The sequence below is a fragment of the Beta vulgaris genome, chromosome 5 (genome assembly GCF_026745355.1).
Source record: "Beta vulgaris subsp. vulgaris cultivar EL10 chromosome 5, EL10.2, whole genome shotgun sequence".
NCBI classification, from domain to species: Eukaryota; Viridiplantae; Streptophyta; class Magnoliopsida; order Caryophyllales; family Amaranthaceae; genus Beta; species Beta vulgaris.
In genome coordinates, this window is record NC_079206.1 from 18,455,345 (window position 1) to 18,527,433 (window position 72,089).

The following is a 72,089-nucleotide window of genomic DNA, read 5'->3' on the forward strand; positions in this document are numbered from 1 at the left end:
ACTTAATTAAGTAATAGTTTGATTGTATTTATTTAAGTGAACCTATAGTGTAGCATTACATTGAATTAGCTAACCGACTTGCAATGATAAATTTATTGATTTCGTCCGGTAACAACTTGTTTCAATTGAATTAGATGTTTTTAGTTACAAAATGCATTTCACATAAAGACAACACTACTACGAAAAAAAAGGCCAAAGAAAACCATCTATAAGAGACCAGTTGGGGTTACGAACCCGTTTCTTAAACATATTAAACCATTGATTATTCAAAACCAATCTCTTAAGTTTAACTACTAGACTGATTGATAAAGTTGTTGTGTGATAGGAGACTACACGTACATAAAATCGATTTCCTTAAAATATTTAAAATTTTAATTTAATTTATTTTCAAAATACGTAATACATGCTAGCTATTTATTTTTTTTGAAATTTTTTTTTTCTTCTTAAAGCAACAATACTGAGCATTCCTATAAAAAAAAAAAAAAAACAATACCACCATGCAATATTCTTCCCCAAAACCTCAAATCAGTAAACCACCCTCCCCATAATCCAAATTCTCCCAACTCCATTAATTGCCTCTTCTTCCTCATCACAATTCCACCTAATTACTCTAACTATTTAAGTGAAAAACATGCTTACAATCCGGTAAAACCTGACAAATTTCTTCTTCCAAAAGATCATCCAAACAAATCGCACAAACTTTGGACCCTTTGAATCTCGACTTTGGGAGAGTTTTAAGCAATCCTGAGAACCTAGATGATGAATTTTCAGATCCTGAAATAGGTTGTCATTGGTTTCGCCGGTGCCGGAGAGCTCATCAATGGCGAGGCGTGGAGTGTCGGTGATCACTTATAAGATCCTCACTTTGTCGATCGATCGTTCTTACTCTTTTCTTCTCACTCTCTGTTCTTGACTGATAATATTAATTACTCTGCCATTGTCGCATACTCGCATTTGTAAGCATTTCTGGTTATTTATATTTAATTATTATTTTCTCATGATTTAGATCTATTTGATGTTTTTTCTGTGTTTATTTTGATTTTTTTTTTTCTCGCTTTTTTTTCAATCTTATATGGAAGATCAATCAATTATTTTACGCTAATTTTTGGTGCAATTCAATTGAAATAGTAGAGTTAAATTTCATATAAAACCGCATTTGATTCATTTTTATTTCGTGTTCATTTTTGCTATAATACGACTGGTTTACTGATCCAATTGAAATTCTTAGGTTTTCATTTCATTATTCTGCATTGACCGTTCTCAATTCATTTAAATTCAATGTCAATAAATCGCGTAGTAATTGTAGGATTGGATTGGTTTCTTATTTAGTTAGTTGATGGAAAAGTTGTTGATTTATCGTCACAAATGATGTTGAATATGATTCTAATATAACTTCTGTTGATATGGTCGATACTTGTTGTGAGATTAGGGTTAAAAATTGTATCCTTCTAACTGAGACTTGAAAGCCTTGGACCTGTAGCATATTCTTGTCAGATCTCATAGGAGCAAAGGGAAGGAATTAAATTATTAACAGTGTGTTTGGTTCATTTTTAGTAAAGGAAAGAAAGGGAAGAGAAAGGAAGGGAAGAGAAAAGAAAAGAATGGAAGAGAAAGGAAAAAAACCTTAAATTTTCATGTTTGGTATAAATTTTCTCTTTCCTTCCGAATTCCCCGCTTTTGGGAGGAAAGGAAAGTGAAATTTTATTAAAGAGTATTTCCTTCCAATTCCTCCCATTTCCTTTCACTTAATTTTTTTTTTAATAAACCAAACATTGGATAGTAATAAATTTCCTTCCACTTCCTTTCTTTTCCTTCCAAATCCTTTCTACCAAACAAACTGTAAAATAGTTTTACTTCACATAAAAAATAAAATAAAAATGGAACACCCCTTATTCTTATTATTTTCAAGTCTTCTTTTCATAGCTATAATCTTCAAAATTAACTACAATCCAACAAAAGCCAACTTACTTCTTACAAGAACACATGAGCCTTTTCTTTTAAGCCAGAACATAATTAATGAGAATGGATTAGATGAATTGGTGGATGTATGTTATGTATTACTCTTTTGCTTCATTTTTGTCCCTTCTTTCCTTTCTTTATGGGGGGAAGGGGGAGATAATTTTTTTTCCTCCAATTGCTCTGAAATCCTGCATTCAATTGTGTCTACTAGTTATGCATGCGAGAACGTCGTAGGCTTTATTAAATTACTGGGTCTGCCTCCAACTTCATATCATGTTTGTGACTTCTTATATGTGTTTGTATTATGGGGCCATAGAGAAAAAGCCTTTCTAAGAGCACTTGATATTTGCTTATTGTTTCATAATGAAACTTAAGGGGATATCCTAAATATATAATAACGTGGTCATGTTCTGTTTAGAAGAGATCTTGTTGTCTCAACATTTTGTAATATGATACATTAATTGTGAAAAGCAGTTTGCAAATTTCTGTTGTTTTTCAGTTTTCACTTAGCTAAATTTCTGGTAGAGGTAAGAAGCTGATAGGCTGAAAATAACAAGCTATTGCATAAAATCGAAGGTTGTTTATTTTGTGAAATCTCAGTATCGTGTTGAAATAAATATTGATGTGAAAAGTAGTTTGCAAAATTCTATTGCTTCTCATTTTCAGATTAAGAGTAAGAGTAAGATTGTGTAAGAGTAAGAAGCCAGCATGTCTCTCATTTTCAGATTAAGAGTAAGCGTAAGATTGTCTAAGAGTATGCAGTGTTGTTCATGGTTCACAAAGCGGACTGAGATGTTTTATCTTTTTCTCCTGTCTTTCTGTTTGCTAGTTAGGATAGTGACTGGTATCCTTAAATTTGATAGTTGAAGCTTGACAGTAATGCAATGGCCCAAGAGATGGGACTATTTATTCCCTATGTTGGCGGCGTCGACCGTGCTACTATTTTGCTTCCTCCCTTGGAGACCTTATGCATTGTTGAAGAGACTTGTGTAAGGGACAAAATCGTCAACTCGCTTTACACTATTACTTCACAGATGAAGAAATATGATCTTTTTCAATCATATTTTCCTATGCTTAAGGTTACATTTCCCCTCTTATCTACTTCCTATTGTTCTACCACTTCATTTTTCTCTTTCGCTTATATCTAATATTCAATATCAGAGGTTGGCTTCTGGTGAGTGGTTTACTGCTCGTGTTTCTTCATGTGGCTTATTCTATATTGCTTACCCAAGCGCTCCAGAAAACATTAATGTTGAGTTAAGAACAATGTACAGCCAATTGTGTCAAGATGACATGCCTATGGTGAGAAGATCAGTAGCCAGCAATCTTGGCAAATTTACAGCCGCCTATTTGAAGGCTGACATCATGTCTATATTTCTGGATCTCACACAAGATGGTATTTTCACTTTATTGCACAATATTTCTAGATTTTGATATATATGAAACTAGTTTTCACTTGCAGAGCCTGTAACAATTGTACAGTACAATCGATAAGTCTAGAAATGATAGATTCTTTTTCTGTGAGGTGCTTGTTCTAAACTTTTAGTCATATATGGATCGAGTATGACTAAAGCTTTGCTCTCTTTAACTTACATAAAACCGGTTATAGTAAAATCGGTTACCTTTATTGCTATTAAACTAGACATCTTTGTTTTAGATCAGGATTCTGTTCGTCTATTAGCCGTTGAAGGTTGTGCAGCCCTTGGAAAGCTTTTGGAGACTCAAGATTGCATTGGTACACATTATTCCTGTAATTGTTAATTTCTCTCAGGTATGGCGAAAGAATAGATATGGCATATTTAAGTATTCTTCCTAGAATTACTTCTGTATTCTTGGTGGGATTAATGTCTTTGTGAGAGAACTTCCTTGGTGTCAAAAACCTTATTCTTAGTGGGGAAGGTTGCGTTCAGTATTACCAACTTCTCGAGCACTTCATAACGTAGAGTGGAAACAGGATTGCAATATGCTAGTAGTATAATCAATATATTCCTATATGTTTTACTTTTCCACATTTGCTATGAATAATTAGCTCAATATATCAATTATTTGGTTGTTTCAATGACAACAGTTAGAACTTGGTTATGCTACCTAGTGGAAGAAACGAGTATCATTGTATACACTTAAAATTAACGAAAGAGTAGTTTGATAGAGAAGAAAATTGGCAAGAGGATGAAGGGGACGGAGAAGCTTCAATTGTGCAGTCACTCGTTCATTATTCCTCTCATGAGCCAGTCTAAGTTACATTTCCTTCACCTTTGGCAGGAACCTGTATGGCATCTAGTTGGAAATTACCATGTCTCTTTAAAAATCCTAGTCTTGTCAGAAAGTTGTATTATTTCTTCAAGTGGAGTTAATGCAGTCTCCAAGGAAGTAATTTTTGCTTTGACTTGTGTTGCATGAGTAAAAATCTCTTTTGGACTTGACCGTGATAGATAAATAGATATAGCATCAATTTCCTGAGCATGAAATTTTCTTGTGCTAATACTGCATTAATCATGTCTTTCAATTGCTAGATTTGGTTGTGGAAAATGGGCATGACATCTTCGGTATTCCTATTGAAGTGAAAAGGGACCTTTTGTATTGAAGTTTGATCTTAATGTTCAGAAATGGATGTAGGTTAATAGAGGAAGTTATGTGAATATGGTTAAGTTTAAACTGTGAAATGGATGTAGCTACTAAGAACGAAAAACTAGAAACTTAAAGAGTAAGTGCCCTTCAAATTTTTGACAGATTGAAATATTGATAAACATGGCCTATATATTAAACTTAAATCCACATTCTATGATAATGGCTGACTTTTTATTCATCTGTTGTTTGCTTAGGTCCAATTCACTCCCTTTAGCATCATCCGTGGCCCACGGCCCCTATAATGCAAAACTAGGGAAAAATTTATAGATAGTTAAGATTAGTTCTTGTGAAATGTCGAGATTAACCGGAGTTTCATCCATGATGAGACTGTAGACCTTCTCACAGAAAAAGAAAATAGGAATCAGTTTTAGCGATGTATTGGCTTCTTGTAGTTGGTCGACCTTATTATTAGCAGTATTCTCATCAAAAGATATGATGTTGAAGCTCTATTCATAATTAATAATTAAGCAATATATGTATTGAAGTTTTTACTAGAGAAATTTGTTTAACATATTCTAGACACGAGCTGAGTGATACTTTGCTAAAAGTAGTAGTGTATTTGTTATTGTCGGCATAAAGTGTGTATGGGATAAACTTACGAAGACCATAAATGAGCATTGCAAAGGATTAAAGGCAATATTGCTTCGGACTTGGTGGAGTTATCTTGGAATTCTATCTAGATGCCACTTAATAAGATTTTTTGCTAAACTTGAATTCTAATGGTAATGGTGATGGGTGCAACTAATGATGAAGATAGCTTTGCTTTGTCATTTCAAAGCGAACTTGCCACATATAGTCTTTCTAATCTTAATACATCGAAGCCATATATTTCTATGTAGATCAATCATTTTTTTACCCCGTCGGATGATCTCCACGAAGATTTTGTTGTGGGAGAGTGGCTTATTGTTTAGAAAGGGATATTTTGCTCTCAAAAGTTGTTATGCATTCTGCCGTTTGCTGGGTTTTAGAGCTCCAGATATTCATATCCTTTCCCTTGCATCCGGTAACATTCCTCTCTATCTATTATCTATTGATCATCTATATGAAACATGGTCCGAAGTGTTAAGATTCCAAGCTCGCATTTCTATGGAGAATGTGAACCTTTGTGTTTCATTTCCTTCCCCTATTTAGTGGTCCAAAACCAGGAAGCTTCACATCATTATACTGTAGTTTCAAGAAGGGAGTCTTGTTTATAAGCATTGTATACCTGGTTGAACCCACCCTTTTACATTTGTTGTGGACATTTTGTAGTATAGCTAACTAAACTAGTCATGCAGGGGACTCAAAAGTGAAGTCAGACTTGTTGCCATATGACATATGTCATGTTGGTGGCATCTGGAGTCTATGGGTGCAAATGTTGATTTTTTAGCTGCTGCTACATGATATTTAAGTTTCTTAATATTTATTTTTTCTTGTAACAAACCATGGTATGCACTTCTCTTAATGTTTTGGTATCCCGATAACAGCACTAACAGTGTTCCATATCTTTCATACTTGGCAACAACACTGAAATATAGTAGTAGTTAGTTACCACTCTCTTTTTTCCCCTCTTTTTTACTTTTTCTCATTTTTTGGTTCCCTATCCATCTAAACATATAGAATAGAGATTATCTGCGCGACTGCTAGACAAGGATATATATATATTGTGGGCGAAGCTTGCGTGGATTTTAAAGAATTGCTCAGTTGGGGAGATCTAAAGGAATTGGCTTATGCTATTATAGATACTACTATTGAGGACAGCTTCCCTCCTATCCTGTACACTTGATATATTCATTTCTTCTCTATATACGTGAATTTGCTGAACGGATCAATGAGTATGTGACCTAATCATAGTATATTAATATTTACAGTTATCCTATTATCAATGTCTTCATCTAATTAAGTGAAAATTTCTTAGAGGTATTGTAAAATTTAGCATGGTTCATCGAAGGATACCAAGTAATTGAAAAAAAGAATCCTCTAAGGTGGAACAAAATACAGGTCTGAGTAATAAACTAATAATATATCTAAAAATATATTATATGTAATGACACATTTGAATTGAAATAGTTATGTCAGTTGTTGATTTATTCGAACTTTTTCATGACAGTGTCCTCGTCAAGCTCTGGGCTCCAAGGATTGTGGCTATTATGTTTGTCGTTACATGATTGAAACTATAGCAAGTGGACGACAATTAATTCCTGATAAGGTAACTTCGTCACTCATTAACATCTAATAATTTTTTGGGATTGAAGAATATTTGTGAGGAACGAGAAGAATGTTACTGTTGCTCATACTTCATTTACAATTGCATTTTTTTTAAAAAAACACAATTAAAAGTCTGTTATGTAAAGTTTGTGCACACATAGTTGATGTTCTTTATCTTTTATGTACATATGACCCGCATGTCACTTGAGTCATTCATGCTCTTACCTTGTTATCTCTGTATGTGTTGGTTTTCGAAACAATGAGATTATTTAAGAAGTTGGTTTTGTGATATGATTATTGACGTTAAAGACATTTTTTTTTTGTCTTTATTGAATTGGTGATCCATAATGTGTTTGAAGCACATCAGATGTGAGGTAGAACTGTTAGACTACCTTCCATCATGAATTAGGAGCTAATACCTTTACATGATATGAGTTAGGAGCTAGCCTATATGATATGAAATAGGAGCTAAATCATTATCTAACTTGCTCTTGAAACTTATAAAATACATATTTATACTAATTTTAATTATAATTATCTGAAATTATTTTGTAGTACTTTCCAGGGATTCCTAGCATTTATTCCCAAGAGATTATTGACGATCTAAAAGATACGTGGGTGAATTATTTAAACAATCAAACACAAGATGATGGAGATTGAAGACGATGATCAAGTTTAAATTGTACATATTATTTGATTATTTTAGAATTTTAAATTTAGTAGCTAGCATTAGATTATAGAAACTTTATATTAAGACATTATGAGAAGAAATTGATGCTTTGAATAAAATTGGTTTTGTATATAAATTAAATATAGAAAGTATTGTTTTGACATGAATAAAGAAGGCAAGAATTTATATTAAATAATATTATTGTGGCTATTTATAAATTATTATACAAATCTGTCAAAAAAAATTTAAAAATAAATTATTTTATTAAAAAAAGCGTATATACAAGGAGCCGCAAATACATGATTATGTATGTATATTGTAACATTTTACTTCAAAAAAAAAACGTAGATAGACCTAAGAAACTGGTTGTAGTTAATAAATGGTTTCAAAGGGTAACGTAAGGAGAATGATTTTTAATGTCAAATGATCTCCTAACTTCTTTACATATTATATATATACTTATCTAAGAGATTGGTTTTACCTTGTCAACTGGTCTCTTAAATAACTAAAGAAATCAGGCATTATAATCGGTCTCTTAACCTAGGACACCTGTGAGATGAAGATGTGTTATAGTCTGATATCCTAGGCCATTTTCAATCGATTTCCTAGGCCTTTTTTTTTTGTAGTAGTGCAATTAACTTAAATAATCTTATAACTTATATTGATATATCCATTAATCTTATCTAATAACATCTTTTTTCAATTCAATTAGATGATTTGAGTTTTGTAGTAAATTTAACTTAAATGATCGACTTAAATAATCTTATATTAACATTTAATGTCTTATCACTTTATCAATATATTAATAATTATTTATGAACTTGGCAACAATTAATAATTCAAAGGGTTACTAGTTATTATAAGTCTAAGAAATTAACTCACTAAGTGTTAAGTTATCATATGATTTTTTAACTATTTACTATCTAATAAGTACTTGTTAGCCTATTTACTTATGATTGTTACTTGTTAACAGTTAACTTATTAACTTTACTTTTTAATAAGTTAGAGTGTTAGCTTTTATAAGGGATAATTATTTGGGGGTAGTCTTTCAACCGTTGGATTATATCTAACGGCTTAGGTTATATTTGAGGATAGAATGAATGGTGGATAGTTGGATTCTATTATCATTGCATCAACGATCAAGATTAAAGGTTTAGATTAAATTAACGGTTTAGATTGCAATCTATGAACCCCCCGTTATAATCACTTAGGCCTCACATATATGAATTATTGTTGTAAACATATGATTATTGTCATTTGTTATAATATTATAGCATATCAAAACGTTGTTCTGATTTATAATCAATACATTATTAGAGTGGTTTTACAACTATTTTGATACCAATGTATTACTAAATGATTAAACATATTGATAAATAGTTTGTTTATTCTTTATCGTATATAGTCACAACATAATACACATATATCGCGTTATGTTTATTATTGATATTGCTATTATTAGCATTGTTGCTACTATGACTGTTAGTATGTGTATTATTATTAGTATTGTTAGTATTCATGTTCTTATTTGTATTATTATTATTATTATTATTATTATTATTATTATTATTATTATTATTATTATTATTATTATTATTATTATTATTATTATTATTATTATTATTATTATTATTATTATTATTATTATTATTATTATTATTATTATTATTATAATTATTATTATTATTACTACTACTACTACTATTACTATTACTGTTATTATTATTATTATTATTATTATTATCATCATCATCATCATCATCATCATCATCATCATCATCATCATCATCATCATCATCATCATCATCATCATCATCATCATCATCATCATCATCATCATCGTTTTATGATTATTGTTGTTGTTCTCATTATCATCACAATTATTTACAAACTTGTATATGAATCATAATGCTTATACTAATAAAGTCAAATATATAATATTAGAATATATGAAGACTCGTTCTACTTCTTTACTCATTAGAGTGGTTTTACGCAATCATTTAGTCGAAATAAGAGTTGACTAAGATAATACACTAAAAATCACGGTAAACAATATAGTGTTTTTATTAGTTTTTCGTTATCATCTATATATTTATCGCACACACACTTATGTACATATATGTCGATCTTAATACTTGTAATAATATGATTCGTTTACAAAATCCGTAACAAACTCAAAATGACCCGGCCAGGAGTTAACCGAAGTTGAATTGTCGTTCAATAACGAATGGATCTGATGCTTCACAATGATCGAACTAAGGTCATTAGTGATTTAACCCGAATACACTTGACATTACCCAAACATACATGGAACTCAAATACGACATGAGCAAGTCCTGTTAGAAAATTTGCACAGGTGATCACACCCGGTCAAAAATCACTATTAACTTATTTTATGTTGATTATCTGTTTTCAATTTTGAAATGCATAGAGCTTAATGACTAGTATAGTTATATTAATTCATTGATCTAATATAGTAAGAGTAAGACATTGATCTAATCAACTTTTTACAAAATGTCTAATTCGTCTTCCGAGAACGTTTATAATAATTTATACTGATATAGACGTCCTTTTTAACTAAACATGATGCAATTTGCATACAACTAAAAGTTTGAATACCGACTTATATAAGTTATCTCATTCCAAAATGTTGAATATGTCAGTCTTGTACAGATATATCAATATCACTTTCATACACTTTTTTGTGAAGTACAATACAATCAGTTTTTTTTGGAGATAAGTGTCAGATTATACATATTTGCCACGTTAATTTTAATCGAACCCGAAAAAACAGTTGGCAACCCGACATGAAGTTCCATTTTTATCGAACAAATACAAGAATGTGACTAACTTCTACTCGAATCTATGCGATTATTGTCGAACTTATGTGGTTTTCGTCAATAACTGAAATAAACTGAAACGAAACTGAAATTAACTACCACGTGCTTTAACTGCTATGGATTTAACCGTTGGTTGGTTTAACTGTTCAGATAAAAATGGTTTAAAGTGCAACTGAACTGAAAATGAAAAGAAAAATAATTGAATTAAACTGAACTGAAAAGTTTGTTAACTGAACTGAACTGGTAATAATATTTACTGTTCTAAACTTAACTGATATGAATTGAACAGTTTGAATATAACTATAACTAAACTATTTTGATATAACCAAAATTGAACTGTCGAAATAAATTGATACTAGAATTTTTTGCACGCGATGCGTGCTTGAATTTTTTTCGAAACACAAACTCGGTTTTCTTCGGCATAAGAGTCAAAATTTGAACATTAGATATACGAAGTATAATTGTTTTTAGTTGCAAAATTTGATTGGTTTAATTTCTGTCACTTAAGTCTCTCACCATTCCTTTTGTTTTTTTTTTTTTTTACTTTTCAAAGTTAAATTCTATGAACAAAATAGAAATTTTATTGAATTTACCTATGATTTCTAATATCATAATTTTTTAGTTGATTTTTGAATTAAGTACAGTACTTCATAAATTGTAAACAAAGTGGACACTTTGATTTCAAGTCAATTTTCATATGTTATAGTTTGTAAGTGAATTTTTAAGTTTTTGTAAAATTTCCTCATTTTAGTGATTTGCATAACGTAAATTATGCAATTTTATGATTTTAGTTGACTTGTGAGTGATTGTTATAATTATATTTTTCCTATTTTTGTTTGAAGTCCTATTTAATTTATAAGTGAATTTGTAATTTAGAATGGGAAGGGAGTAACATAGTCTCTTCATTCGGGGACACCATATCTCTTCCTTTCCTTATACTACCTCCGTTTCTTTTTAATTGTTACACTTACACTTTTCACGCATGCCGATGTACTACTTTGAGCCTTTATATCTCTAATTTTGTATTTGTAGAAAATATAAACATATTAATAAAATACATACTAATACGAATCTAACAAGATCCCACATGACTATGTTTTTATTCACGTGGTTATCTTCCTCGAAAAAAAGGACCCTCTCTCTCTATCTTACGATAGAAAACCCTACCACCGCTAGATTGGTCGTTTCTCCGTCGCGACGGCCACCTCCTTTGCCTATGGCAGAGGAGATTTCAGAATTCGTGTCACAACTTCGTCTTGATGATGAAGAAGAGCAAGTATTAGACCTAGAAACCCTAAATCCAACTGATGAGAACAAGGTTTCCTTGTTGCTTATAGGGCGTCTCCTCACTGAACGCTCCTATAACGTTGATGCGTTTAAGCGCACGATCACCTCGGTTTGGGCCCCCGTCCATGGCCTTGTGATCCGTGTTTTGAGCCCTAATATATATGCGTTTCAATTCTTTCACTGGAGAGACATGACGAAAGTCCTCGAAGGACGACCCTGGTGTTTTGATAATATGTTAATCCTCCTCAAAGAAGCTGATGGTGATGAACAGCCCGAACAGGTAATTTTACAACACTCCCCTTTTTGGGTTCGTATAAAAAACCTACCATTTAATAGTAGATCTGATGAGGTTGTTAGGGCTTTAATTGGCAATATGGGGGAAATTTTGGAGATTGAAGAAGATGCGTTAGGTTTTGGGAAGTATAGACGTGCAAAAGTTATGCTAGATGTGTCAAATCCTTTACGGCGTTACCGTAAGATTAAAGATAGGAAAGGGAAGGAGATTACTGTGGATTTTGCTTACGAACGGCTCCCATTCTTTTGCTTTGCTTGTGGTATCATGGGACACTCAGAAAAGGATTGTCAATCAGTGGCTGAGGAGGAAAAACATGAAAAACTGGGGTGGAGCCTATCTCTGAAAGCCACACCAAGGAAGGGGAGAACCAAAGAGATGCAAGAAGAGTTGAAATATAAAGCATGCAAGAAGATTATTTTTTCGAATGTTGATGTTCCCAATCAAGTGAGTACTGTTGTCCCCTGTACCCTGGGAAGTAATGATGATGCTGCTCCCAAAGATCCCTCTCCTGCTCACTTGGAAAGTCTAGAAGTTAATGCACCCACTATAGGTACGGATTCCCATGCGCCTTTATTGCTTCATAAAGCCACGCACAGTGGCACTGATCATAATGACGGTTTGGTCAAGTCTTCTACTCTGCTGGGCCCACATCCACATTCTGCAGATTTTGTTTTTTCGAGTGTAAAGGCTGCTCAAGTGAGTAATGTTGATAAAACCCGTGCATGGAAACGATTGGCTAGGGGGAATATGGAGGACAAAGGTTTCCCTACTCAAATGGACATGGACCCTGCTGATTTAAACCTGAAAAGGCCTGTGACTACTACTGAGATGGCTAGTGAGAGTGAAGTTAGTGCTATGAAGCGACCAAAGCTGAGCTCAACTTTTGATATTGCTTCCATGGTTTCGGCGGAGGTTGGTGATGCCCAACCCCGCCTATCATTATGAGTATATTATGTTGGAACTGCCGAGGGATGGGTAACCCTCGGTCAGTTCGTCAACTCCGTCGATGGAGTAACTCTTTTACCCCCGACATCATCTTCTTGTCGGAAACTATGGTTAAGAAGAACGAAGTAGAAGCTTTGAAAGGTCGGTTGGGGTTCCCAAATGCTTTTGGTGTTGCAAGTAGGGGAAGGGCTGGTGGCTTATGTATTTTTTGGAAGGAGGATATCTCTTTTTCTCTTGTTTCTTTCTCTCAGCATCATATATGTGGTGATATTGGGGAGGGTGATAAGAAGTGGCGATTTGTTGGCATTTATGGGTGGGCTCAGGAAGAGGAGAAACATAAAACTTGGGCCCTTGTTCGCTATCTCTATGAAGACTCCCCTCTCCCTATCTTGTTTGGAGGAGACTTTAATGAAATTTTAAGCTACAGAGAGAAACAAGGGGGTGCGGACCGTGTTCGGAGAGAGATGGATGAATTCCGTTCAACTTTGGATGACCTTTCACTTCGGGACCTCGGTTTTACAGGTCCTTGGTTCACCTGGGAAAGAGGAAGATCACAAGCTACATGTATCCGGGAAAGACTAGATCGTTTCATTGGCTCTTCGTCTTGGTTCAGTTTGCATCCTCACACAATTGTCGAGCACCTTATGCGCTATAAATCTGACCATTCGCCAATATTGGCACATCCTCAAATTAATGGTCGTGACAAAAGGAAAAATCGGAGTTTTCGATTCGAAACTTGTTGGCTTTTGGATAATAATTGTGAGCAGATTGTTCGAACTACATGGGAAGCGTCTAGTGGGAATGCCATCACGTCACGGCTTGAGAACATGGCCAATCGTCTAACGGTTTGGAGCAGGGATCATTTTCATAAACTGGGTAAGCAGATAAGTGAAACGGAAAAAGCTCTTGCCTTGGCCCAACAACAGCCCATTACAGATGCAAATTGCCAGGAAAGTGCGAGCATAGAGAGAAGGCTTGATGACTTGTTGGAAAAGAATGAAGCTTATTGGTATTTGCGCTCAAGAGTCTCGGAGGTCAGGGATGGTGACCGAAATACCAAGTACTTTCATCACAAGGCTTCTCAACGGCGAAAAAGAAATCGAGTCGTGGGCCTCTTTGATGACAGTGGTGTGTGGCATGAGAAGGAAGATGATATAGCAAACATTTTTGAAAATTATTTCAACTCCATCTTTACTTCTTCCTGCCCGTCGCAGATGGATTATCACAACGTGCTCTCTCATGTGGTGCCGGTCATATCTCCTGAGTGCAACCGGGCTTTGATGCAGCCCTTCACTAAAGATGAGATCTTTGCAGCTCTTCACCAAATGCACCCCTGCAAAGCTCCTGGCCCTGATGGTATGCATGCGATTTTTTACCAACGTTTCTGGCATATTATTGGTGATGACGTGACAAATTTTGTGAGTGGTATTTTACATGGTTTCTCCTCCCCTGCTTGTATTAATAATACTAACATTGCCCTGATTCCGAAAGTTAAAGACCCACTTAGGGCTGTTGAGTTCCGGCCTATTGCGCTCTGTAATGTGTTATATAAGATTGTGTCTAAAGCTATTGTGATGAGACTTAAATCTTTTCTGCCGGATATTGTTTCCGAAAACCAAAGTGCCTTTGTTCCGGGGCGCTTGATCACTGATAATGCCCTGATCGCTTTGGAAGTCTTTCACTCTATGAAACATCGCCAACGTAGTCGCAGAGGGTCGATTTCTATGAAGCTTGATATGAGTAAGGCTTATGACAGGGTCGAATGGGGTTTTTTGAAGAAGCTTCTACTCACTATGGGGTTTGATGGTCGTTGGGTGAATTTGATTATGGATTGTGTTTCTTCAGTGAGGTATTCCTTCATTTTGAATGGAGGCGTGCATGGCTCTGTTACTCCTGCTCGGGGACTCCGTCAAGGAGACCCTCTCTCACCTTATTTGTTTATCTTGATTGCTGATGCTTTTTCTAAGATGATACAGAGTAAAGTGCAGACTAAGCAGATTCATGGTGTCAAAGCCAGCCGAAGTGGTCCTGTAATCTCCCACCTTCTTTTTGCTGATGACAGTCTTCTATTTACCAGAGCCACCCGTCAGGAATGCAATATTATTGTTGATATTCTCAACCAGTATGAAGCAGCATCCGGACAGAAAATTAATTATGACAAGTCGGAGGTCTCTTTTAGTAGAGGAGTTACTGTGGAGCAAAAAACAGTGTTGATGGGGATTCTTAACATGAGACAGGTTGACAGGCATGAAAAGTATCTTGGTATCCCTTCTATCTCTGGAAGATCGAAACGCGCTGTTTTTGATTCTCTCTTAGATAGAATTTGGAAGAAACTCCAAGGGTGGAAGGAAAAATTACTATCGAGAGCAGGGAAGGAAGTTCTTCTTAAGTCCGTGATCCAGGCTATTCCCACCTACCTTATGGGTGTTTATAAGCTTCCGCAATCGGTGACTCACAAGATCCAGTCTGCTATGGCCCGATTCTGGTGGGGTAGCAGTGACTCTCAGCGGAAGACTCATTGGAAGAATTGGGAGTTTATGTGCACTTCAAAGTGCCTTGGTGGCATGGGGTTCAAGGACATTGCTGTTTTTAACGATGCTCTACTTGGGCGTCAAGCATGGAGACTAGTTCGGGAACCAAATTCTCTGTTGGGACGAGTCATGAAAGCAAAATATTACCCTAACCATGATTTCATTGATGCTTCTCTTGGTGTTTCTTGTAGCTATTCATGGAAGAGTATATGGAGTTCAAAGGCCTTACTGAAAGAAGGTATGATTTGGCGCATTGGAAATGGGAAGAAAGTGAGGATTTGGGAGGACCCATGGATTGTCGATGAGGAGGGTAAAACACTTGTGACACCTAGGCGCTCGGATGTTCTTATGGTGGCAGATTTGATCGACTCTCGCAGCTCATCATGGAAAATTGATGTTGTTGAAAATTGTTTTAATGAGCGAGACCAAAGGTGTATTCTAGCCCTTCCCCTTAGCAATGAGAATATTGATGATGAGCTAACATGGGCACTCACAAAAGATGGTATTTACTCAGTCAAGTCTGCATACATACTAGGCAAGGGGTTTAATTTTGCAAACTTCCATCAAGCATGGATGGATTTATGGAGCTTCGATGTTAGTCCGAAAGTCCGCCATTTTCTGTGGAGATTATGCACGAATTCGCTGCCTACTCGTGGCCTTTTGAAGCATCGTCACTTGCTCGATGATGACTTGTGTCCCTGGGATTGTGGAGCGGTCGAGACAGCAGGTCACGCTATTTTTAATTGCCCCAGGTTTGCTGAATTATGGGTTGACTGCGGATGTGATGATATGAAGAATGTTGCTGCTTTCCCTTCAATGTGTGATGCTTTGGTTCATTGGCGCAGCCTTACTAAGGAGGTGCGAATTAAAGGGCTGTACCTAGCTTGGTGTATCTGGGGTGAACGAAATCAAAAAGTTTTTCACAATAAAAGCACACCAAACCACCTTCTCATGGCTCGTGTTCTTAGATTATTTGACGAGCAAGGGCGCTATGCTAAGTGCATCTACCCTCCTCCCAAAACCAACAGCAGCCAAAGCCCACGCTATTGGCTCGCCCCCCCTCCTGGTGTTGTTAAAATCAATGTAGATGCATGCTTGGCTATTGCGGGTTGGATTGGACTGGGTATTGTGGCTCGTAACTCCTCTGGGTCTGTTATTTTCTCGGCCACCAGACGTGTCAAAGCTTTCTGGGCTCCGGAACTTGCAGAGGCAAAAGCCATTGTTGCAGCTTTAAGATTGGGGAAACGTTATGGACTTCAGAACATTATCCTTGAGTCAGACTGCCAAGTTGTTATTAGGCGGCTATCCAACAATGTTCCCGACCTCTCTGATCTCGATACTATCCTTCATGACATCTTCTCTGCTTGCTTGTATTTTCCTTCTTTAGTCTGGTCTCATGTTAAACGTGATGGAAACTTTGTTGCTCATCACTTAGCTAAGCTAGTACCCTTCGGAGTTGAACAAGTATGGGAGAATCATGTCCCTCCGGAAGTGGCTCCTTATGTACTCATGGACAATTTGTCCCTTAATTAATCTAGCTGGCTTGCTTTTCCCCTCAAAAAAAAAAAAAAAATGTTTTTATTCACGTATAAATCACAAACGAGGGTCAAAGTGCAATTTGTTAATAGTGTAAAATGTCAAAGTGTAACAATTAAAAAGAAACAGAGGTAGTATAATAGAGATGACCAAAATTGAACTCTAAAGATAAATTATCCATCAATACAAAGAGAAAATCTTATGAGGACAACGATTTTCCCATACTTGTTTGGTGCCAAAAAGAAAAAGTTCTATCTTCTCTACGAACACGAGACACCTAATAGAACTAATACTAACACAAAGCGATAAAATAGAATTTTTTCCTTGGATAATGCAAAATTGGGTTTTAATTCCCAAAATATGCCCAAAAAAACTAAAATTCCCTGCGTACCGTCCACGTAGGACGGCACGCGAGAATTTTTTTTTTTTAGTAAAACCGCTACTTGCAGTAGCGGTTTACAAGTGCCGAGAAAATTTTTTTTTTTTCAACTTAGGTAAAACCGCTACTCGGAGTAGCGGTTTACAAAAAAAAAAAAAAAAAAAAAAAAAAATTTTTTTTTTTTTTTTTTTTTTTTTTGTAAACCGCTACTCCGAGTAGCGGTTTATAATGAAAGCTGATATCTGCTTACCGTATTTTGCGCAGGTTAACCGCTACTCTGAGTAGCGGTTTAATTTCAAAATAAACCGCTACTCTGAGTAGCGGTTTATATATATAAACCGCTACTCAGAGTAGCGGTTTATTTTGAAATTAAACCGCTACTCAGAGTAGCGGTTTCCGTGGGTTAAAACAAAAAAAAAAAAATTTTCTCACGTGCCGTCCTACGTGGACGGTACGCAGGGAATTTTAGTTTTTTTGGGCATATTTTGGGAATTAAAACCCACTTTTGCATTATTCAAGGAAAAAATTCCGATAAAATATCACCTAATAATACATCAAGATCATCAAGAAAAGTGAATGTAACTAGAAGTCTTGAACAACCGACTTCCACCATTATAATTACGGACTATTTTTTATTTATTTGACGGGGTTCGCACTTTCATTAACACTTTTATGTTATTCCTGATTTTTTACTATTTGTTTTTTATTCGCAGCCTTAATTTAACCATATATACCTAATACTCCATTAATTTTGCCTCTTCTTTCTTAATTTTCTTCTGTTTGCTGTTCTAGCTGAAGAATTATGTGGTATTGTAACTCTATTTACAAAAACAAGGAAAAAAGTCGGGAAAAAAAACCAATATTTAACTATTATACAGAATCACAAATTTTCTCTTATTCCTAGCACTGATTTTTTTATTTGTTAATTTGATTGATTTTGTGAAAAATTATGAGGAAGAGTCGGCAAAAGAAGCAAACTTTCTATCAACGCCGCCAAGAAAACGATGATTGGACGGTGAAACCTCTAAATGAACACCAAAAAAACCAAGTACCCAGTTCTGATCATCATCAGGATGATATAGAACAACCTCAAACTTCTTCAACCTCAAATTTTAATCCCTCAAGTCGAATAAATTTCAAGTGGGTGTCCAAAAATGGTGGGACCCAAGTCAAAAAATCTCTTCTTGAGCCGAAATATGATGAGGGTGGGTCCAATTTTGGGGAGAATGGAGATGGGCAGGAGGTGGATGAGAGAGAAAGTGAGGTAGGAGAGAGAAAATGTGAAGTTGATGTGGTAATAGTTGGTGGGGAGAAGATTGAAGGATCTGAGTTGAGTGAGGAGAGTGGTGTTGATGATGTTGTTAGAAGATTGGAGGAGTTGCAATTTGGGGTTGAAGAAGTTGAATTATCTGAGGAACAGATTAGAATTAATGATCAAGCTCAAGAAGATGAGGTATGTTTGGTTAATTCATATACTTCTAATTTTTTTTTATTGTTAAATGTGTTTTTGATTGTTATTAGTAGGCTAAATGTGTAGTAGATTTTGTGTGATATTAACTCCAATAGTGATCATAAGCTTGATTTTAATAGAGAAAAGAAGGTGAGGATTGAATTGTTTGTGTTGTCCACTTATTGAAGGGGCTGTTAAGCATGAAGTTGATCAGTGTTATTATATTACTAATTTAGACTAACTCCATTTATTGGTATTGAAGTGTGTAACAAGATATAAGCTCTATACTTGAGAAATCTACGTTAAATATATTCTACACAGTTATTTCATTTTGCTCCCTCTGGATAGGGGTGGTGGGAGGGCCTTGTAAGGCGGCTTAAGGGTTATATGAGGTATGATGACTGGAGAAGAGCATATGTACCGCGTGGTTATTGAGATTGTTAATGATATGTAGGCTTAAAATAAGATGCTTTTTTTTTTGTATGTGCTTTAGTTTCCATGACTTCTGCAAATATTGAAGCCCAGAAATTTGCAGTATATCTCGGAACCGTCTACCATCATGATTAGGATAATGCGGTTTGCATTGAAATGCTTCCTGAGGCTATGGGTTCGTTTCATGGCTGTAATAGAGGAAGATAAGCTGCGCTAAGGTGCTCGTGGCATGCCTCTGGTGACTGGTCACAATGTAAAGTTTGTATATATGATTTTTTTTGGCTTTTGACAAAAGAGAGTTGCCAATTCCGCTCTTCTTGCCTATATGTATATGTTTTTTGTGGCTTTTGACAAAATTGAGTTGCCAATTCCGTTCTTCTTGTCTATAGGCTATGATGTTTGGATGCATTGTAATGAAAATTCTGTGGCTTAGTTATTTGTCAAAACTCAAAACTGTTGAAAATTCTTCATAAGAACAGTCGTAGTTTCAACTATGCCAAATATATACCTCCTGTATCCTAGGCGGCAGGCGCACATCTTAACATTTTGTCTTGTGCGTGGGTTTTAGAACCTTGTTAGGCCTGTTGTCTCACTGCATCTTTGTTAAGGAAATTTTCTTGGTAAGTGTACATCCTCTAGAGTCTAGAATTGTCTTTGCCTTTTCTGGTTTTGAAATTTCGCTTTTCTTTACTGTATCCTTTGGAGTGAACTTTTTGTTCTTTCCGTCCTAAGCTGCTTGAGAGCAGTTAGACAAAGGCTGAACAGTTGGATTGAAGAAACTAAAGGAAAAGAGCGCACCTCTTTTTGCACTAATATTCACAGAACACGATACTTGTAGAAAGCTGTATAATCTTTTTCTAGGAAGTTCACTTCTAATATATTTTTATTATATATAAGAGTTTCTTAGATATTATTTATCGAATATTTTCAGTTGATTGCTATGGAGTCTATCTATGGAGACAATGTCCATGTCCTTGAAAATAGACGAGGCTTGCGATCTTTCCAGGTTTGGCTTCTTCAGAAAGCTCGAGATCATTCACTAATAGCTGCATATAAGCTGATGTCATCTTTTCTTTTGCAGATTTACATACAAATTGAACTTCCTAGTGCGTATCCAGTATCAGCTAAACTAAAGGCAGATGCTCAGGCTGACTCCAAATTGGGTGATTCAGATGAATTCGTATATACTTTCAAGGTTAATTATCTGTCACCTATTGTTTTGACTTGCTTGCTGCCTAGATCATATCCAAGTCATGGTCCACCCTCTTTCACACTCTCAGTTCAATGGCTGCATAAATCTGGAATTTCCAAGCTTTGCTCCATGCTAGACATGTTGTGGAATGAGCAACCAGGACAAGAGATCCTGTACCAGTGGGTAGAATGGTTACATATTTCTTCTCTTACGTACCTTGGTTTTGATAAAGAACTTGTGCTTGGACCCTACAATGTGAAAACTGCTTCAGATAGGCGTGCTATCTCTGGAGGTGTTTCTCCTAACTTTGATATTCCATCAATGAAGAGTTACAATGATGAGAGACAACATGAGAATTTCTTGAGTGGATTTCATGAATGTTGCATCTGTTTCAGCGAGTATGCAGGTACTATTAATTATTTCTTCTCCATTATGTCCAAATATTTGGTAATCTGGGCCTAGTTGACAATGTTTTTAAGAAAGTTGCTTTTGATCATCCACATTTGTTGTATTCTTTTCGGCTTATTAATTTATTTCTGAAGATACAAGTTCAAATAAGTTTAGAGAAATTCAGGTAAGTTCAATCCCTAGGCCGTAGCTACAATAAGTTCAGATTCAATAAGATAAGTTTAGACATGTTAAGACGAGTCTAATTCAATTGAATAGAACATGCCCTGCATGTCTTTTAGCATGGTTGTATATTGGTCATTAAAGTATGATGGGTCTTTTTTATCCCTTAAGCATAATACAAGTTTTTGAGTTCATTTTGATTTTATTGTTTGACTAGAGCTTATAGTAATCACTTTTACTTAGCTATGCTTCCATGCTAGCTTCTTAATTGACATTATGCTCTCATTAAAATCACTAAAGAGTTCATGAATTAAGCATTTCTTGACCTGAAACCTTGGGTCAATTGTTTGTCAATCTAATGTGTCTGCTCGTTTTGGTCTTACTCAGTGTTACCTAATTCCCTAATTCCCCCGCGAATCGCGAATTGAGAAAAGCGAATTATGGTCGGTTTTGGTTCATTTTTGGCTCATTTTGGGCGAATTGGCGAATTCAAAAGGCGAATTAGGTAACACTGGTCTTACTAGAAGGTGTTCCATACTAAATTATTGAATCGCTCTCCTGTTCTATAGAAAAAAATAGGTAGCAAAGCTGGAGCTGTCAATGTGTTTGAAGTTGCATCCGAACTCCCTGTAATAGGTCGGAAGCTTTTGTTGGGTTTAATGAAAATCACTTCAGTGCAGGATCTTTAATGGCTGCTCAGGATCTTTATAATCTTTATAATCCATTGTTCTTTGGTGTGTTGTCCTGGTATTCCCTTCTCGACTTTCCATATATAAAGCTTTTGAAAACCTTATACTACAAGGTATCAAGCTGGGGCAGCGAACCTAATAAGGGTTCTGGTTGGCACGTGCCCACCCAAAAAAAATTCTTGTTATCGCTTTAAGATTTTTCTTAATATAGAAGATAAACTTGTAAATGTACATCAACTGTAAAGGAGTGGAGCAGTGGTAATTTACCCTTTGACGTTATAATCCTAGTTTCTATCCCCGTGCAGAATCGCTTGTAGTGCACCTTTTGCTTTTTTTGTTCTTTTTTCCTTTTTCCTTTTTCCTTTTTGAAATTAATTATTGTTGATTTTTCCCCCCTTCCAACTTTGTTTTGCTTGATCTTTCTTCCTATTCCCCAAAAAACTTCTTTGTTCTTTTCTTTTCTTTCCTTGGTTTTTATGCAGCCAACTTTTACTTGTATCCAACTCTAATCATTCAATTTTTTAAACCCTATTGTGAAGCTAACAACTATAAAATTATGAAAGTAATTTCAAAATATGATTAACCATACGTCAATATATGTTTTGGATCTGTCATTATCAAATATCAATCTGTCATTGTCAGTTTGTGTCAGGCTGTCAGCTATTGGTCAATCTGCCTATTAAGCTTATTGCTACCCTTGTGAGTTTATGTGATACGGGGTTTAGCTTGTTGTTCCACCCGCCCCTCCAAGTTATAAATCCTGGATTCGCCTCTCTGGCAATAAGGGATGTAAAATGCCTTAATTATCTCCCGTCACAGCAACATACACAGATCCCCATATTTGTTATATGATTATATATCATGGAAGGTTGCATTTTTTAAAATTGAACTTAATTTTTATGATATGTCTCACTGAAGTATTCAAGTGTAATGCATAGTCAATAGCAAATTTCTTTCTTAAAATGCATTTCTTGATTGCTCATACCTCAACATCTCCAAATATTTATGAGTGTATTGAAAATGAATAAAGACATTGCGAAGAGAGACGTATTACCTTGGAAACTTGCATGAGACATGCCATGTAGAAACAGTTTAAACTATAAACTACAATTTTGTTCTCTACCTTTTACCAAAGAAGCCGCAAGTGTCAAAAATCCAAATTATCATTGGCCTTAGGTCTGAAGATTAGATTCCAACTTACTGGATTTTCTCATCTTTGGTCCTTAACACCGAAACAAATACCTAACTAATTTCTCACCCTACTTACCAGAGTAGACTGGACTACTGGAGTTCAAAAATTTTGGAATTGAAGGAGGTTGATCATGTCCTCTCAAGACTGATGCTTAGATAATGGATGTAATACTAGATTTCTATGAAATAAATGTTATAGTAGTTATTGGCGAAGATGATTTCAATCGGTACATGCTTAGCGAAAGACAATCACAACTCCAGAACATCTGAAGCAAAATGCGATCAGAAGCCTGTTCTCCTATTGTAGTATTATGATGGCATAAGTGACTGAATTTCAGGATATCTGCAGGATGACACTTCTGTTTAGATGGTTCATAGACCTTTTCTTTTTTTACATAGAAACATGAAAAGGGGAAGAACTGAAAGCCTAATGAAGTGCTGAAGTGTTGCACATTAATATTTCGAGGGCTTTCTTACTGTCCTTGCTCACTGTTCATATTATTCTTTTGTCCAGGAGCGGAATTTTTGAGATTGCCATGTCATCACTTCTTTTGTGTAAAATGCATGACCACTTATACTGAAGTGCATGTGAAGGAAGGGACAGTTAACAAGCTGCAATGTCCAACGACTAAATGTGGCTGTATGATCCCACCTGGTTTATTGAAACGGCTGCTGGGGGATGAGGCATTTGAACGTTGGGAATCTATGATGTTGCAAAAAACCCTTGATGCAATGTCTGATATAGCTTATTGCCCCAGATGTGAAACAGCTTGTTTGGAAGATGACGACCAACATGCGCAATGTTCTAAGTGCTTCTTTAGCTTTTGCACTCTTTGCAGGGAGAAACGCCATGTGGGGATAGCATGCATGACACCAGAGATGAAGCTTAAAATATTGGAGGTAAGAGCTGTTCGATAATGTTTTTATTCGCAAGTTCAAACCTTAGCCTACAGGAGACTTGAATGCAAATTAGTTATTTAGGTGAAGTCTGGGGTAGGACAGGGTATCTGGTCTCATCATTTCCTTTGATGATGTTTTACCATATGATTAGTAGTTCACTCATCTGTCCCGGTTCTCATCCCTTTAGCACCTTGGTTCTCAAAGTATAGATAATTTTTTGCATCTGTTCTCATTTTCTGAATCAGCAGTGTTTTACCATGGACTGGGGTTCAAGTCCAACACCTTGTACGTATCTCACTATTGTCCCTCTTTTACCACGGGCATCTTTGTTATTATAGAATACACTCTTCATCTGGTTGGCCATATATCTTTTCACTCTGAAAAGGAAGCATAAGACTGACATGAAGATCTTCCTGTGAGTCGCTGGGCCCATGCCCCATAACTTGCCAAGTACTCAATCTTGTCTATTTTGCTTCCTATAGCCAAAGTTTTACCTGGTCATTTGCATCTGTCTGGCACCTCCATGATTCATCAGTTTGATAGTATGGACATAAATTTGTGTTTGAGCTGTTGTAGTGACCTGTATTGAACAAAAACTGTTATGGGGAGAGGTCATATACTTTTAGTATTACTTGACTGCCAATTTCTTTCTGTATTGGTCTGCTTTTACTGAATTAGCTTAGTTGAACTTATCCCTAGAGACTAACAGCTTATATGCGTTCTCCTGGTCATTCTAAGTATATGATTGTTTATCTTATGCAGAATGCTAATATAACAAATATGATGATTTTTAACTTAAATGCAGTTATTGCATATCGATTTGCTAACACAGTCATCATGCATCTAATTTTGTGTTGACAAATTCAGATTTTTGAGGATCAAAATAAACAGTTTGGTAAGCTCCCCAGTATTGCTGGTAGCTGCTTATAAACTACAGTCACGGTGATGAATTTATATGTAATTTTGTAAAGAAACCACTTTTGATAATTCCCATGGTAATGGAACTTCATCCTAAAATTGTGATTTTTCCTACATGAATTTCCGTTACCACACAATTCCACCTTCATTACCACACAATTCCACCTTTAAAGTGCTAATAGATGGTAATAAAAGTTGATGAAGTGAGATATTTGGGGATGAAAACATTACTATGAACATTTGGTAAACATATCTTCAGCAAAATGACCTAGAAATGGATTACCATTAGATCATATATACTACCACCTACTGAAAGGACCATGAGGGGTAATGGGACTAGCTATGTCACTTAACAACTGATTTTTTTGGGGGCCTCACGGGGAAGCCCTTGGTAAGAAGGACCCTACTGGACCAGAACCTTTCCCAGCCCTACGCAGGTTAACGTTTGAGAGTACGGGGATATAACAGAAACTTGTGACGTAACCTTCACCAAGCAAGCTTGGTGAATAACTGATGGCATATTGTTATTCGGGAAATGTGCTCTTCTTGAATGACTGCATATATATGTAATATCAATTTTCTGGATTATTAGTGAGACGGTTTGACAAATAGAGTTTAGAGTTTAGCTGTTAGAGTTTAGAGTTTGTTGTTAGAGTTTTAACTTTTTGCTTAGTAGATTTGACTGCTGATTTGACAACCTTTTTTTTTATAAATATGTTTGGTAATAATTAACCAATTGCTAAAAGCTTATTACCATTTGTTTGAGTAAAATGACATTTATAGACATTTTAATACAATGTGTAGTAGTATTATTAGAGGCAAAAAATTCATTGAAAATGTTTGTACCTAATCCTCTAAAGAAAAAGCTCCTAGTAGGAGCTTTTTCATTTTGAGAGTTCTCATTCGAAAACTCTCTCTAAAACTCTATTTTACCAAACACCTCTTTTACAGTTTTTGACTAGTCAAAACTCTAAAAGTGATCCAAAATTCTCTTTTTACTCCAAAACTCTAATTGCCAAGCACCCCCACAATGCCACATATTTCTTAGTAAGATAAGTGTCACCCAGGGAACGGAGACGAGGTAGAGGTAGATCGGATCCTGGAGTTGTGAGAATCAGAATCTGTGTCTTATGGGGAGAAGGTGAAGATGCTCACTGTAGTTCCCACCTTATTTTCTTATGACACGTAATGTTCAGGAATTATGATAAATCAACTTACCTTCTCCCATGTTTTGAGATCCACACACATGAATTGTTTGCATAGAACTTGCAACAAGGGTATGCGTAACATAATTTCAGGAACTTAGCTATCAGAAACTTCAATATATTGAAAAAACCCGCTAATATATGACTTTTAGGTTATGTAGGAGATTACATAGCAGATAGAGGGGTCGTTCACTTATCCTCCATGCATTTGAGTGGAAAGTAAGCCAAACAAACCTAAAAGTCCTTAATATAACAACCCAATTATCCCCTCCCTCTCCTTTCTGGTGTATATAAATTCTTTTCTTGTTTGTTTGCTTGTGTGTGTGCGTGCGGTGTGTGCGCTTGTGGAAAATTCACTGCTCGAACATAGTTCTCCAATCCCCTGAATTTCAATAAAGAAAGTCACATAACTTGTAGAAGAATTTGGCTGGTGCCTGGTGGTACTTTTGTAATTTTATATGCTTAACTGGAATTCAGAATTCCTATTTGGTTTCAGTTTTGGCTAATTTTGTGAACAATTTTATTGAGTGTATTAGCATTGTACTTTTAGTATTTAATTCCAGGCCCCAGGCAGGGGATCTTATTTTTGTAGTGAAATACAGTATTATCTTTTTCTAATTAATGATTAGAAATGGAATCTTAACATCAAAGTTTATGAATGCAGGAGCGCCAAAATTCATCCCATCTTATGTCTGAACAAAGACGTAAAGAGCTTGATATGATAAATGAACTTCGAAGTGTGACGGAGATTCTCCGTGATGCTAAGCAATGCCCATCGTGCAAGATAGCTATCTCTAGAACTGAAGGTTGCAATAAGATGGTGTGTACTCAGTGTGGCCATTTCTTTTGCTACCGCTGTAACAAAGAAATTAGTGGATATGAGCATTACAGGTTTGTAGTTAATTCACGAGCAGTGTAGCTGATTTGGTTTAATCTGTCAAATATTTATTTTGTCATGGAAATTTAACTCTACTGATATTGTTTCTGCGACTATATGAAGAGATGGAACATGTGAACTTTTCCCACAAGAAATGGTTGAGGAGTGGGAAGTGCGGATTAATGCTCGTCAAGTCCTGGGTCAGTTGCAAGCTCAAGCTTTTCCTGCAAATGCTCGACCTTGTCCTATGTGTGGGCAGTTGAATGCTAAGGCATGTCATACATTCATGGATCTGATCAACGTTATACAACTTTTTTACCGAAACAAATTTGTAGAGCTCCAAATTATAGACATAGTACTTTTGTTCTTAAAAATAATTGCAACACTTGCTCCTTCGGGGTCTCCATTGCACACATTCTTTTGACCATATATTTATATAGATATGAATATTGGACTTCGTTGTGTATTATACTTTACTGTATATGGTTTCATATGTGAACTTGTGTATTTATATTGATTACAGGTTGGAAACAATAATCACATCTTCTGCTGGGCATGCCAAAACCACTACTGCTACCTTTGTAGGAAGGCTGTACGACGTAGCTCTGAGCATTATGGTCCCAAAGGTTGTAAACAACATTCAGAAGGATAGGTGACTGGAACACAAAGAGAAATACACCTTGAGGTCAGTCGGGTGACAATTCTTTCTCCCTTGGGTAGGGAACACAGTTTGGTGCTTGATGAAATTCTTTGAAATTATGGAGCAAGACATCATAGATTCAATGTGCATTGGGAAGTCTGCTTTACCGCAATAGTACAGTAGTCGGCTTCTTAACACTTTATTTGGATAGAAGGAAACGGAGGGAAAGGGATGGAAGGGATAAGGAGGGGAACAAATTCCCTTATGTGGATAGTGGATACATTGGGGGAAGGGAGGGGAGGGAGAGGGAAGGATCTACTTTCCCTCCCTTTTTAATAAATATCGTCCCTCCCAGATTGGAGAGATTATCTTTCCCCTTCTCCTTCCAAATAAAGTGTAAATGTGCTCTAAGATGACTTAGCAACAGAATATTTCTAATGGCCCATTTGGTAGTCGTTAATAAATTGCGATAATGGGAGTGAATTTTAAGTGTAATTTTATTAGGGAAGCATCCTTAAAATCTCCATGGGGAGTTATTTTTTCTCCATGAAAAAACAATCTCACTCCTGAACTTGTGTTTTTGTCTCTAAGGGATAATCAAATTGCTATTTGAAACATTATTTTCTTTTGTATATTATTCAAGTCCTACAGATTATACACCAATTATTTACCATTTCGGCTCCGTTTGGTAGGGTGTAAAACGTTTTCTAGGAAAACTGTTTTCCTCTATTTTCAGTTTTACATTGTTTGGCTGGCAAAAGAGTGTAAAATCATTTTCTTTTGGGGTAAAATTACTCTCCTAATGATGGAAAACCATTTTCCTTTCAAAATGAAGGGAAAACTATTTTCCTTTTCTCTCTTGTACACTCATGTCACTACCTCCTTACTTTCCCTTTCATTTTTCTTTCATTTCATCATTTTTCTTACATCGAATCAAACAACGGAAAACTAATTTTGGAATTGTGTTTTCCATTGTAAATTGTTTTCCATGAAAATCATTTTTACACTGAAAATATTTTACGTCCTACCAAACGGGGCCTTCATTCTTTCAAGTCTTGACGTATTGAGAATGTCTGACTTAAAAAATCAAATGATCATTTAATTCAACTTTCAGAAAATTGTCTGACTTAAAAACAGAAGATCAGAATCTTAGAGCTGCATGAGGTTACGTCTTTCTTCATGTGCGAAACGAAAATTCATTCAGAAAATCTGTTCATTCAAATGTTTAAAATTTGCAAAATGTAACATAAAAACAAATTGGATACATGTAGAGAAAATTAACATAAAAAACTTGGTCTTTTACTTCTACTTTAATCTATGGTTAGTACCTGCGAGTGACAATGAGACGGAATCCATAAGTTCCTCGTCTGATTCAAGAGCTTTCGTAGAATCAGTAAGTAAACATATTTCTAGATCCGTACTTCCTGCAGCCTCATATCCAGATTCCAGGATAAGAAGTCATCTTCGATCTTCCCTAGATATGTTTGCATACCCTATGGCCAGCTAGTGCTTTACCGGGTCGAAAATCATTCCCATACACGTCGACGTCAGGGATTGTGTTGAAGTTACACAAGCAGGATGTAAAGCCTCATCAACTTGCAAATATCAGCAAAGCATTAACAGCATCAACAGCTCTTCAGTAGCACTGAAGCAACAACTGTCAGCTCTAACAAACTAAGCCAGCTCAGCATATTCTGTTAATATGTAATAACAAACTTGTACAGCTCACCTAGAGTTAGTTACTACTGTAGCTTAGTTTTATAAATATAGCTGAGATTGTAATAGTTGTTTTTTCAATGAAATACAATATAATTTTCCTCTCTCTAAAATTCAGAGAGTTGTATTCTCTCCAAAACTCTTGTTATATTCTTTGAAGCATTTCAATGCATTATTCAATATTCATCTACTGAATTTCATGAAGTTAGATGAACAATTTCATCATGGTATCAGAGCATAAGTGTTCTGGATTATAATCAAATGTTCCGCATCAATTCTTAATCTCTGATTTGAAGAACTGAGATCAAATTTGTTTTTCTAACGATTGAATCAATCTTCTCCACTTGCTGAAATCAAGAAATCGAGGTATTTTCTTCTGAATTTCTTCAAATTGCATCAAAGAATGGCACCTAGAAATTCAAATGCAAATGCAAACTTAAATGAATCTCACTCACATCTTGAATTTTCACAAGATCCTAACAATGTGTATTATCTCAGTTCATCTGATTTAAATACTACAAAATTAGTTCCTATAGTTTTTTCTGGTTCTGGCTTTGCTGATTGGAAAAGATCCATGGTGATTGCATTATCAGCTAGAAATAAGCTAGGTTTTGTTGATGGTTCTATATCAAAACCATCTGGAAATGCAAATTTACTGAAAATATGGACTAGATGCAATGATCTAGTTATATCCTGGTTTCTTGCTTCATTAGATCAAGTCATTGCTAGATCAATATTGTATTTCAAAACAGCAAGAGAGATTTGGCTTAATCTTGAAGAAAGATTTGGTAATTTTTCTGGAACTGAGTTATATAGTCTGCAACAACAACTGAATGACGTAACTCAGGAAGAAGATGAAAATATTTCAGAGTTTTTTACACAAGAATCAAATCTCTATGGGATATGATTGATGGTCTTGATCCAATTCCTGCTTGTGTGTGTACTGGTTGCAATTGTAACATAACCAAGCTCATTCTGAAGTCACAACAGAATGCTAGATTGTTATGTTTCTTAATGAAAGCAAATCAGAAATATGCTTTGGTCAAGAGTACTATACTCATGATGCAACCTCTACCAAACATAACACAAGCCTATAGACTTTTATGCCAAGAAGAAAGTCACAGAGGACTTGCAGACTCTACTAAGAACAACAGTGAAGTTGTAGCTTTCACAGCAAGGAAGATTGATTAGAAACCTTACAAGCAACAAGCTGCCAGAGTTACATTCAACACTAACAATAACTCAGGCTACAATTCTAGTAAGGTTCTCACTAGTAACAAAAGACCTTCACTCTTTTATTGTGATCACTGTAAAATGGGAGGTCACTCCATGGATAGATGCTGGAAAATTCATGGATATCCTGCCAATCATAAGTATGCCAAAGGCAAGAAAGTAGCAGCAGTTGCTCATGGTGAAACAGCTGATGATGAGAACAGTGAGATGATTCAAGCATCATTCACTAAAGATCAGTATGTGAAGTTGATGGATGCTCTTAATCAACACAACACTGCTGATCAGACTGAACATAATGCTGGAGGTTCTCTTGGACTGGCATCTAGTGCTCAACTAGCAGGTATTTTTTGTCTAAATTCCGTTTTGAAACAAAATTGGATCATTGACAGTGGTGCCACTGATCATATGTGTTCCAATTTAAATCTATTTATCAATTATCATGAAGTATCTGGTACCAATCACTTCATAACTATACCTGATGGAAGCAAAATTCAGGTAAAACATGTTGGAAACATTAAATTGGGTTCTTTCTTAGCGCTTAAAAATGTTTTACATGTTCCTGGTTTTCATTTTAATCTCATTTCCATTCCCAAAATATGTCAAGATGATTCTTACACAATTAAATTCACTCATGACAAGTGTTTCATTCAGGGCCCTTTGATGAACCACTGCATGGTTCTTGGTGAGCTGGAGCATGGTCTCTACAAATTAAGTGAAGATGTTCTTTCTTCTGCACCTCTTCATGTTTCTACTATAGATAATAATACTACTGTGTCTACTTCAAACCTTTCTACTTGTTTCACTGCTGTAGAAAATGCCAAGCTATGGCATCTCAAACTAGGACACATCTCTTTTAACAAAATTCCAGAATTAGATCCTTCTGTAGATTAATGGTTGTCTAGCTGAACATTTTGCAATTTGTCCAATAGAAAGCAACCTAGAAGATCTTTTCCTATTAGCTCAATAAAATCACCTTTGCTTTTCAACTACTTCATGTAGATGTATGGGGACCTTACAGAACTTGTACCTATTCTGGTCATAACATGTTCCTTACAATTGTTGATGATTTTACAAGAGTCACTTGGACTCATTTAATGAAAAGCAAATCTGATTCTGTTGCTTTAATGACTCAGTTCTTGAATTTCATTGCCACTCAGTTTCATACTCAGGTTCAAACTGTGAGAACAGATAATGCACCTGATCTTATAGAAGGAGATATGAAACAGCTCTTTATTGATAGAGGCATTGAAAATCAGAAAAGTTGCAGTGGTACACCACAACAAAATGGTGTAGTGGAACGCAAGCACAAGCATTTGCTTGAAACAGCAAGGTCTCTTCTATTACAATAAAAAATTCCTACAAAATATTGGGGTGATTGTATATTAACTGCCACTTATTTGATCAATAGAATGCCTCTCACCAGCATTCAAAATGCAACCCCTTTTGAAAAACTCTTCAAATACAAACCTACTCTTAAACACTTGAGAATATTTGGGTGTTTATGTTATGCCAACACTACTTCTGTAAACAGAACCAAACTTGATCCCAAAGCTCATCCTTGCATTTTTCTTGGTTACCCTCCTGCACAAAAGGCATACAAAGTCCTTGATCTTGTCACACACAAAATTCTGATATCTAGAGATGTTGTTTTCTTTGAAAAACACTTCCCTTTTCACTATTCTTCAACCACAAACAAACCTCTCTCACAAATTTATCCTTTGCAAATTTTTCTCCCTACAGTAACTGATCTTAGTGATTCTAGCTCAGTTCCATTCTCTACTTCTTCTCCTAATTCACCTTCTATTCCTACTCCTGATTCTAGCTCAGTTCCTTCTACTACTTCTACTGCTTCTCCTATTTCTGATTCTTCCCTTCCTACTCTAAGGAAGTCTACCAGAATTTCTAAACCTTCTACACATCTTCATGACTATATTTGTTCTCACACTACTCTTTCTACCTGGTGTAATTTGGTTTCCTATCAAAATTTTCCTTCACCTTCTAAGGCTTTCCTAGCCTCCTTGCTCACTACTATTGAACCAACCAGTTATCATGAAGCTGCTAAGGATCCATTATGGGTCAAAGCCATGGATTCAGAATTTTCAGCATTAACAGATAACAAAACATGGGATGTTGTGTCTCTTCCTAAAGGCAAGAAACCTATTGGTTAAATGGGTTTATAGAATCAAAAGAAAAGCAGATGGTTCCATTGATAGATACAAGGCCAGGTTGGTTGCAAAGGGTTTCACTCAAAAATATGGTATAGATTACCAAGAGACCTTCTCTCCAGTGGTGAAAATGGCTACTATTAGAAGTATCCTTGCTTTGGCTGCTAGCAAAGGATGGACTTTATATCAATTGGATATAAATAATGCCTTCTTGCATGGGGATCTCCATGAAGAAGTATACATGCATATGCCTACTGGTATTCCTAATCCTCACAAGCTTGTTTGTAGGCTTAACAAATCCCTTTATGGCTTAAAACAAGCCAGCAGGCAATGGTTTCAAAAGCTCAATTCTGCTTTGCTCTCACAAGGCTTCCTTCAGTCTAAAAATGACTATTCTCTCTTTATCAAGAAAGAAAGTGATGATATCACCATCCTTGCTGTCTATGTGGATGATATAATCATCACAGGCACCAACTTAGCTACTATTGACTCTCTCAAAGCCTATTTACATAACACCTTCAGTATAAAAGATCTGGGAAAGTTGCATTACTTCCTAGGTATTGAAGTCCTCACCACTTCTGATGGTTTTATTCTCTCTCAACACAAATTCACTAAAGAGCTTCTTCAAGATAGTGGTTTAACCTTTCAGAAAAAGACCTCTACTCCTCTTCCTACACATGTCAAGTTATTAATTGATGAAGGAGATTTGTATCATGATCCAGCAGCTTATAGAAGCTTAGTTGGTAAGCTTAACTTCTTAACTCATACCAGACCTGACCTTGCTTTTGCTGTTCAAAGTCTAAGCCAATTCATGCATTCTCCAGAAATTGCTCACTATCAAGCTCTTGTTCATACCCTTCATTATGTCAATTCTACTGCTGGTCAAGGAATCCTTCTCAAAGCCTCTGATAAGCTTACCCTTCAAGCCTATAGTGATTCAGATTGGGCTGCCTGTCCCAATACCAGAAAATCTGTCACTGGTTATGTCCTTCTCCTAGGGACTTCTCCAATAAGTTGGAAATCTAAAAAGCAAGGCACCACTTCTAAATCTTCTTCAGAAGCTGAATATAGAGCCATGGCTCAAGCTGCCTCAGAAGCTTGCTGGTTAGTCAGACTTCTTACAGAGTTAGGCATCTCTAATCTCACTCCTGTCACTCTACATTGTGATAATATGTCAGCCTTACACATTGCTCGCAATCCAGTCTTCCATGAGTGTACCAAGCACATAGAAGTGGACTGTCACTTTACCAGAGACAAGGTTCTAGAAGGCTTACTTCAACTTAGCTATCTTCCTACACATAATCAATTAGCTGATGTTTTTACTAAGATACTTCCTGTTGCTCAACATAAAAACCTACTTTTCAAACTAGGTATGGTTCCTACCTCTCCATCCCCTAATTTGAGGGGGGGTGTTGAAGTTACACAAGCATGATGTAAAGCCTCAGCAACTTCCAAATATCAGCAAGGCATCAGCAGCATCAACAACTCTTTAGTAGCACTGAAGCAACAACTGTCAGCTTTAACAAACTAAGCCAGCTGAGCATATTCTGTTAATATGTAATAACAAACTTGTACAGCTCACCTAGAGTTAGTTACTACTGTAGCTTAGTTGTATAAATATAGCTGAGATTGTAATAGTTGTTTTTTCAATGAAATACAATATAATTTTCCTCTCTCTAAAATTCAGAGAGTTGTATTCTCTCTAAAACTCTTGTTATATTCTTTGAAGCATTTCAATGCATTATTCAATATTCATCTACTGAATTTCAAAGTTAGATGAACAATTTCATCAGATTGGCATACTTGATACAACTGTAGTTGATTCATTGGAGTTTTCTCTATGAATCTTGGACCACAAGCAGGGGCGGATCCAGGATTTCAATAATGGTGGGGCACCAAATTAATCAACCTAACATTGTGCAAAAATTCAAAAAGATCCAAAAATACATAAGTTGAAATTCCTACATATTTAGTTAATTGATTTTGTAGCATTGAATATTTGATATATATTTTGCAAAAAAGCAATCACACACATTGATATTCAAATAAAAAAAAAAGCAATTTCGTTGTAATTCAATCAAGAAAGCAAGTAATACAATTTGAAACAAGAAAAAAAGTAAATTAATACTTCATACTTGTGGAAACCGGAAAAGAAACAAAAAAGAGTAAGAATTACTCCCTCCGTCTTTTTTTATTTGCTACAAGCACTTTTTCACAAAGACCAAGGAGGGAGTGGGGACCATTGACATAAATGGAATTAACAAAAAAGCAAATAGGTAAATTGTGGGACCTATGTATTATATATGGAAACATTTAAAATCAAGTACGGAAGTGATGGCAAATTTGTAAATAAAGTATGGGACCTATGTACTATATATGGAAATATTTGCAAATGTAGCAAATAAATTGAAACACCCCTAAATGGCAAAATGTAGCAAATAAAAAAAGACGGAGGGAGTAAGAAAGACATACTTGTGAAATTGGGCTAAAAGGAAATTCTCTACTGTTGGCACGAATTGCAAAGCTTAAATCTAATTGAATTGTCTTGTTGTACACTTGTACTGTGGCTGTGTGGCAAACTGGGCTACAGGCAGACTGGCAGTGCGACAGGCGACAGTGTCACGTCGTCGTTACTCGTCAGCATAAGTCCTCTACTGCTCTTTGCCTCTCTCACAGCGGGTCAGATTATTTTTAGGTTCTAAAAGTACTTTTGGGCAGCGGGATTTTGTGAAACCGAGTAGTAGAAGTATACGGTATTCCGCCCCTGCACCTCCCCCTCATGGTTGAGATTTGAATCTAATTATAAGCAACTGCTTTTGACCTGATTACACCCTTGGAAGAGTACTTATTTGGTTGTCAAAATGTATAGCCACTAGGTAATTGTTTGATATATAAGATATTATATGTAGGTAATAGAAATTTTCATGATTTTCAGATTTGAGTCGTTGTTTGATTGACAAGAAGTGCGAAAATGGGGATAATGAAAATTCATGAAAATTTGAAATTCCTACAAAATGTAGAAATTTATTTACCTACCCTCTCCTTGGTCACTCATAATTCCTTCATAAATTCCTATGAATTACAACTTTTTTTATGGCTACCGCATAATTTAGACTAATTCCTAGAAATTTTATAATTCCTCACAAATTGTAAATTTCTTTGGGGGTTTAATTCCCATTGCAACCAAACAAGCACTAAAAATACGCAAAAGCCACCATTAGTATAAACCAGCATATTAGTTGAGCAAAACTGACAGGAGAGAAGTTATGATATTAAGAGCGGAATATCTCTTGTAAGGATTAAACGTTCACTTATTTAGGCGAATAAGAGCGATATTAAAGCTTGGGGTTGAACATCTGTTGCATGCAAATCACTACAAGTTAATAAGAGAAAGTTGCATGGATCAAAGGCTTGTTCTTCCCAACTTCTTTTCAGTTCAATTCAGTTGCAATAAGTTCAGTTAGTTAAGTTTCAATCAGTTCAGTTCAGTTAATTAAGTTTCAATCAGTTCACTTCAGTTCGATTCAACTTTGCGCAGTTTAGCTCCAATTATCATTTCTATTAGTAATAATTTAATTCAGTTCTATTCAATTCAGTTTAGTTTAGTTCAGTTGCAATCAGTACAATTCAATTCAAATTAGTTTAGTTCAGTTGCAATCAGTTTAGTTGAGTTCGATTCAATTCAGTTCAGTTGTTTTATGCTGAATATAATACTCCCCAATGCGTACTAAGACGTGGACCAAGACTTTGACGATGAAGAATTGTTCTAATTGCGTTACATGGAAAAAGAATTGTGGATGAGATTTTTTTGTTTTGTTTTATTTAGTTTCTTAATTTGATGAGGATTTTAATTATATAACAAGATTGTTTTTAGGTATATGTAATATCTTCTAGAACTATTATCTTGGGGAGGAAGTATCCTAATTCTAGCAAAATAAGGTTTTCTTGTTTAGTCTATAAAAGAGGGTTTAGGCTTAACTAGGAAAATATAAGGGTGAGATTCACAACAACAAAAGAGGGTATGGTGGTGTGAGCGGGAGGAGTCACCAACGAAAATCTTAAGTGGTAGGAACTGTCAATTAATCATTGTAACACTCCGACCATGTTCTACTTTTCAAAATACCTTTTCAATATATAACTTAAAGAATCATCAACGCATTATCGCTCGTGTGATAACGTATCGGCTTATACATAATTTTGTAGCGGGAAACATAATAAGCTTTAAAAATAAAACTTAGTGCACCATAAAAGTCAACTTTAAAAGTCAAACCAATAAAACTCAAAGTCAAATTCAAAAGTTAAAGTCAACAAAAATAGTCAAAGTCAACTACAAAAAGTATAAAGTCAAAGTATTGATCCCTGAACTCATGATGCATCATCTTTGAACCTGGAAATGAATGATACACTATTGATCCCTAGAGACTACTCACCAAATGATTAATCACATGATCAATAAGGCATAGCCATGATCAACACACACACAATAGCCATGATCAACACACACACACACACACAAAGCACGTAATCAGCAAAGCTGAAAACTGCATACTAAATACATAAACAAACTTAGCATGATACTAATAAATAACAAGCAGAGATAAATAATAATATAATAACACTGTAGACTACTTCTACTGAATAAAACTTCACAATTAATAGATTATTTAATTTAGATGGTGTAGGCATAAAATTTTTATTATATGCCACGTCACACAATAAAGTCAAATGTTGACTTTTGTTAATAAATGATCATCTAAATTAATTAATTTGGGCTCACTATTAAACGTGGCCTATTTTAATTAAATCATTTATTATGGAGTCTTGGACTTATTAAATGAAAGTTGGACTGTTATGTCCATGAGGCCCAAGAGGCAGGTCATGTGGAAACCCTAGGGTTCTCCTAACTCTATAAATAGAGCTCTCCTCTTCACTTGCTGGAGGAGAAGAAATCAGACTCCAGAACCAGCAAAGAGAAACACACAAGGCACAACCTAAACTTCTCAAGTAGCCTCTCTGCCAAAAGTCAAGTTGCATCAGATTCTCTTCGAGAAGAAGAACAAGATCAACCTTGAGCGAGATCAAGCCCGAAGGCCCTCATTCAAGAAGATCATATTGGTTCTTGAGCAACAACAAACCAACATCAAATACTTCCAATAGAAGAAGAACAACAAGAATTCAAATTGACGTGCCGTTCTATTCTACATCAATATCCCTGAACAAGATCATGCATGAAGGCCCTTATTCAGGAAAATCCAAACTGTTCGTGAATTGCAAAGTTCAAATACACGTGGAGATTTAATCAGAGGATTAAAACATTAGAGATTGTAACCCAAAAAATACAAAATTAATAAACTTATCATTTGTTCACATCTTTTGATTCTATTTTGCAGATTTAAAATTTGTGTTTACAAATTTGGCACGCTCGGTGGGACAATCTCTACCTTTCATCTTTTTCTCCATTCAAGCAATGAAGTAAATTCATTCGACCATGGTGGCCAAGAGAAGATCTGTTCATGACAGCAACAAATCCTTTCCTCCAAGCGTGGATCCTTCAACGGAGTTAATCATTGGAGCGACAAATGTTGTTAATGTAAGTGTCATGACCATTGAAGCAAATACCATGGAGGAAGAATTAGCAAACATGAAGATGCTCATTCACTAACTCGCCAAGGAGAATGAGGAAAAAGAAGCACAAATCAAAATCCAAAGCAAACAACTTGCTGCTCTGACAAAGAAACTTGAGAAACGTCCAACTGGTGAAAGCGAAGGCGATAGTGGTGGATCCAAATTTAGCATGAAGTCAAAGACTAGTGCAAAGGATGGAGCTATCCATGGCGATTCATTCAATTTCCAACAAATTCAAGATATGATAGCCACAGCTGTCAAACGCCAACTTAGTGGAGATTTTGATGGGAACGACCACTACACCAAGCCTTATACAAAGAGAATTGATGCCCTAGAAATGCCTATGGGCTATTAACCTCCCAAATTCATGCATTTCGATGGCATTGGCAATCCCAAACAACATATATCACACTTTATTGAAACTTGTAATAATGCAGGTACTGAAGGAGACCTACTCGTAAAGCAGGTCGTTCGATCTCTGAAAGGAGTGGCATTTGATTGATACACCGACTTAGCCGCTAGATTAATTGACAACTGGGAACAAATGGAAGAAGCATTTATGGATTGTTTCTTCAGCACTCGCCGTATTGTCAGCATGACTGAGTTGACAAAAACCACCCAGCTGGCGGATGAGCCTGTTATAGAATATATTAATCGATGGCACACGTTGTGTATTCAATGCAAATATCACCTATCTGAAGCATCCGCTGTAGAGTTGTGCACCCAAGGCATGCATTGGGACCTGGCTTACATATTGCAAGGAATTAAGCTAAACACATTCCAAGAACTGGCAACTCGGGCTCACGAAATGGAGATGACCATCGCCAACCATGAAGAGAAGTAGGATTAGACATCTACATCGATGATTGTTCATGGCTGCAACCTTGTAAAAAAAAATTCACAAAAGGACAAAAATACCCAAAAAAAACTCCTAAGTAAGAGTATAAACTGCGTATCTGGAAAAAAAATCTCCTAAGCAAGAGTATAAACTGCAAATTCAAAAAAAAAGAAAAACTCCTAAGTAAGAGTATAAACTGCATAACTAGAACAAAAAAAAAATTACTCCTAAGCAAGAGGATAAACTGCATACTTGTCAAAAAATTGAAAATCGAACTACGTTTGGCTTGATCCAAAAAGGTGTAAAAACCAGTTTATTTGGTACGTAGGCGTTTTGGATAATTAAATATTTAAGATAATTAAATATTCAAGAGCAGCCACAAAAAAGTAAGTATAATTTTAAAATTGTACTCCATCAAGTCTGAATATGTTTTAACAAAATACGAAACACAAGCTTGGGGGCATAGCTGTTGTCCACTTGGCTTCACGAATCACTTTGTCAGATGATGAAGCATGATAAAAACTTTGCGGTTGTCATTCATTCGAAGTGCTGGAGAGCGCTATCAAGCACCAGAGTTTCAACAAATATGTTAAGCATGGAGATTGGAGAAAACTCTCAAGCACCAATACTTCGTCAAATCGCCTCGAAGTTCTGGAGAAAGCTTCCAAGCACCAGCGATCCGACAAAAATTTAAGCAACAAGATCGATGGAGAAAGCTTCCAAGCACCATCACCTATTAAAGTTCATTGGAGAAAGCTTCCAAGCACCAACACTTGGCAGCATACACTTCAAACATTGAATTGGAGAAGAGCTCAAAAGCGCGGAATATTTTATTGTACGATGGAGAAAGCTTCCAAGCATCATCAACTTCAAAATAAACATGATGGTTTAGACCTTTGGAAAAAGTTTTCACGGAAATTGGAGAAAATTTCAAGCACCAACATCGTGGCGAGCAAAGATCAATCACCACCTTCAACCAACATCATACATGTCAGAAAAGTCGTGCCAAAGCTGCTTCTAATAAGACAGATTTGCGGCAACGAGTGACATTAAGAAGTGGCTCGTTGACATCAAATGATGGATCCATTCTACTCTAATCATAATATGAAAAAGAAAAATGATAGAGTATCAACATGAATACATTACTATATGATCTATATCCATCATGACATCATCATGTTATAGCCAAAAAAAAAAAAGGAGTTGAAAAGTGGCGCAATAATTCAGCACCATATTTCACACCATGTGAATTTTACCAAAGAATATAGGACACAAATAACAAAATAAAACCAAAAGCCAAATTTCCATGAAGAACAATTCTTTGGGTTATGCTCATCCATGAACTTCTTATTTTCACCAAAATACCATGATAGACCTCATGAAAACAACAGGGCCTCGGGGCAGTGCGTTTATGGCAGCAAGAAAAGGATATGTCGAGCCCACCACGGCTTCTGAAAGTCACTCGTGGCATTAAATATCACTGGAGTATGGTGTCAAGCTCGTTTTCACTTTCTTCCTTTGGGGTTTGCAAGCGAGATACATTATATTGATGCTTCATGGCTTGAGTATGGCATCGGTTTCGCATCACAACAACAATGTACAAGCATGGCATACACTCCTTCATGGCGTCAAAAGACAATGGGATTACGTTGATTCAATTTCGTGGCTCGGCATTGTGGTCTTTAGGTTGCTTAATTAAGGGGGCAGCCGAAATTGGTTTGAGCTGACATCACCACATCATCTCGAGCAAGGCACGAGTTGTTTGGCTCGCGTGGCAATTGGCAGGTGGTATGTAGGAGGCAAGATGATCTACTTTGTAAGAAAAACAAAAGTAAAAAAAAATCTCAAGCATATACAATGAGTCAGAAGATAGAAAGTCGGTGATCTTCCCTGATCGGTAAATGGCATTTCTCCGTGGTGTCATAGGCTCATTGCCTTAAGAAGGTGGTTGGGCTCCTCTCTATCTCGTCAAAGATAAAAGCTTAAAGAGGAAAGAATCATAACTTGGTTGTATTAAAATAATGAAAAATAAGGAAACCTTTATATAGGTAACACAAACTAACTCAAGCTAAAACAAAGGAAAAGAAAGTGGGATCATGGCCCACGAAACATACTGCTAATTTGCTAATACTTAGAAAATGAATTAACAAATAAATACCCACTAACTTATGAATCCTAAATAAAAGCAAAGTCAAACAACAACTTTGAAGCACTACTTCCACTGATTATCCAACATAACCCCTTGATTCAAAGTTGCATACTCCCATGTGTAATCTGAAGTATTCTTGTTTCTTGGAAGCAAGTGACTTAGTAAGTATATCTGCAACTTGTTGATTTGTAGCACAGAATTTCACTTCGATATCACCCTTTGCTACTAAGTCGCGAATGAAGTGGTGGCGTATGTCAATGTGCTTTGTACGACTGTGAAAAATAGCATTTTTGGTTAAATGGATGGCTGACATGTTGTCACTGTATAAATCTGTAGCACCTTGTTGTTCTTGAAGGAAGTCTACTAACAACCTCCTTAGCCAAATTGCTTGACATGCTGAAGTTATGGCTGCATACTCTGCTTCAGATGAGGATAAAGCCACTGTACTTTGTTTTTTTGATTGCCAAGAGATAACTCCAGACCCAAGAGTAAATACATACCCGAATGTGCTTTTTCTGTCATCAATAGAACCAACCCAATCGCTGTCACAATAGCCAACCAACTTCATTTTATCAACCTTCTTATACCAAATTCCATACTCAGAGGTACCTGCTATATAATGCAATATCCTCTTCACGGCTCCAAGATGATGCTTTGTTGGATTGTGCATAAAACAAGAAACAAGACCAACTGAATGTGCAATATCCGGTCTTGTGTGAGATAGATAGTTCAAACCACCTACCATGCTTCTGTACAGCTTTGTATTTGCTGCACCTGTATCGTCATTTGCAGATAATTTCTCATTAATATTCATAGGTGTACATGCTGGAGTGCACCCTGTCAACTGAAATTTTTTTTAGAGATCTTCTGCAAATTTTCGTTGGGTGAGAAAAATACCATCAGCTTGTTGCTTCACCTCTAATCCAAGAAAATAATGCAATAACCCCATGTCTGACATTTCAAACTTCTTCATCATGCTACTCTTGAAATCAGCAACAATAGATTCACAAGACCCCATGTAGATCATATCATCTACATACAAACAAACCACCAGAAAATCAACATTACCTTGCTTCTTCAAATAGAGTGTAGGCTCATGGTCACTCCTTTGAAAACCATTCTCCAAAAAATAAGAGTCAATTTTGTTATACCATGCACGCGGGGCTTGTTTAAGGCCATACAATGCCTTCCGTAGCCTATAAACTTTGTTCTCTTCATCATGAACAACAAAGCCTTCGGGTTGGGCAACATATACCTCCTCCTTCAACTCTCCATTTAGGAAAGCTGATTTAACATCAAACTGAAACACCGGCCAACCAAGTTGAGCAGCTAAGGCAAGAAAGGTTCGTACCGTTTCAAATCGAGCCACCGGAGAGAACGTTTCATCATAGCCAACACCTTGCTCTTGTGCATAGCCCTTTGCTACCAACCGAGCCTTATGCTTTTGCACACTGCCATCAGCTTGATACTTGGTTCGGAACACCCACTTTAACCCAATTGCATTCTTTCCTTGCGGGAGATTAACTAGCTCCCATGTGTTGTTCTTCCTTATGCACCTCATTTCTTCTGTCATTGCATCTTTCCATACTTGTTCTTTTGCAGCATCATCATAATAAATAGGATCCGACACGGAGAGAGCAAAATTTGTTGTCTCATAAAGTTCTCTCAGTGAACGAAACTTGCGTTGAGACTCTGGTGTACTCTCTGGTGAAGATGTAGTGTTGCTGTCAGGTTGGGAAATAGGGCTTGTTGGCGGCGTAGTGTTGGTGTCACCTTCATATGTGGCATTAAGTACTACACTTGTAGGGGCTTCACCATCATCAATAAAAGGAACCATCTGTCCTGCATTATCAGAACTCCAGGACCAACTAGCAGACTCATTAAATAACACATCTCGACTTATAATGATTTTGCCACTTATTGGATTATACAACCTATAAGCTTTGGATTTCAAACTATAACCAAGAAAAACACATTTTTCTGATTTATTTTCAAGTTTATGACGAGATGATTTTACCAAAGCATAGGCTATACAACCAAAAACTTTTAAGTGGCTTACCAGAGGCTTCACATTATGCCATGCTTCATATGGAGTCTAATTCATGATTGCCTTTGTGGGAGAGATGTTGCGAAGATACACCGACGTAGCTACTGCTTCTGCCCAGAACTGATTTGGAAGCCCTCTTGCCTTCAACATGCTTCTGGCCATTTGTACAATGGTTCGGTTCTTCCGTTCAGCAATGTCATTTTGCTCTGGGGTATAGGGTGTCGTAAGTTGCTTGTAGATTCCAAGCTCTTCACAAAATGCATCAAAATCATTTGAGCAAAATTCACCTCCATTGTCTGTGCGCAACTTCTTTATGGAACAGCCTGATTATTTCTCAACAAATGCTTTGAACTTTGTAAACATATCAAGTGCTTCAGACTTGAGTGTGAAAAAGTAAACCCAACTCATCCTTGTATAATCATCAGTGAACAATAGAAAATAACGACTACCATTCAATGACTCCGTTTTCATCGGCCCACACAGGTCTGCATGTACTAACTCAAGACATTTAGTGGCTCTTCGGGACTTCCCAACGGGAAAAGGCTTTTTCTGTGTTTTCCTAAGACACACCCTTCACAGAACTCAAGTTTATTGATGTGTGGTAGGCCTAAAACCATCTCTTTTTGACTCAATAATTTCAACCCATTAAGATGTAAGTGGCCATAACGCAAATGCCATAGGTCAGAGTCACTACAACCTTTAACAAGAAGAGCCTTGTCTTCTACAAGAGACACATCAAGTGGGAAGATTCTGTTTTTTGTCATACTAACACAAGCAAGAGTAAGACCCGACTTCTTATCTCTAATAGCACACTGACCATTATCAAACACAACAACCAACCCATCATTCATCAATTGTCCCACACTTAGCAAATTGTGAGCTAAACTAGGTACAAAGAAAACATCATGCAATAATTTCTTTTTACCATTACTAGTACAAATAGCAATTGTACCTTTCCCATCAACCTGAACTTTCTTGTTATCACCAAGTCGAACTTCGGATTTTTTGGAGACATCCAAGGTTATTTCAAACAGCGAGCGAGAGTTGGACATGTGGTTGGAGCACCCACTGTCAATGAACCAGACATCCTGATCAGCGGTGTTGCTAGAAAAGTGTGCCATAAACAACGTCTCAGACGTCTCAGCTTACTCGATCAAGTTTGCCTTTGGTTCCTCGGTGTTCTGTTTTGACCAACAATCTATCTCTTTATGGCCAAATTTTTTGCAATAGTGGCATTGAATGGAGCTCTTGTGGGTGAAGTAGCGTTGCTCTGAGGATCGACCACGTCCTCTACCACCAGTAGAGCGACCACCGCGGCCTCGACCACGGTATCCACCTCTGCCATAGCCTTGTCCACCAGAAAAATCAGCAGATTTCTCTTTAAAGGCCCCCCCTTTCACTTGGAATGCCTTCTCTTCAGTGCTTTCTTTCCTTCTATTCAATCTCTCTTCATGATTTTGCAAAGAGCTCATCAATTCAGCAAAAGTATAAGTGGAGAGGTCATGGGATTCCTCAATTGCAGGAACAATAGGATCAAACCGATCATTTAGATTACGCAAAATCTTTTTGACAACCGTTTGATCAGTGATGATCTCTCCATAAGACCTCATTCTATTGACAATTGAGCTTGCTTTAGACAAATAATCTTGCACAGATTCTTGCTTTTCCATCATCAAATTGGAAAATTCAGAATGAAGGGATTGAAGCTTTACCTCGATCACCTTCGCGGAGCCCTGAAATTCAGTTTTTAAAGTCTGCCAAGCTTCCTTCGATGAAGTTGCAGAAGCAATTCGTGAGAAGAGAGAATCACTCATGGCTTGTTGAAGGAAAAATAAGGCTTTAGCATCTTTTTTCTTATTTTCCTTCAATTTCTGTTCATCCTTGTCTTTATCATCATACCCATCTTCAACAAACTCCCATAATTCCTGAGATTTGAAGAGGGTCTTCATCTTAATTGACCAAAACTCATACTTATCCCCAACAAAAATAGGAATGAGTGGCTGGGAAGTGGCGGAAATCCCATTTGTGGCCATGAATACTCTCAATTTTGTGAAATTCCTCACTGGGTTTCACTCAAGCTCTCAATGAAACAATGGCTGCGGTGCCCACTTGTTTCTCACTCTAACTTTACTCTTTTTAACCTGGAAAATTTTTAATGCTTTGAAAGTGGAGTAAAGCTGCGGTGCTTTACTAACCAAGCCCACTCAAAGATTAAAAAAAGCTACTGATACCAAGATAAAAGCTTAAAGAGGAAAGAATCATAACTTGATTGTATTAAAATAATGAAAAATAAGGAAACATTTATATAGGTAACACAAACTAACTCAAGCTAAAACAAAGGAAAAGAAAGTGGGATCATGGCCCACGAAACATACTGCTAATTTGCTAATACTTAGAAAATGAATTAACAAATAAATACCCACTAACTTATGAATCCTAAATAAAAGCAAAGTCAAACAACAACTTTGAAGCACTACTTCCACTGATTATCCAACAGTCAAGAAGGCTCTGACAATGGTGCGAATATGATGTCAATGACTTGGAAAGTATGACATTGACTTCGGGTCCTCTTGCTCCTTGATTTGGCACCACCACATTAGTCTTCACTCTTCAGCAAGCATAGCATGCACTCCTTCATGGCGTCTGTTTTTGCGTCACAACAACAGCAAGCATAGCATGCACTCCTTCATGGCGTCACCACGTCGGCGACTCCTTATGGCGTTAGCCGTTAAGTAAAGTGGTTGGATCGGAGACAAGTCATGGCAATCACAAACCTGCAAATGACTATAAAAAAAGGAAAGACGGTGTCACAACATTGATGAGAATGGCATCTCCTCCTTCATGGCGTTATCTCGTCGGCAAAATGGCATCTCCTTCATGGTGTCAAGGGCTCTCATCCATGGTGTTAAGCAGGTGGCTTAGCAGCTTCTTGAACAAGGGTCATGTAGGCTTAGCTTGAATTCCTTGCTCTTCGACTTCCATGATGATAAAAATTTTCACTCCCATGAAGTTGTATTTATAGCCGAGAGATATTGAGTTAGCAAGGACTTTCCATCCATCAAAAATTGATTTTCAAAAAAAAAAGTTTGTTGAGCATTTTGTGGGTTTTGACCAAGTTCTAGTATATTAAAACAAAAGTTAGTTGAGCAATGCGGGTGTGGTAGTGCTGGCAAGACCACGGCTTGGGAACGCAGGGCCGGGGGGCAGAGCAATGTAGTTGTGGTAGTGCTGGTATGGCGGCAAGATCACGGCTTCGGGGATACAGGGCCTCGGGGCAGTGCAGTGGTGGCAGTGCTAGTATGGCTTCGACTTGTGCTCGACGTCGGTTTCGGGTCCTCCGCGTCGGCAGAAGGTCGCGTCTTGCTTTGATGATGGAGTAAAATTTGTGGCGTCAAAGATGCATATATATAATGTGGGCATAAGTTTTTGAGTTGGATAAAAATTCTACAAAGTTATTTATCCTAAACCACCAAAGATTTGGATTAAAGTTTGAAGCAACGTTATCTCATTCAAATTCCATAAAATCCGGCCAAACATGGAATACGAGCATGTATATAATTTCTATCTTGTGTAGAAGAGCAAATTATATCCTAAGTTGTAAATTCAACCACAAAAAACAAATACTCATGGGCTTTAATTGATTGTGGACGTGTAGTAATACTACTACAGTACGTGGCATGAGGCACACTAACAAAAAGGAAAGTATTTGGTGGGCTTGACCATGACAAAAGTCATGTGGTTATATCAAGACAATATGGCCAGGGCTTGTATGTTAAAAAATTTCGAGACTTAATCACAATCAAAACACTCAAAATCGTGTATGTGATACAGTTTCGAGGGAGCAATTTGTAGGCATAAAATTTTTATTATATGCCACGTCACACATTAAAGTCAAATGTTGACTTTTGTTAATAAATGATCATCTAAATTAATTAATTTGGGCTCACTATTAAACGTGGCCTATTTTAATTAAATCATTTATTATTGAGTATTGGACTCATTAAATGAAAGTTGGACTGTTATGTCTATGAGGCCAAAGAGGCAGGTCATGTGGAAACCCAAGGGTTCTTCTAACTCTATAAATAGAGCTCTCCTCTTCACTTGCTGGAGGAGAAGAAATCAGACTCCAGAACCAGCAAAGAGAAAAACATAAGGCACATCCTAAACTTCTCAAGTAGCCTCTCTACCAGCAGTCAAGTTGCATCAGATTCTCTCCGAGAAGAAGAACAAGATCAACCTTGAGCGAGATCAAGCCCGAAGGCCCTCATTCAAGAAGATCATATTGGTTCTTGAGCAACAACAAACCAACATCAAATACTTCCAATAGAAGAAGAACAACAAGAATTCAAATTGATGTGTCGTTCTATTCTACATCAATATCCCTGAACAAGATCATGCATAAAGGCCCTTATTCAGGAAAATCAAAATTGTTCGTGAATTGCAAAGTTCAAATACACGTGGAGATTTAATCAGAGGATTAAAACATTAGAGATTGTAACCCAAAAAATACAAAAATAATAAAATTATCATTTGTTCACATCTTTTGATTCTATTTTGCAGATTTAAAATTTGTGTTTACAGATGGAATAGTCAATAGAACGAGTTATCTAAACCAAAATCAGTCTTCTCTTTAGAAGACGAAATACGAGTGCGACTCCGTATTCCCTTGACCTACGATATCGATGAACCTTTAAAATAAAAATGGGACATGGCGATCCATCCGGTCACAAAAAAAGCCATGAGCTACCACCATGTACTCCAACTCATACTTGTCCAACACTTCAGATGTGTACAAGTCTAAAGCTATTGCTATCCACGTTTTACTTTACGTGATTAATAATTTCTTCACTTGTTATGACTCACAAGTAGCACAAATAATATAATCATCAGTCCACAATCATACACTTTCATTTTTATCTTAGGAGATTAAATATTCACCTCATATGACTGAGAAATGTGGTTCAAGATTACAACCTTATTATGCTTCCAAACAGAGAATACATCAGGATACAAAATGATAAATCTCGACTTCTATTTTTCAATTGTGACTTAATAGATAATTAGTAGCCTATAAATGGTGATGACACAGCATTCATGAATTCCTCATCTGATTCAAGAGCTCTCATTGTATCAGGGGGTAAACATATTTCCAAGTCCACACTTCCTCCACCCTCATATCCTTCATAAGAAGTCGCCTTTCCAGCTACTTTGTTTGCATACCCACTACGAATAGCTACTGCTTTTCCGAGTCCAACTTCATTCCCGTACATGTCAAATCTCGGTGAGCTTCCCATCATCACACTAGAAGAGTCAAAAAACTTGTCAAGCTGGTAGATCAGAGGAACTTCCAGCCATTCATTTATGAAATCGCGCACAACTTTGTCATTGTGATTTACCACTGTGTGGTTTAACAATGATGCAGCCCACCCTAAGTTATGATCAAGTAGTTCACCAACTTTTGTAGTAGCTTTCAACGTGCTTATACAGTTACCAAAATACTCTTTAGGCAAAGGTGGATGTAGTCTATGCCTATTATTAGCCGCTAATTTGCAATTTGTCACCTGATCATAAGATAGATGGTTTGCTCGAACAATAGCACGCCAACAGAGTGATGATAAGGCCTGAAAGGATGAAATTTTATGGGTTGTGTTACACTCCTCATTTGCTTTTTCTTTAAGTCTCGCCATTGACTCAGAGGAAAAATGGAAGATCCTCTCTTTGAGTTGAGGTGCTTTATACCTACTAACGAATTCATCTGGTTTCGCAAATGGAAGGATAACAGGTGGATCACAACAATTAGGAAACCAACGTTTATGTATTGGCACACGCGATACAGGAACTAATTCCTCGTGTTTTGCTCTATGGATCTCAGACCACATTTTCCAAAAATGCCAGTATGAGGTTCCATCTGCTAGGGCATGATTCATAGAGCAACCAATGAACACTCCCATCTAAAAGCTCCGTGACTTGAATAGTTAACAAAGACTTGAAATGACCATCATGGTTAACATTTTTGTCGTGGTCAAAAAAAGATTGAACCACTAGAGGAACATCAGTGGGTGAAAGTAGGTCGGATATAGTCATATCCAATGTAGCATGGATGAATCTCACACCAGGGCCTTTGTTGCAGTCGACGAAGACTAGATATTTGTGCTGGTCTTCGTCTACTTGTGCCGCGAGTTGGCCAGCTAATGGGTAGAAATGGATGAGGGTGAGTGAAAGGGAGTCCTTGAGACTCTGAAGGAATTTGTGAATGGAGAATGCTTGGTCATTTATATGTGAAGGTTTGATGAAGAGAAGACCCTTTTGGATGTAATGAACAGAAAGCATAGTTAAATCTAAAGGAGCTAAGTAGTAAGGTTGATTAGCCTCATGCACTTCATACTTTGGCTTGACGAAAGATTCTGAGATGTGTTTAACAGTTGTAGATAATGAACCCATTTTATGATACTGAGTCTGATATCAGTGGGAGCCTGGGTGGTAGAAGAAAGGTTTATGTCAAGTTCCCATTTTGTATTACATACTAAAGAAAGTATTGAGATACTTTCAGATTAAATGCAAGATCGAATCTTTGAGAGGGTTAGTTCCCAGGTTTTGTATATTGCTTTAGAAAAGGCTGCGCCTCCTTTCTTTCTTACAATACCTTTTCTCTCTTAACCTACATATTATTTACAGCACTCTATTTATATCTGTGCACTAACATGTGACCTAGAGGGAATACAAAGTAATTACACTAGAAGACAAGAAAACAGCTGCCTAAGATAGTACAAGGTTGCACATGATCCCAGATGGATGTGTTTGCACCTGATTACATATATCAGCTATTTAGGTGAGGTGTCAAGTCCCATGTGCCATATATTTCTTTACCCCCCTCCCCCCGCAAGTTGGACTTGGGTAGGGGACACAAGTCCAAGCTTGGCACACAACAGATGATGTTGTTTAGCACATAGAGACTTGGTCATAATATCAGCAATCTGAGAAGCAGATCTGATGAAACTAGTGGAGAGAAAACCAGCATCAAGATATTCCCTTACATAATGACAATCAACCTTGAGGTGCTTGGTCCTCTCATGAAAAACCGGATTGTGAGCAAGATAATGAGCTGAAATATTGTCACAAAAGAGCTGGATAGGTTTAGGTATGTTGCATAGAAGATCTTCTAGTACACCATCCATCCAAACAAGCTCGGATGTAGTCTGAGACATACATCTATATTCAGATTCTGTAGATGATTTTGAGACTGTCTTTTGTTTCTTTTTCTTCCAAGAGACTAAACAATCTGCCAAGAACACACACCAACCTGTGAGAGACCTTGCACTAAAAGAGCATGCTCCCCAGTCAGCATCACAGTAAGCTGTGAGTTTGCTCTCTCCTTGTAAGGGATAAAATAACCCCCAGTCTTGAGTCCCTTAAAGATACTTCACCACATGAAGAGCAGCATGCCAATGTGGGATTCTAGGTTGAACCATAAACTGACTAAGCTGTTGTACAGAGTAAGAGATGTTAGGTCTGCTCATGTTCAAATACAACAATCTCCCAGTAATTCTTCTGTACTTTTCTGGTTCCTCCATCACTTCTCCTTCATGTGTGGAGAGTTTCACATGTTGAGGGAAAGGAGAGGACCATTCCTTGCAAGTCTCCAGCCCTGCATCTCTAACTAACTCTTTAATGTACTTCCTTTGATTCAGAAGAGTACCTTGAGTAATTCTGGATACTTCAAGACCCAGAAAGAACCTCATTTCCCCTAGATCCTTTGTGGTGAATTCAGTGTCTAGCGCTTGTTTAAGTTCTTCAATACAAGCTGTGTCATCTCCTGTGATGAGCAAATCATCTACATAAACAAGAATTGCACACTTTTTTCTTTCTTGTTCTTTGCAGAATAGGGAATAATCCCTCTTAGACTGATGAAATCCTCTGCTTTTCAGAAATTTTGTAAGCTCAAGGTTCCATTGCCTGGAAGCTTGTTTGAGCCCATAGATACTCTTCCTTAGCTTACAAACCATCCCTGCAGGAACATTGTGGCATCCTTGAGGAGCTTTCATGTAAAGGTCTTCTTCTATGAACCCATGAAGGAAGGCATTGTTTATGTCCAATTGATGTAGCTTCCAATCTTTGAGGGTGGCTAGAGCAACAAGCATTCTAACTGTGGTAAATTTCGCCACAGGAGAAAAAGTATGCTTGTAATCTTTTCCCTTCTCTTGTTTATCCCCCCTAGCTACTAGTCTGGCCTTCAACCTTTCTACCTTTCCTTCTTTGTTTAGTTTCACCTTATACACCCACTTGCTATCAATAGCCTTCTTCCTCGGTGGCAATTCTTTCCATTCCCAGGTCTCATTCTTTTCCAAGGCAGCTAACTCCTCCTCCATAGCTTGTTTCCACCCTTCGTCTTGAGCAGCTTGTTTGTAACTACAAGGCTCCTTCACTTGCATTGTATTATGCAGAGAAATCACATAATCAGGAGAATAATACTCCATGTCACACAACTTGTGATCACCAATGTGTGCTGTCATGTTGCTGGAACTCATCTCAGAATTCTTGGGTAGCTGATAGGCAAAGTCCTTCAGCTTGGAAGGAACATGTCTTTCCCTGGTTGACCTTCTTACAATCATAGGTTCATCTCTGACAGGTTGAATTTCAGCTAATGAACCTTCCATATTCTGCTGATCTTCAGCTTCAATGTTCTCTGTAGTCATTGCATCTCCATCTGTTTCTCTCTCCAAATCAGCTTCATTCATATCACCAACTGGAAACTGAGAATCCTCCTTTTCTTCAAACAAAGGAACTTGATTCATCACTACCTTTAATTCATTTTCAGATCCTTTTTTCAAAAGAAAAGGAAATATGTTCTCTTTGAACACAACATCTCGACTAACATATGTTTGCCCCTTTTGCAAATCATATAACTTATACCCCTTTGACCATAAGGGTAACCAACTAGGATGCTTCTAATCCCCTTCCCTTCAAACTTATCATTTCTTCTGTCATTGCTTTTGCCATAGCACAGACATCCTATGATCCTCAAGTGATCATAACTTGGTTCCTTCTTCTTCAATCTCTCATATGGAGTTTCCCAATTTATGATAGCACTTGGTAACAGGTTTATCAAGTGTATGTGTTGCAGCAAGAATGCATTCTCCCCACAAGAACTTTGGCAATCCTGCATGAATCCTAAGAGCCCTAACAGTTTCCAAGAGAAACCTGTGCTTTCTCTCTACTCTAGCATTTTGTTGTGGTACACCAGCCACACTTCTTTGATGAATGATGCCTTTCATCCCAAATAAAACATCACACTCCTCTCTCATGATTTCAGTTCCATTGTCACTTCTGACAATCTTCACCTTGCTATTGAATTGGTTCTCACTATATGCAAGAAATCTTTCTATCACATCTTTCACTTTGTCCTTACTTTTCAGCAAGTGAATCCATGTGGCTCTACTATAGTCATCAACTATAGTTAGAAAATATCTATCACCTGATATGTTTGGCACCCTATAGGCCCCCCAAAGGTCCACATGTATCAGTTCAAAAATTCTTCCTGCCATGCTATTACTAATGGGAAAGGGAAGCCTATGATGCTTTGCTACACAACAAGTATCACAATCAAAAACTTTCACATTCTTGCAATCACAAAATTTTAAATGTTGCAATTTTTACAAAAATCCATGTCCAAGTCTAGCATGAATAACACTTAAACTAAGATTACTATTAGTAGTATTACATTTAGCTTTATTGTTTAATTCATCACTGCAGCTTCTTTCTTCCTTCTTTTCTGGCTTCAAACAGAACTTGTACAATCCATTGAGCCTTCTTCCATATGTTATTACTTCTTTGCTAATAGGGTCCTGTAACACACATCCATTTTCATCAAAGACTATTTTCACCTTACTATGATCAATTAACTTACTTAGAGAGAGTAAGTTATGTTGAAATTCAGGTATATATAACACATTCATAAGTGTTATCTTAGGTGAGATCCTTACAACACCTATTTTCTTTACAATCTTTGTACTGCCATCTGGTAACCCCACATTTATGGTCTGTTTCAGGTCTTTCACCTCACTAAAGAGGTCCATATTACCTGCCATGTGGTCACTGGCTCCTGAATCAATTATCCATGATCCTGAGTCAAAGAATTCAGTGTTAAAAGCTACATTGGAGGCAGATAATATACCTGCAATGTTGCTTGACTGGCCTGAACTACTGCATTGTTCACTCATGGCTTTCACAACCTGTTGTACTATGGTAGAAATGAAACTAGGATCCTGCATCTTCCTCTCTTCTTTACCATCATCCAAGGGAGTTTCCTGGCTCATGTTCCCTTCTTCATCATACTTAATCACATTTCCAGCATACTTAGGGTTGAACCTCTCTCTTGGCTTCTTGTTCCAATCTGCAGGGTAACCAATCAGCTTGTAACACTCTTCTTGAACATGACCTTTCATGCCACAGTGATCACACTTCTTGCTTAGCTTCTCCATCCTTATCTTCTAATAATCTTTCTTCTGAAAGTTTATAAGTGGCCCTAAACTGTGACTTTGCCTGTTAGCAGCAAGAGCACTACTCTCAGGTGTGCTTTGAAAACAATCTGTCATCTGTTTTTACAACTCAATATGTTGCACCAAGTGGTATGCTCTATTCACACTTGGTAGAGGATCCATTCCTAGAATGTTACCCTTCATGTTCTCATATCTTCCATTCAATCCCATGAGAAAATCATTAAGTCTTCCTCTCTCCTGCATTTGCAACATCTTCTTCTCAATATCACAACTGCATTTTGACATGGCCCCACAGCTACACTCTGGTATTCCTTCCAAATCGTCCAATTGATCCCAGTAAGATCTCAGTTTGCAATAGTAATCACACACACTCATCTCATTCTGCTCAAGGTCATTGAGCTCCTTATTGAGTTGATAAATCTGTGGTGCATTACTCTGAGCATATCTCTCTGCTATCTCATCCCATAAATCTTTTGCAGATTTCATGTTCATCAGACTACCAGCAATATTTTCTTTCAAGGATTTTAGAATCCAACATCTCACCATGTTGTCATTTCTATCGCACTTAAAATATTCATTAGACCCTAGTTTAGGCCTTTTTATCTTCCCATTAATGTATCCCAGTTTGTTCTTAGAAGCAAGTCCCATTTTAGCACTTCTACTCCAGTTAAGATAATTACCTCCATTGAAGATCATAGCTCCAACTTGCATGGTGTGATTATCTGAGGAAGATAGATAGTAAGGATCATGGTAGCCTACTACTTCCTTCTCCTTCTCAGTCTCCTTGGGCTGTCCTTCTGGTGCCATCTTCAGGAACTTTGGAAGAGAAAGATTCAAATTTTGATATAAAAAGAGATACATAAAGTTTTTCTCAGCCTTGTGGCTCTGATACCATAAAGAAAGTATTGAGATACTTTCAGATTAAATGCAAGATCGAATCTTTGAGAGGGTTAATTCCCAGGTTTTGTATATTGCTTTAGAAAAGGCTGCGCCTCCTTTCTTTCTTACAATACCTTTTCTCTCTTAACCTACATATTATTTACAGCACTCTATTTATATCTGTGCACTAACATGTGACCTAGAGGGAATACAAAGTAATTACACTAGAAGACAAGAAAACAACTGTCTAAGATAGTACAAGGTTGCACATGATCCCAGATGGATGTGTTTGCACCTAATTACATATATCAGCTATTTAGGTGAGGTGTCAAGTCCCATGTGCCATATATTTCTTTACATACTCCGCCATATATATACACTATATGGGAGCATATACGTACTACTTATGAAGTATACTATTATTTCGAGTCGTGTTACACGTGTTAGAATAATGATAGGGTAAATGATAAAATGTACTTATCATAATATCATCAAGGATATCAAAAGGATCTTAAATAATTTATGACATTACCCCACTTGGACGCATGATCTGCGACAACATCATTTTCGATCATGGCTTTCTCTTCTCATCTTCCCAACTACTCATCTTTTTCACCAAATACTTCCGACAAATTAAATAATTCACCATATACCCTCAATGTTTCAGATATGCACCATATACTGTACCCATGAGTTTCGAAAACTGTGTGCTGTATAAAATGAGCACTAGGGGGAATTATAGTGAGAGAATAAGCGTAACTTTTTGCGGAATTAAAAGCTAAACTTTCTAGGCCCAATAGGAAGAAGCGACATCGACCACAAGGGATTTTGACTCAAACTTTCCACTATAATAGACCAACGTCTCTGTTATAAACCTATTAATTCTCTTTGGCCACAACCTGAGTTCCTAAACTCAAGTTCCCAATAATAGTTCCCACTAAGTGTTAGTTGTTCCCCTCGAACTTCATTCGAAGTTCCTTTTTTTCTTTTTCTCTTGCTTCACTCAAAACTTTCTCACACTTACATGAGTTCACTCAATCTTCTTACCCAGATAAATACAATTTTTGTTAATAATGGAAGAGTAAAAACCAAAGACAGTCTGTATGAATTCTATAGGGAACAAGACACTGACAATTTAGACAACTTAGAATTTTAAGCTATATTAGACACAAATTTATCTTGGGATTCGGCGTCTATTTATTGAGTAAGTAGTCATGAATTAACTTATCACGAATTAATCCACTAATCCCACGATCTCAACTAATTAAATTGCTTGGTAACAAAGAAACTAATCCACTAACCCACTAAAACAATTATAACGTGTAGCAGTAAAATATTACGTGGTTAGTGATTACTTTTTTAAATAAATTAAATTAAACCTTTTTGAAATAAATTAATTTATGACAAATATCTTTTCAATTTATTTTATATGTAATCGGAAATAAGATTTCATTTGAAAAGAAATTCTTTTGATTTTTTAAAATAAAAAAATAAGATTTTAAAATAGGATAATATCTTTTTCAATTTAGAAAATTTATCTAAAATCTTTTCCTAACTAAATCATAACCAATTCCCTAAATTAGTGGATCTAGGTCAAACTTAACTAGGAATCATATTTTACTATTATTCGCCAAACATAAATAAAGCGCTCAACATTGAAACCGGTTTATTAGGTGTTCCTAAGTACGTTTCTAAGCCAGTTTCCAACCATAATTCCTAAATTGTGCTGATGTTTGGTTTTGTCATGGGAACAAAACTAAGTTCGTTTTGGAAATTCAATACCAATTATCTTTTACCTTTAGTCGACCTTAACATGAAGAATATAATACATCCTAATGTATTATAATCTTCATTCCAAGCCTGATTCTTCATCTCATGAACATCTTCACTTCGATCTTGATTAATTCTCCTTTCTTTAATCTTCGATCAAGTATTCTCTTTGTTCTTCAATGAGTAGCCTAGCAACATCATGCATGAAATAATACAAGAATGTCTTTTGTGGTTAAGTCATCTTCAAAACATATGGTCAACACTATGCACCATTTACCCTTTTTCTAGGATTTAGAGTTAGAGTTAGGGTTAGGGTTGGGGTTAGAATTAAGGTATTAGGATTTTAGGGTTAGGGATTAATAGTGTTAAAATCGTAAATAAAACTAACTGTGGGTTCACGATAGTTAGGAAAAGGATAAATGGTGCACAATTTTCGAAACTTATAGATATATGGTGAATATCTGAAACATTAAGGGCATATGATGTTTTTTTTAAATATTTCGGAAATATTTGGTGAAAAAGTCGTTTTTTCTCTTGATTTTGTTTGACAATTGGACATACATCTTTGTTACAGTAAGGTGTTTTGGAGTAAGTGTAACATGATACAACTTAAAATCATCTATAAAATCCAGAAATGATTTCATTGATCTCATTATACTAAAACAACCTGAATTTAAAAATTATGGTGGCATGATCGTTCTCTATTCCAACGGAAGGTATGGAAATCTATACTTATAGAACTTTTTACAAACGAGAAGGACGTTTATGCCCCTCAATTTCATCTTCTTCAACAAGCATTCTCCTCTTCCACAGGGCCGTCTCAATTAGTTTGGGGGCCATGTGCGAAATTTATCACGAGTAGGGCTGTACAGAGTTTGGTCTGGACCGTAACCAAACCGGACCAAACCGCATTTTAACGGTTTGGTTTGGTTTACGGTTTATAAAAATACGGTTTGGTTTAGGATTTTTTCGTTAATACGGTTTACGGTTTGGTTTGGTTTGGTTTTTCAAATATTATAAACCAAACCAAACCGTAAACCAATATACCGTATTTTGATATATATATATAATTTTTAAATAAAATTAAATTATTTTTACATATATGAAAATCTAAAAAAAAGAATAAAAACAACAAAAATCAAAATATCACATAATTTTATACGATTAAGAGGTTAGATTTAGGGTTAATATTTATTATTTAGGGTTAATTTATTTAATATTTGTTATGTGTTAGTACTTGATTGTTATATTTATTGTAATATAATTTAATTCGTTTGGGTCAATCCCTTAAACTTTATCATAAGTTAATGAAGTAGTATTTAACAATTATGTGGAAAAAAATTATTTACTCGTTATAAACCGTAAACCAAACCGCACCAAACCGTATTATTACGGTTTGGTCTGGTTCGGTTTGAATGCTAATACGGTTTGGTTTGGTTTGAAGAAATTACCAAACCGTATTTTGTGGTTTGGTTTGGTTTGACACTCAAACCGCACCAAATCAAACCGTGTTCACCCCTAATCACAAGCGTTCAAAATAAAAAGAATTTTTTTAATATGGAGCGTTTATGATATACTCACTGTTTATAATATTTTGTAAATACAATTGTATGGGGCCTTATTTGATTTATCTCTACTAATACTCTAAGGTATGATATAATGGTATTTTTTTTAAAAAATAAAGTTGATAGATTAAAGGTCAGATACATGTAAAATTTATGGGGTAATATTATATAAAATGTATTATGTTGTAAAATGAGAAGGAAATGAGTTGATAAAAGTAACAATATCATAAAACTAAGTTAATGACAAACAAGCAGTAAGGTAACGAAAAGAAATGGTGGAAAATAAGCAATAAGGAAGATAAAACAATGACTTGAAGGTTCGAACCCACAATCATTCCTCTTCCTCATGTAAATATCAACCACTGATCTATGCTCAATTAATAGTAACATATTTGTTAGATATTCAATATGAAGGAAAATTTTAAGCAAAAATGGGCCCCAAAGAAATGGGGGCCCTGTGCCGTCGCCCATGTAGCACATGCTACGGGCCGGCCCTGCTCTTCCATATTCCAATTCAATGTCTATTTCTCTCACCTATATATCCACTTTGCATGGTGAAGATTGAGTGCTCATATTCTTTACTCCCGGTCATTATTCAATCCAATTCTCGTACCTCTCTCTTGCCATAATTTGCTGGTCAATTTCATTGATTAAATAAAGCAAAGAAGCAAGCTTAACAAAATGGGTCAATGGGTAAAAACGAAATAACTAACTTGCATTAGATAACTAAAAGATATGGAGGGACTGGGGAATGTATATCACTGTTAATAACTAACTTGCATGATTCACATGGTGAAATCGCTGCATCACACACTGAGACAAAGTATTTGGTGAATCAGATAGAGTCTAGACCCTTCGTCCAAAAAAAAAAAAAAAAAAAAAAAAGATAGTCTAGACATCCATCTCACTGGTTATGAAAAATAATACGTGTTCGGCTAGCTGCCCAAATAAATTTTGAGCGGTGTGCTTCCGTTGATGTTGTTGTCCCCACTCCCCAGGGCTGTGGGGGTAATACTACACTAGTAATTAGTATACTATACTATCGCTAGTGCTATCAGTTTAGTTGAAAATCAATGGTTAAATTGCAAATTGTTGATTAATTTAACTGAATAAATTAAATAGAATTGACCCGTAATTGAAAAGTTAAAAATCGATAAGTCAATCAGAGTAAAGTAAATTAGAATTAACTGAACTGAAACTAAACTGAAACTCAACCGAGAACAAACTGAAATTAACTGCATGAAAAATCGATCTAAACTGAACTGAACTGAAAATGATCTGAATTTAACTGAAAGCTATTTCAAAAAATTTTTAACTAAATGGAATCAAATTGAATAAAACTGTTTTAATTGAACTGAATCAAACTAAATAAAATTGTTTCTAATTGAACTAAATCAAACTGTTTTTAACTGAACTGCATAAAACTGAATAAATTGTTATTAACTAAATCGAATAAAACTGAATAAAACAGTTTTAAACTATATAGAATACAATTGTCTCAAAGTCTCAAACTGAACTGTTTCAAAATATAACACCTACTTTCATAATTTTTTAATTTACCTAAATTATTGGCGTACAATGACATGCCACCTTAATAACTAGACAAAGATAAAAAAAACCACTTGATTTTAATTTTCAATTACTTTTGGCTTTAAAAAGGTGAATTCTCAATATTTAAAATTCAGTACACAAGACCTTTGTGTATTTTGATAAAGAAAAATATTCGCATAGTTGTATCACTTGTATCGGCTATGGAGTTATGATTATTTATATATTCATCTAACTAATTTCGATAAATCAAAAACATCATTTGTCACAAGACAATCGCAAGAAATGTTATGGTTCTTCAAATATAATTCATGGAATTCATCCTTGTTAATATTTCTGCCATAACACACCCCATTTTGATTGTTAGTTATTTCATTCTTGATCACTCCCAACCGGTGTTGCTTTTACTATTTTGATTACTAGCAAAAGCAATTTAATAATTTAGGAATGTTTAAAGTACTATTATAAGAAACAATATAGAACCAAAGAAAAAAAATAGTACTCAAATCTCATGGATCAAATGTAAAATACCAAATACAAATTTTACTCTATATCATAATGTAATTAACAAATAAATTACAACTAAGCAACTGATTGCGATCAACAAAAGAGTTTCCATCATCTTCATAAGGAAAATTACCAAGCTCACTGGGGTCCAAACGACCAACAAAAAAAGCAGCAACATACTCTAGAAAATCAAAATAAAAAAATAGATATGAAGCTATAACATCAAAAAAAACTTCATGAAAAAATAAACGAAAAAACAGACATAATTAAAACTTAAATTAAGCATGAATGAAGAAAATACGAACAAATCGAACTTTGGAATGATCTCAATTCATGATCCTCCACTAACCTTAAATCTATTAAGACCCACAACTGAAACATCAACGATCCATTACTTGTTTTCTGTACTATCTATTAATTCATGAACTGAGACCATTTCTTCATTCAAAGATTCAGATAAAATGACAATTTGTACTATTACGGGCACTCCTTCATGCAACTATATATAACCACTTTTGAATTTCGTAGTCTCGCTCAATTCCTCTAGTTTGTGATGTAGTATCAAATAATCTATCTGATATTGGTGTACACTTCATTGACTGAACACTACGCGTGGTTTTGATCTAAAGTAAAATATATTCTTGACAATTAACTGTTGTTAACACATATAATTTTTGCAACCCTTTTTGTATCATAATTTTGTAGATCTAAATATTATATCTAAGGAAATTCAACACGTCAAGTTTGAATTTATGAATATTTTAACTTATATAATATGATTAATAGGATTGCTTAAATGTCTCAATAATATAATTAAACGATTTTCCTATATTTGGAAATAATCCTAACCCTTTGAACTTATTAGTCAGTATTAGACCTTAACCGAATTTATGTGAACAAAATTATCCGAATTCATTATACCTTATTTTATGAGTATGTTGAACTTTTTTTCTTCTTATTTTTGTTGAAATGACTTTTTCTAAACTTACCCAAGTTTATTAATTTTTATTAGATTTTATGTGAGCTTATATGAATTTGACTGAATTTTATTGAACTTTTTTTGTTTTTAATAAGGAATAGAATAGTACTATATGGTATAGTATATCACTTTGGTTAGTTGTTCTTTTATTTAAATTTGTAGAATCATTTATTAGATTCTCTAACAGTATAGTTCAACTATCTAATGAAAAAATATTCGCTTAACCCATTTCTTCATTCAGAGATTCATATAAAATGACAATTTGCACTATTACTGTATGTCTACTAGCACTCGTTCATGGAAACACTACCGCTTTCGAATTCCGTAGTATTGCTCAACCCCTTTCTTTTGTGATACAATATCAATTAACCCATCTTATGTTGGTCTACACTTCATTGACTGAACATCGCGCATGTTATCTAAAATAAAAAATATTCATGACGATTAATTGATGTTGAATAAACACTTATAGCTTTTATATAAAATTAGTTTGATGGCCAACAGTGCCGGCCACTCCACCCCAGCCCACCTCGTGGGCCATGTGGGTTGGGCTCGCAAAAAGCCCGGTCCAGCCGAGCTCGAACCGTGAAATTGTTGGATGGGTCGTGGGCCAGATTTCTTGAGCCCAGCCCACTAAAGCCCGCTACTAAAATGGCCCAGCCTGACCATGAATCGGACCAGCTCAGTCCAAGTAAATATTGAACCACATTGTGTATATTTTAATCAAATTGCATATATTATAATTCAATCAAATTTGAAAATAATGAAATTATTCATTAATATTAATAATTATATATATTTTAATTCATTTTAAAGACTTTATGTTACAATAATAAATAATTTTGAAAAAAATTCTCATGCTGGCCCGCCATCCTGGTCCAACCCACGAGACCGACGAACCGCTTCACAAACTGTGAAAACCGGTAACAAATCCGTGTGGGCCAAGATTTTTCAGCCTGCAGACCAGCCCGCCCAACCCATGAATTTCACGGTCTGGTCATGGGCCGTGAAATCTCAGCACAACCCGTTACGGCCCATGGCCCGACCCGTCCAGTCCGCATCAGTGGCCATCACTATATTAAGGTATGATCATTGGGAGATCCTATATCATATAAAATTAGTTTTACATATAGATAGATATCCAATAAAGTTGGGAAAGTAGTTTTATAATATTTGATTAGCTAAGATTTATAAGTGCACTTGAAGCTATTATATTATAAATGCCAAGTGTTTTAACTATTTTGTTCATCAAACGTCCATTCATTACCTTTGGATTTTACGTGTTAATTTGATGGTATTTTTACCTGTACTGACATAGGTTATGTTATAATTATTTTAGGTATGATCATTGGCGCCCCCCGGGACGTTAGATAACACTAATATATGACATCTCAACATTTACCTGTATTTTAATAGCTGAAATTGAGATAGAATCAGGTTGAGTATTCAAAGGATGGCGGGAAGGGTTAAAAAAACTAAAAGGTATTTAATCTTTAAAAGTATTATTTTAGGAATAGAATCAATATAGGTGAATTTATTAGTGTTATCTAACGTCTCGGGGCGCCCGTTAGCATTTGCCTTATTAATATTTTATGGACAAGAAAATTTCCAAAACTAGTTTGCAAATAAAGAGATTTGGTTTGGCAGTAGAATTATGATATGATACTGGCAAATGTCAAGCGCTTCTTATACTTTTCATTAATAATAATAATAATAATAATAATAATAATAATAATAATAATAATAATAATAATAATAATAATAATAATAATAATAATAATAATAATAATAATAATAATAATAAGTGTATAGTTTTTTTTTTATTGGAATAAGTTTATCGTTAAGGTGCTTTGATGTTTTTTTTTGCCGAGAAGGTGATAAGAATTATAATTATGGTAATGAAATAATAATAATAATAATAATTTTACTAGCTCATAATCAAAGATTCACAATATTGCTATAATACCATAATTAATTTGGCCCCCTCAAAAAATAAAAATAAAAAATAATCTGGCTCCCATTTACTTCACGGCATATATTTAAAAACTACAAGTACTTCACATCAAAAGTTCACCAACAAAACAAAAATAAGAATCCTCATTCCTCCCTCTAATTTTTTGTTTCCTAACGGCTAGTTTTCTTCGTCTCTTTCTCCTTCAACGTCACATACAGTGGCGGAGCCAGGATTTTCAATCAGGGGTAGCATAAGTTAACTAATCAAATAACCGTTCATAATACTTGAACATAATTCACGTTAAACTACATTTATAAGTTATAACCCTCTTAAAAATACAACATTATATTGTAATTATATGTTTCATAATACTATATTCATTATACTTACATTATTAGAGAGTTCTCCCATAAAAAATCTATGTATCCTACTACTCTATCGCATCCAACCGCTTTAAAGCCTAAGAATTTTCTCTCCCTTGTAATGTAAGTCTGAAGAACTAAAAATAAGAAACTAATGAAAAACTAACATTGATTTAATAGAGGGGTACAATATAGAATAATTAAAAATAAATTAAAGCTACATTTTGAAAAGAAAGAAATATTAAGAATATAATGTAGAAAATGGAAAAATACATGGATACTCCCTCTGTTTTTTTTTTATCTTTCTCACTTAGAATCTTGACACTATTCATGCATAGAGAGAATCTTCTCAAATGTTCTCAATTTATAAGAAAAAACATAGTCATGTGCGGTCTTGTTTGATTCGTCTCAATTAGTACTTTATTAAAATTCAATCGTTATAATTTTTACTAATATATAATGAAAGATATTTAAGTTTTAAAATGTGCATTGACAAACGTGCAAAGTCAAAGTAGGAATGATAAAAAAAAACAGAGGGAATACTTTATAAAACAAAAATCTTAGAAGATTCGCTTTATAGTTTATAATATGTGCTGTATGAAAGGTTGAACCTTTTTTGTTCGAAGTTAAAGGAGTGTGATGTATTTATAATATTATTATATGGCTCATAATACTATATTCTTTATATTCACATTATGAGAGAGTTCTTCCCATAAAAACTCTACGTACCCTACTACTCTATCGTATCCAACCGTTTTAAAGCCGAAGAATATTCTCTCCCTTATAATGTATAAGTCCGAAGAACTAAAAATAAGAAACTAATGAAAAACTTAACGTTGACTTAATAGAGGGACACAATATAGAATAATTAAAAAAATCAATGCTACATTTTGAAAAGAAAGAAATATTCAGAATATAATGTAAAAAATGGAAAAATACATGAATACTTTATTAAAAAAACCCAAAAAGATTCTCTTATAATGCATAGGGAAAATTAAAGACAAAGAGAAAAAAAAAGAGAGGAAAAAAGAAAAAACATCAAAGACGTTACACAGGGTATCGAACCTAAGACTCTGTGTCATCACACAACTGAGTAAAACTATCCTACCACTGCGGCAAGCAGATTTCTTCGTTAACTTATTGCGGGATTTTGTATATATTAGTTTTTTGTTTTTTTTCTTTTTTCCAGCCAATTTTTTTTTTTTAAATTTTTTTTTTAGGGGTAGCATATGCTACCCCTTGTTACTTAGTAGATCCGCCCCTGGTCACATATCACAATCTTTCTCCCTGCTACTTGTTCATCCTCTCAAACTCTCCCCATCCTACCTTCAAACTAATCAAAGAACCCCAACAATGGCGATACAAAATTCAAATTTTCAAAATAAATTATTAAGGTTTCTCAAATCGATTATTCGAATCCCCCAATTTTACCACAAAAATCCTCAGAAAGGAGCCCAACATGGCGTCTGAAAATTCTAAACCCCCAATCATCATTAGAAATTTCAACTCCAATGCCGACAAATCCCTTACATGCTCGACGATCTTGACTCATGATTTTTGAACGTAAGATTCATGTCGCCAGTTTTGAAGTCTTCGATGATCTCTAAACAAATCTCTTTAACACCCTCGGAAGTCGGAATCTCACCTCTTTGAAAATCACTCTCTCCGACGAACTTCGTATTCACGTAACGACGGCCAGGTTCCTTGTCCATTAACCCGGTGAGATCCTCATTGAAACCCCCACCGTTAAACTTTTTAAGGAAGATTCTAGAACCGAAATTCCGGAACGGGCTTCGGGTGATACGGCCGGTGATGATGATGATGATGATAATGATGGTGTTTGTTCTATTAATGGAGGCGAATAAGATGACGATGAAGAAGGGTGGTTCGAACGAGCAAGATGGTGATGATTTCCATCGGTTAATGTTGGTTCATAATTTTTATCTTCAATGGAGGTTTGCTAATGCTAAGGTTTAAATACGCTTTAATTCCCAGAAGAAGCAAAGTTAGGTACTCATTTATTATGTTTAATAACTGGGTTGAATTTTTTTTATTGATCATTGGATTTTTCATTATTGGTTTCATTTCATTTAATGCTGATTAAGGTTTTTACTTGTGTGATGATATTTTAGCAAATAATGTTTGTGTGGTAGAAGGCTAGAATTATCATGTCGAAAGCTGCAAAATTAATTAGTATTTGGTGTTCTAGCTAGATATGTTCCATTGGTTTTGCAAAGTTGATCATTTAAGCATTGTGAAAGAAAGATGTCGTGATTAATTTTTTACGGCTTTTTCAGAAATTTTTACAAGCACCAACTGGTAGATACGAAAAATTGAAACTGATTTGTAGTCAATAAATTTGGACTGTTGTTCACTATCTTTTATGTCTTTTATTTACACTTCTTTGAGCGCATTTTGAAAGCATATAGCGTTGTTTGGTTGGGCGGATAACATGAAAAACAATTTCTCATCATTTTAATTGAAGGAAAAACATGTTGTCAAACACAATAGTCATCAACTCACAAACTAAGACCAAGAACTTGTGAACTTGGCATTACTTAGATGCTGCACTTCCAGCAATTATTTCACCATCCCACAACAAATCTTTTTCTTTCGGTTTTCGTGAATTCCAGAAACTAATTCAAGCGGTTATGTTGAACCAGATTGCTTTGAAATAAAGCGCTTGTTACCTTTAATTTCCACCCTCTTATCTGATTTTGTATAATTCCGTATTCTAGTAATTGAATCAAACACACCCTGAATGTACTAAATTGACGAAGTTCTGACCTGTGAGGAGCTATAATATCTATGTACATTGATGTTATGTCGTTCGTCGTATGAAGTAAATCAAGTAATATGTCCATGATACACACTCATATGCTGTGAGTATTTCTAGCTTTGTAAAATGATTAATTACTCCCTCCGTTTCAAAATATAAGTCGTTTAAGGTTTTAATTAGATTTGCATGGGTAATAAGAATTGACATTAAATATTGTATTGATAATACCAAATAACCTATAAGCTTATCTTGATAATATAAAATTGCATTTAATCTTACATTGGTATTGTAGAATGCCTTATATTTTGAAACAAATTCTTCTAGTTAAAAGGCCTTATAATTTGAAACAGAGGGAGTAGCATTCAATGCATCGTCAGGTGCTTTTCTTTGGATAAATGGTTCACTTTGGAAGATCATACGATGCTGGAGTTAACTCAAGGTTTTGCAGATTATATCATCTCATCTTCCACTCATTGGCAATGTAAAGGTAAGATATTTGGCTACTTCTTTGGTCTACCCTATCTTGAACTCTCTCTCTCTGGTTCCTTTTTATAAAATGTATGTGAGTGTTTTGTAGATTGATATAAAAGAGATGAATTCAGCCTTAAAGGTGGCAGAAAGCATCCGTTCTCAAGTGCAAGGCTTTGTGCCCAAGGTGAAGTCTTGTTTACAAATATAATAAATATATCTTGTGACATGATGTAAAATCAAATGTTGATCACCAACATTTAAATAACTCATCTTGTATTGTACTTCACAGAGATAAAGTCAATACATGAATGACATATTAGATAAAGTGATTAATCTTAATGCTTGCATGAGATTTTGTTATGTATGCAGGCAGAGTAAGTGGATGTTCTAATTTTTTACTTGGCGAGAGTACACAGTGGAGAATCAAAGTGAGGTTAGTTCATGTGGTATTTGATTTATTGTGTTAAATAATTGGGTTGAATTTTTGATTGATCAGTGGATTAGCATTATTGGTTTATTTCACTTACTGTTGTTTAAGATTTTCAGTTGTGTGATGATAATTTAACAAACTTTATTTGTGTACCTAGAATCATCATGTGAAATGCTGCAACTGAGTAGAAATATACCTTTGGTTATGTTATACTTATACATCCGGATGTTAGTGCACTACTTTTTCCATAAAAAAATGTATTATGAGCACAAGTCACTGTGCTCCGTTTTGAGAATAAATGGCAATATGTTGCTATCTCATAGTGTTGTATCCTGCCTAGTTAGTTATAATATAGGTATGAATATTGGTGAGAATACATTTTGAGGGATTGGACAAGAATTGCTCTGCAAAAAACTGCATTATTATTGGCTTATTCTCTTGGTGTTTCAAGTGTCACTTTCAGTCTTTATTTTCCCCTTTTTTTTTAGCGAGGATGTCGTGCAATGAAGAGTCTAAGTGCCTTAGGGCCTATTCTCTTCGGCATAAAACAACTGAACTAAACTGATTGAACCGAATTAAATTATAACTAATAGTAATGATAATAAATAGATTAGGAATTGAATTGAACTAAACTTAACGGATTGCAACGGAACCGAAATGATTGGAACTGAACTTAATAGATTGCAACTGAACTAGATTCATTGCAACTGAACTAAATTAAACTGAATTGAACTGAATTAAATTAAACTGCACTGAAAATAAGCGGGGGAGAATAGACCCTTGGTGTGTATGTCTATTGTATCTATGTTACATTAAATGTTTGTTGTAATACTGCACTCGATTCACCATTAGTCTTGCGACATTATTTTCACATCACTTCTGTTTATCATATGCTAATCTCTTAGATGCTACAAAATGACTTGTCGCATTTCACAATTCTGTAATATACATAATGTAAGATTTTTGATTTGTCTCACCATTTTTGGTGTTACTTTATGAATAAAATCTAGAATTATTCCTCTTCTTGAGATTGACTCAACATGATTCTTAGGTAGGTCACCTTTCATAAGCTTGCTTATAGGCGGAGCTGCTTATGCATTCTAAATTGTTAACGTTAATGAAGAGATTGTCTTGTGGAAAACGAAACTTGATCTCTTAGCTGCTTGTGCATTCTAAATTCCTTGAAAATCTTGTGGAAAACGAACCTTGATCTTCCTATGCAGGGGTACTCCGATCAACTCATTAAAGTAACAAAAATATTGTTGTAGCAGAATCTGTTGAATATAAAGATGTATGTTGCTAAGTAGCCATCCAATTTAATATGCTTTTAGTTTTTCCATTGAGAGAGCATCGCATAGGTCTCTTGTTCGAGCCTAAAAATCTACTACCTAGCACCATACCATCCTTACCATGAAGGACAATATAGAAACAATTATGAGGATTGTCCTACTATAAGTATTCACTTGCCTTTAAAATTTTGAAATTTGTGCTCAGTTAGTTAATAGAATGGACTTGCATCTTTGTTTTTTTTTTGGGTTGGTAATCTTTCATTGAGAATATAGGTGGCCTTGAAACTATGTGGGTAAGGTACACATAATATATGTAGTCTGTCATTGAGGACTTTGGCTAGCTGCTTTACAGGAGTCACATCCAGAGTCTAACCTTAGAGTTTGTGCAATTGTTGGTGGTCTTGAAAAGATGGAGCTTGCTACAAAGGTAACAAGTCTTCGTCTTAAGTGTTTTGATGTGCAGGGAGGGGAAAGAGAGGGAGTAGGGGGAGGGAGGGGGAAGAGAGAGCAGGGGAGGAGGGAGGGGAGAAGGGAGCGGGGAGAGGAGGAGCGGGGGAGAAAGGAGGTAGAGAAGGGGGGAAGGGAGGGGGAGGGAGCGGGGGGGGAGGAGCCGGGGAGGGAGAGGTAGAGGAGAGAGGAGGGGAGAAGGAGGGAGCCGGGGGGAGGGGAGGAGGGAGCGGGTGAGTCGGGGGGAGATGGAGGGAGCCGGGGGGAGGGGAGGAGGAGGAGCCGGGGGGAGGGAGGTGGGAGCGGGGGAGGAGGGAGGAAGCCGGGGGAGGGGGGAGGGAGAGGTAGGGGAGAGAGGGATGGAGGGAGGGAAGGAGGGGGAGAGGGAAAGGGGAGAGGGGGAGGAAACCGGGGGGTGGGGAGAAAGGGGAGAGGGAGCCGGGGGAGAGGGAGGGAGCCAGGGGGTGGGGAGAAGGGGGGAGAGGGGAGAGGGGAAAGGAGGAGCCGGGGGAGGGGAGAGGGAGAGGAGGAGCCGGGGAGGGGAGGAGGAGTGGGATAGAGGGAGATATGCGGGGAGAAGGAGGGAGCCGGGGGATGGGAGGAGGGAGCGGGGGAGGGGGAGAGGGGGAGAGGAGGGAGCCGGGGGAGGGGAAGAGGGAGCGGGGGATAGGTGGGGAGAAGGAGGGAGCCGGGGAGGGAGAGGGAGGGGAGAAGGGGGGCCGGGGGAGGGAGCGGGGGAGGGAGAGGGGGAAGGGAGCCGGGGAGAGGGGAGGGAGAGGTAGGGGGATGGAGGGAGGGAGCCGGGGAGAGGGAGGGGAGAGAGGGGGAGGGAGCCGGGGAGAGGGAGGGGAGAGAGGGGGAGGGAGCCGGGGAGGGGAGGACGGAGCGGGGGGGAGAGGCGAGAGGAGAAGGGAAGGGAGGATGGAGCGGGGAGGGAGGAAGAGGGAGGAGCGGGAGAGAGGGGGAGAGGGGGAGAGCAGGAGAGGGAGGGAGATTAGGGAGAGAGGGGGGAGAGGAGGGGGGAGAGTTAGGGGAGAGGGGGGGAGAGGGGAGGGGAGGGAGAGGGGGGAGGAGGGGGAGAGCTGGGGAAGGAGGGAGGAGCAGGGGAAGAGGAAGGGGGAGGAGCGGGAGAGGAGGGAGGGAGGAGCGGGAAGAGGGGGGAGAGGGAAGGGGAGCCGGGGGAAGGAGGACTGAGGGGATGGGAGCCGGGAGGAGAGAGCGGGGGAGGAGCGGAGAGAGGGGGGAGAGGGGAGAGGGGGAAGGAGGAGTGAGCGGCAAGGGAGGGGGAGGAGCGGGAGCCAGGGGAGGGAGGAGGGGGAGCCGGGGGAGGGAAGGAGGGTGAGGGAGAGGTAGGGGAGGAGGGGGAGGGAGAAGTGAGTCGGGAGGAGGGAGCGGGGGAGCGGGAGAGAGGAGTGACGGGGGGGGGAGGGAGCCGGGGGAAGGAGGAGGGAGGGGAGGAGCAGGAGGGAGGGGAGGAGCGGGGAGCTGGGGGAAGGAATGAGGGAGCGGGGGATGGGGGGAGGAGCGGAGAGAGGGGGGGAAGGGGGGAGGGGGAAGGATAGAGGGGGGGGAAGGGGGGAGAGGGGGAAGGATAGAGGGGGAAGGGTAGAGGGGGGAGAGGGGGTGGGGAGCCGGGGGAGGGGAGGACGGAGAGGTAGGGGAGAGAGGGAAGGATAGAGGGGGAAGGATAGAGGGGAGGGGAGGACGGAGCGGGGGAGGGAGAGGTAGGGAGAGAGGGGGGAGAGGCGAGGGGAGAAGGGGAGGGGAGGATGGAGCGGGGGAGGGGAGGTAGGGGAGAGAGGGGGGGGGAGCTGGGGAGGGAGAGTTAGGGGAGAGAGGGGGAGGGAGGTGGGGAGGGAGTGTTAGGGGAGAGAGGGGGGAGAGGCGGGGAGAGGAAGGGGAGGGAGCGGCGGGAGGGGTGCGGGGGGGGAGGAGGGAGGGGAGCCGGGAGGAGAGCAAGGGAGGAGGAAGCGGGGAGCGAGAGAGGAGGAAGGGGAGGAGCGGGAGAGAGGGGGGAGACGGTGGAGAGGGAGCCGGGGAAGGAGGAGGGAGCGGGGAGGAGCGGGGTTGGAGGAGGGGAGGGAAGGAGGGCGAGGGAGAGGTAGGGGAGAGAGGGGGAGGGAAAAGTGAGCCGGGAGGAGGGAGCGGGGGAGGAGCGAGAGAGAGGGGGAGAGGGGAGCTGGGGGTGGGGAGGGAGCCGGAGGAGGAGGAGCGGAGGGGGAGGGGAGCGGGGGAAGGAGGAGGGAGCAAGGGAGGAAGAAGGGGGAGGAGCGGGAGAGGAGGAAGGGGGAGGAGCGGGAGAGAGGGGGGAGAGGGGAGGGAGGGAGCCGGGGGAAGGAGGAGAGAGGGCGATGGGAGAAGGGAGGAGGGAGTGGGGGAGGAGCGGGAGAGAGGGGAGAGGGGGGAGAGGGGAGCCGAGGGGAAGGAGGAGGGAGCGGGGGAGGAGCGGGGAAGGGAAGGGGGAGGAGCATGTGAGGGAGGAGGGGGAGAGGGAGCCGGGGGAGGGAAGGAGGGCGAGGGAGAAGTGAGCCGGGAGGAGGGAGCGAGGGAGGAGCGGGAGAGAGGTGGGAGAGGGGAGCTGGCGGGGTGGGGAGGGAGCCGGGGAAGGAGGAGGAGCGGGGAAGGGAAGGGGGAGGAGCATGGGAGGGAGGAGGAGGAGAGGGAGCCGGGGGAGGGAAGGAGGGCGAGGGAGAAGTGAGCCGGGAGGAGGGAGCGGGAGAGAGGTGGGAGAGGGGAGCTGGCGGGGAGGAGGGGAAGAGGGAGCGGGGGAGGGAAGGAGGGCGAGGGAGAAGTGAGCCGGGAGGAGGGAGCGGGGAGGAGCGGGAGAAGGTGGGAGAGGGGAGCTGGCGGGGTGGGAGGGAGCCAGGGAAGGAGGAGGAGCGGGGAAGGGAAGGGGGAGGAGCATGTGAAGGAGGAGGGGGAGAGGGAGCCGGGGGAGGAAGGAGGGCGAGGGAGAAGTGAGCCGGGAGGAGGGAGCGGGAGGAGGAGCGGGAGAGAGGTGGGAGAGGGGAAGCTGGCGGGTGGGAGGGAGCGGGGAAGGAGGAGGGAGGGGAGGAGCGGGGGAGCCGAGGGAGGGAATGGGGAGAGGGGAGCCGTGAGGAGAGGTAGGGAGAGAGGGGAGAGGTCGGGATAGAGGGGGGGAGGTGGGGATAGAGGGGAGGGAGAGGTAGGAGAGAGGGGGAGAGGGAGCGAGGGAGGGGGGAGAGGGGAGCCGGGGGAAGGAGCGAGGGAAGGAGGGGGAGTGAGGGAGAAGAGAGGGGGAGCGGGGGAGGGAAGGACGGCGGGGGAGGATAGGGGAGAGAGGGGGGAAGGGGGAGGAGAAGTGAGCCAGGAGGAGGGAGCGGGGAGGAGCGGGAGAGAGGGGGAGAGGGGAGCGAGGGAGTGGGGAGGGAGCCGGGGAAGGAGGAGGAGGGGGAGGAGCGGGAGGGGGGGAAGGAGCGGGGGAGCCGGGGGAGGAATGAGGAGAGAGGGGAGCCGGGGAGGAGGTATGGGAGAGGGGAGGGACAGTGGGGATAGGGG

At 37.4% G+C, this 72,089-nt stretch overlaps 3 protein-coding genes, 1 long non-coding RNA gene and 1 other non-coding gene across 13 annotated transcripts; 4 read left to right on the forward strand and 1 right to left on the reverse strand.

The window, feature by feature from the left end:
• Window positions 1-115: 115 nt before the first annotated feature.
• Window positions 116-7,640, forward strand: LOC125497549 (uncharacterized). 8 transcript variants are annotated; one of them, XR_008969378.1, is made up of 5 exons: window positions 122-3,038; window positions 3,121-3,355; window positions 3,617-3,730; window positions 6,677-6,775; window positions 7,330-7,640. It is a non-coding gene; the product is annotated as an uncharacterized LOC125497549 (long non-coding RNA). The 8 variants fall into 8 exon arrangements; XR_008969379.1 differs by having other exon boundaries at window positions 116-3,038; window positions 3,121-5,590; XR_008969377.1 differs by having other exon boundaries at window positions 116-3,038; window positions 3,617-6,775.
• A 10,233-nt stretch (window positions 7,641-17,873) lies between these two features.
• LOC104893002 (uncharacterized) lies at window positions 17,874-27,998 on the forward strand. Of its 2 annotated transcripts, XM_048644798.2 has the most exons (8): window positions 18,569-18,710; window positions 19,243-19,392; window positions 20,071-20,145; window positions 20,221-20,737; window positions 23,296-23,681; window positions 26,469-26,695; window positions 26,805-26,952; window positions 27,205-27,998. In XM_048644798.2, the coding sequence occupies exons 2-8, from the start codon at window positions 19,369-19,371 to the stop codon at window positions 27,331-27,333; spliced, it is 1,506 nt and encodes a 501-aa protein (XP_048500755.1). In that variant the 5' UTR covers window positions 18,569-18,710; window positions 19,243-19,368; the 3' UTR covers window positions 27,334-27,998. The 2 variants fall into 2 exon arrangements, with proteins under 2 accessions (XP_010677335.2, XP_048500755.1); XM_010679033.4 differs by lacking the exon at window positions 19,243-19,392 and having other exon boundaries at window positions 17,874-18,710.
• A 1,442-nt stretch (window positions 27,999-29,440) lies between these two features.
• Window positions 29,441-29,944, forward strand: LOC125497856 (uncharacterized). Its single transcript, XM_048645557.1, has one exon. It carries the CDS (start codon window positions 29,441-29,443, stop codon window positions 29,942-29,944), a length of 504 nt encoding a protein of 167 aa, XP_048501514.1.
• A 2,621-nt stretch (window positions 29,945-32,565) lies between these two features.
• Window positions 32,566-33,867, forward strand: LOC125497855 (uncharacterized mitochondrial protein AtMg00810-like). Its single transcript, XM_048645556.1, has one exon. The coding sequence runs from the start codon at window positions 32,566-32,568 to the stop codon at window positions 33,865-33,867; it is 1,302 nt and encodes a 433-aa protein (XP_048501513.1).
• A 14,154-nt stretch (window positions 33,868-48,021) lies between these two features.
• On the reverse strand, window positions 48,022-49,591 carry LOC104893244 (uncharacterized acetyltransferase At3g50280). Its single transcript, XR_007273965.1, has one exon. It is a non-coding gene; the product is annotated as an uncharacterized acetyltransferase At3g50280 (transcript).
• Between the last annotated feature and the right edge of the window lie 22,498 nt (window positions 49,592-72,089).

Bases quoted from the DNA above. Each gene is read 5' to 3' on its own strand.
- LOC104893002 (XM_010679033.4), top strand. From the start codon at position 18,207: ATGAGGAAGAGTCGGCAAAAGAAGCAAACTTTCTATCAACGCCGCCAA. The intron at 18,711-20,070 runs GTATGTTTGGTT...GAATATTTTCAG, and splicing joins ATCAAGCTCAAGAAGATGAG to TTGATTGCTATGGAGTCTAT. The intron at 23,682-26,468 runs GTAAGAGCTGTT...TTATGAATGCAG, and splicing joins TGAAGCTTAAAATATTGGAG to GAGCGCCAAAATTCATCCCA.
- LOC125497856 (XM_048645557.1), top strand. From the start codon at position 29,441: ATGGCACCTAGAAATTCAAATGCAAATGCAAACTTAAATGAATCTCAC.
- LOC125497855 (XM_048645556.1), top strand. From the start codon at position 32,566: ATGGCTACTATTAGAAGTATCCTTGCTTTGGCTGCTAGCAAAGGATGG.